General features: G+C 35.7%; 1 protein-coding gene and 1 non-coding gene across 3 annotated transcripts; one reads left to right on the top strand and one right to left on the bottom strand.

Annotated features, from left to right (window-relative positions):
• Positions 1-20,701: 20,701 nt before the first annotated feature.
• On the top strand, positions 20,702-20,808 carry LOC141698931 (small nucleolar RNA R71). Its single transcript, XR_012565427.1, has one exon. It is a non-coding gene; the product is annotated as a small nucleolar RNA R71 (small nucleolar RNA).
• Positions 20,809-46,406: 25,598 nt separating this feature from the next.
• On the bottom strand, positions 46,407-58,412 carry LOC141698433 (nudix hydrolase 9). Of its 2 annotated transcripts, XM_074503124.1 has the most exons (9): positions 58,143-58,409; positions 57,988-58,062; positions 56,601-56,657; positions 54,321-54,403; positions 53,177-53,235; positions 52,603-52,751; positions 52,270-52,404; positions 49,856-50,014; positions 46,407-46,867 (listed from the first exon to the last, which is right to left on the bottom strand). In XM_074503124.1, exons 1-9 carry the CDS (start codon positions 58,275-58,277, stop codon positions 46,772-46,774), a joined length of 948 nt encoding a protein of 315 aa, XP_074359225.1. In that variant the 5' UTR covers positions 58,278-58,409; the 3' UTR covers positions 46,407-46,771. The 2 variants fall into 2 exon arrangements, with proteins under 2 accessions (XP_074359225.1, XP_074359226.1); XM_074503125.1 differs by lacking the exon at positions 49,856-50,014 and having other exon boundaries at positions 58,143-58,412.
• Positions 58,413-72,089: the final 13,677 nt, after the last annotated feature.

Raw genomic sequence — 72,089 nt, 5'->3', positions numbered from 1 at the left:
CAAGAATGCAGGAGCCACCTATCAAAGGTTGGTAAATAAAATTTTTAAGGATCTTATTGGCAAGACCATACTAGTTTATGTTGATGACATGTTAGTCAAGAGTCTAGTGAAGACTGACTATATAACCCATTTAAGGGAAGCTTTTGAGGTCCCGAGATATCATAAGATGATGTTAAATCCTATGAAGTGTGCTTTCGGAGTAGGGTCTGGAAAGTTTTTGGGATTGATGGTCTCCAAGAGAGGAATCGAGGCCAATCCTGATAAAATAAAGGCAATCCTGGATATGGAGCCACCAAAAACTATCAAAGATATTCAAAATCTCACTGGAAGGGTTGCTGTGTTGGGACGATTCATCTCCAAGTCTGGAGACAAGTGTTTGTCGTTCTTCAAGTCCTTAAAGAAGGTTAAGGATTTTGTATGGAGTGAGGAAAGCCAGAAGGCATTCGAGGAATTAAAGAAATATATGACCCAGGCCCCGTTGTTGGCCAAGTCAGCTTTGATTGAAGTCTTGTACTTGTACTTGGCCGTTTCAGAGAGTGCCTTGAGCGCTGTATTGGTTAAGGAGGAACTGAAAATCCAGAAACCCGTATACTATGTCAGCAAAATTCTGCATGGAGCAGAGTTGAATTATTCAACTATTGAGAAGTTTGCTTTAGCCTTGGTAATGGCTTCAAGAAAGTTGCGTCCTTACTTCCAGGTTCATAAGATTGAGGTGCTAACAAACCAACCCCTGAGAAGTATCATTCACATACCTCAAGACAAGGAGGTTGATCAAGTGGGCAATAGAGCTGGGAGAATTCGACATCAAGTATAAGCCACGAAAGGCAATAAAAGCCCAGGCATTGGCGGACTTCATGGTGGAATGTACCATACCCAACCAAGAAGTCGGGGGGCAGGAAGATAATATACCTCAAGACAAGGAGATTGATAAGGAGAAGGAATATTGGGTCCTCTATTTTGATGGAGCATCAAAAACAAATTCAAGTGGAGCAGGTTTGGTTTTACAAAGCCCTGATGGGTTCTTAATTGAGTGTGCAATGAAGTTAGATTTCCTGGCCACAAACAACGAGGCAGAATATGAAGCTCTGATAGCTAGCCTCGGCCTAGCAGGGACAATGAGAGTCAAGAACTTAAAGGTCTGTGAAGACTCGAAGTTGTTCATATCCCAAGTGAAGGGAGAGTTTGAGGCAAGGGATGATACGATGGCTAAGTATGTCCGCCTAGTAAGGGCGGTGATGACTCAATTCGAAGAATGCCATGTTGAGCACATTCCAAGGGAGGAAAATGATAAGGCAGATGCATTATCAAAGTTTGCTTCATCTGAGATAGAGGAAAGTTCAGGAAGTGTATACTTCCGCAGTCTGAAGACACAGAGCATTGATGTTAAGCTTGTAGCTCCTATAGGTCTGGGGACGTCACGGATAGATCCCATTAAGACCCATATTCAAGCCGATTGGTTGCCAAATAATGCTACTGAAGCACGGAAGTTGGCTGTTCGAGCACTAAGATACTCCTTGATAGATGGGATTTTGTATAAAAGATCTTATGTAGTTCCTTACTTAAGATGTCTCAGGCCCGATGAGGCACGCTTGGCTCTTGAAGAAGTGCATGAAGGTATATGCGGGCAACACTTGGGGGGCAGAGCACTAGCTCACAAGATAACCCGTTTAGGCTTCTATTGGCCAGAAATAATGGCTGATGCCAAAGAGTATGTGAAGAAGTGTGACCGCTGTCAGAAGCATGCACCTGTCGTTAGACAACCCCCCGAGATGCTGACCTCCATCAACTCACCCATCCCCTTTGCTATGTGGGGAATGGATATACTTGGGCCTTTCCCCATGGCCATGGTACAAAGGAAGTTCCTGATTGTAGCCATTGATCATTTTACTAAGTGGATTGAAGCCAAGCCTTTAGCCAAAATCACAACCGAACAGGTTGCGCAATTCTTGTGGAAAAATATCATGTGCCGATATGGAATCCCACGCATTCTTGTCACGGATAATGGGAAATAATTTGATAATACAGAGCATCAACGAAGAGCCTCCCTCTATTTTAATAAAAGGGTTAAAGAAAGGTTCGTTTACCAAAGAGGCTTGATCTTAAGAAAGACCGAGGCTTCGGGAGTTGAAGAGAAAGAAATGCTAATCCCTAACCGGGAAAGAGCGTATAAGGTCAAGAAAACATGAGGATGAGGATCCTACAAGTCGGAAACCCTGAGCAGTGACAAAGTGCTTCATACCTGGCGTGTTTTGAAGCTGAAGGTTTAATATGTTCAGGACATGAAAGACATGTTCCTGGTACTTAGTAGTAAATGGAGGAATAAGGTCGACCAGTGTACGAGCATCCAATGAATAAAATTCCCGAAGGACTAAAGTACCGAAAATAAAAGACGAATATGAAATCAAATTACAAATGCAGGAGATCCTGAAGGATCAAAAATCAAGTCATGATGAACAATTAGGTTACATACTGAAGATGTTCAAGTCCATGAAGGACCGCAAATAGATAAAAGCCACACACGGCAAATAAAGCCATGCAAGGCCTAAACACTGAAGGACAATCTATAGTCCAAAATCAGATGATTGGCCAATAATGGTAACCTCAGAAACAACCCAAAGGCTAGGAAAGCCCCGCAAATTTACCATATCCGGGTAAGAGCTATGAATAGAGCCAATGGACATATTAACGCATCATCATGGGTGTCGAATAAGTCTTCCGACCGTCGATAAACACTAAGAGAGCTCTAGAATCCCAGTCCTGACACTTTCTCTCAAGTTTCTTCATCAATGCCTCCAAGGCCATGTGCTCACTCCTTCATTTTGCACTCCTAGTGAAAGAAGCTGCGAAGTAGGCGTTGGCCTAATAAGAAAAAGATATTAGAAATCTAACTTCACGAAATGTATATGGTCAATTGGAGTCCACATTACAAACTCCAGCCTACTAAAGAAGGCTGATCAGCCTCAAGAGAAAGCCTTTGACCAACTGGAGATCCCTTAGAAAGGGCTCCGCCAGACCGGCCTCCAAGGGATGCCCTAAGCCAGCCAGGCTCCTCCTTCAATTTGTGAAGTACTGAAAGTTCTAAAAAGAATTAATGTACCAAATACAAGGCATGAGCCCCGCACATCCCCGCCTCAGGAAGCTGTTCGCCTAATTGGAAGAAACTTAACCAATGGAAAGATAAGAGGGGTTAGGCCAACTTTAACAAGGTTCCTTTGAATTATAAGGACCCATCAAGAACACGAACGTGATAGTTTATGTTCGAGGTCCATCAAGACATGTTGTCCAAGAAAGCAAAAATGTTTCCCTTTGACCAACCAGAGGAGGCCGAGTAGCCATCCACGAAGATCTTTGACCGTCTAAAGGGTCCTTGGATGAGGTCCCCACCCGGCAAGGCACTCCCTCGAATAAAAAAGAGAGAAGTCAAATCCACGAATTGATATTGAGAATATTGAAGTTCAAGAACTTCCATGAAATAGGATCCCGAAGGGCCAAGAAGCTCTAGACATTAAGGTTACGGTCGACCAGGGCCTCAAGGGCTTGGTCTCTATGGCCGACCAAGAGTCCTTGAAGCTGACTCCTCCACATGGAGGGTTAGGCCGACTAGGATATCCTCAAAGGAACGTCTACAGACGTCCGGAACTAATAGGGATGGCCCCTAAGAGAAGGTTCCAAGAAAACCATGAACTAGAGCCAAGGGATGCTCCTAATGAAGACAAGAACTTCCACGGAAACAAGTTTCGTAAAGACTAGAACCCTTACGGAGGGAAATAAGTTTCACGAAGAGTAAGACGCTCACGGCTACCAAGAGTCAGTGACGCCTAGCCCTCCACAAGGAAGGATTAGGCCGACTAGAACCTTCACAGAGGAAAATAAGTTTCGTAAACAGTAGAACGTTCACGAGAACAAGTACATAATGCTCACTAGAAAAAGGGCCAAACGTCCAAAAAGAGCAAAATTGGCCGACCAGGCCACATGAAGGCCTCATAGCCGATGGGAACCCATGTAGGGTTGATCCAGACCCTCCTAAAGGTTTTCTGGTGGAACTCCTATGAAATTCCTTGAGAATTCTTGAAAAATTAGGCGCCCGATGAGAACAAGTTCCGCGAAGACTAAAGAGTCCATGAGAATAAGTTCCGCGAAGGCTAAAGAGTCCATGAGAACAAATTTCGTGAAGACTAGGACATCCATGAAAACAAGTTTCATGAAGAATAGAACGTTTACTAGAAAACGGTCAGAAAAGCCTGGCTGAGGCTAAACACAAATCGATAGTCTTAAGTTTAAAAGCCCAAAGAAGAAAACCCCGAAGTGGAACGTTCCAGAATACTCCAAGAAATTCTAAAGGAAATAAATGAACAGGGAAAAAAATTCAAGAATATTCCCAAGAATTCTAGAGAATTCTAAAGGAGGTATTTAAATATATTAAAGTCCAATTATAATTAGGAAGAGGCCCGATAAAAGGCCCAAATCCAATTAGGATTTGGAAAAATAGAGGCCCAAGTCCAATTAAGATTTGGAAGGATACAAGCCCAAATCAAAGCCCAAATCCAATTAGGATTTGGAAAAAGAGAAGGCCCAAATAAGGCCCATTCCAAGTTGAATAAAGAAGAAGCCCAATAAAGACCAGGATTGAGGTCGAATTTGAGGTCATGAATTCTATTCGAATTCTTTCGAACAGACACCCAAAAATTACGGGTAAAAAAGACCAGGATTGAGGTGGAAATCCAGGAAAATAAGACCAGGATTGAGGTCGAATTCCCAAATCAAGCACGATATTTTTCGAGGAAAATGACAGAATTTTTGACCTAGATCCAGGTCGAAGGTTCGACTAGGATCCTGGTCGAAATCCAGGTCGTGAATCATAGTCGAAACCTTACGACCAGAAATCAAAACAAGGACAAATTTTCAACTTAGATCCAGGTCGAAGGTTCGACTAGGATCCTGGTCGAAATCCGGGTCGTGGGTCCTAGTCAAAATCCTTCGACCAGGATTGAGTGGCTGGCCCAAAATTCGACTAGGATCCAGGTCGAATTTTCGACTAGGATCCTGGTCGAAAAAGGGCTGAAAATTTTAAAAAAAAGTTTGTGAAAAATTGCAGAAAATTAAGGAAAAATCCCAGAATTAAGGGAAAATTCCAGAAAATTAAGGGAAAATTCTTGGAAATTAAGAAAAAATCCCCGAATTAAGGGAAAAATCCAGAAAATTAAGGAAAAATCCCAGAATTAAGGGAAAATTTCTGAAAATTAAGGAAAAATCTCAGAATTCAGGGAGAATTCCAGAAAATTAAGGGAAAATTCCTGAAAATTAAGAAAAAATCCCAGAATTAAGGGAAAAATCCAGAAAATAAGGGAAAATCCAGAAAATCAAGGAAAGATCCCAGAATTAAGGGAAAAATCCAGAAAAACAAGGAAAAATCCCATAATTAAGGGAAAATTCCTGAAAATTAAGGAAAAATCTCTGAATTCAGGGAAAATTCCAGAAATTAAGGGAAAATTCCTGAAAAATACCAGAAAATTCCTAAAGAAAGGGAAAAGGTAAGAAAATGATAGGGAAGTTCTAAAAAACAACCCTAAAGTCGTGTACAAGGCAAATCGTTGTAAATGTGTAGGTCGCTCCACAGTTTACGCCAAAACGATACCTTGTAAGGGAACAAATGAACTTAACTTCTGTGAAATCTTTTACGATTTCCCAGGAGTTGGGGGGCAAATGATAGGGAATAAAATAAACCCTGATTGCGTAATTAATATTGCATTAATTGTATTGACATTGGGCTGACAATGAAGCCCAGTTAGAAAGGACCCAAAACCCTGATTATTAATTAATTTCATAATTAATTAATAAGGGAAAAATCAGCTATTAAGAAGAGTCCCAATAAGGACATAAATCCTAGTAGATTAGCCTCCAAGGGACCTAAAAGGATAAGGAATCAGTTTCCTACTATTTAGGACTCCTAAGTCCATTCTAATTCTGAGACTTGCCCACCAAGTCTCCTAACCCAAGTCCAATTCAAGGACTCCCAACACCTATATAAGGGGTCTCACCCCCACCAATCAGAACGACATTTTTTGGCTTGATTCTCTAATTCACAGAGATACGTAGGCATCTCGTAACGGCAGAGTTAAGCTACGAAACACGAGAGCAGCCATTAAAGACCTTGAGCTCCCGAACCTTAGCAATAAATACAGCAAATAATAACCTTAGTTTATTATCCATAACAAGGAGATGTTCAGATAAGGAAGGCGGTTGATTGAAAGGAAAGAAGATCAAGACAAACATAAGAAGAGATATGCATAAAGAAGAATTCTATGAAGAATAGAATACTTGGAAGAAAAGATAACCGATTGATATATATTAGAAAGCAGAATTGTATTCGATATCAATTAGAAGTTTATCTTGTAACTGTGTAGTATATAAACACAGACATAGGGTTTACACTATATGTGTTATCATAATCAATTTTATTATTTATTGTAACCTTAGCAGCTCTCCTGATAATTTTGTTCATCACTGAGATAGGACAGTTCTTTATAACAGAGTTTATTGTGTTTAATAAAATCTGTGTTTTGTTACTTGAGTTCTTATATTCGATTTGATTATAGGAAACACTGTATTCAACCCCCTTCTACAGTGTGTGTGACCTAACAAGTGGTATCAGAGCTATCTGTTAAGATACATACAGTAAAGATCCAAAAACAATCATATCTGAAGAAGTACAAACTCCAACCAAGCCCACTAAAACTGAAGAAACTCCAAAGACTCAAATCCATAATTGATATGAGACCATTAGGGTTCCCATACTGAAACCTTCTGAGTATTCCATATGGAAGGTGAGGATGTCTATGTTTATGGAAGCTACAGATCCAGAATACCTTGACAGAATTAATGAAGGACCACACAAGCCAACCAAGCTCTCTGTTGTAGTTGCAGATCAGCCAGCACAGACTGTACCAAAGGAGAAAAGTGAGTATACAGCTGAAGATATCTCATCTATTGCAAAAGATGCAAAGGTAAGACACTTGCTGCACAGTGCCATTGATAATGTCATGTCAAACAGGGTAATTAACTGCAAGACTGCAAAGGAGATATGGGATGCCTTGGAGACAAGATGTCAGGGAACTGATTCAATTAAAAAGAACATGAGGACTATACTCACTCAAGAGTATGAGCACTTTGACTCAAAACCTGATGAGTCATTGACTGGTTTATATGATAGATTTGTCAAACACTTGAATGATTTGTCACTGGTGGATAAGGAATATGATCTTGAAGATACTAATCTGAAATTCCTTTTAGCTCTTCCTGAAAGTTGGGATTTGAAGGCCACAACTATAAGAGACAACTATGCTCTTGATGAAACTACTCTTGATAAAATTTATGGTATGCTCAAGACTTATGAACTTGAGATGGATCAAAGAAGCAAGAGGCATGGGAGAAAGTCAAGGACAGTTGCTCTTAAGGCTGAGGAGGAATCCCCTAAAGTGGTTGTCTCAAAGAAAGGCAAAGGAAAGACTCTCATCACAAAGTCTGATACTGAGTCACCAAGTTCTGATAGTGATGAGGATTCAGAAACTGAAAGTCTATCTGAGATGGAGCCTGATGAAGAGATGATGAAGCTCTGTGCTCTTATGGTGAAATGAATCACAAAGATTGCATACAGGAAATTCAGAAGGGGAAAAAAATTCCAGGAAAGGTGCAAGTTCTGATAAGAAAGGTTTCAGAAAATCTGAAGGCAAAGGAGGAAAGTCCGACAAAGGAGATTACTCAAATGTCAAATGCTATAACTGTGGTGAGAAAGGCCACATATCTCCTGATTGCAACAAAGTGAAGAGTGACAAAGGCAAGGCTCTTGTCACAAAGAAGAAAAGCTGGACAGACACTTCAGATTCTGAAAGTGTGGTGAACTATGCCTTGATGGAAAATGCTGATGGCAGTTCTGAAGCTGCTGAGTTAAAGGTACCTCAAACAACTTATGCCTTTCATACTGATGATATTACTAAGTTGAGAAGATATCTTAAAACCATGTTCATTAGTTATAGAGATCAAACTTTAACATGTGAAAGATTAACTTTTAAAAATCTTGCTTAAAAAAAGAGGAATGATTATTTAGAAAAAGTGTTAGTTATGTTCCATCAAACTCAGAAAGATAGAGATGATGCTTTCTATGTCAGAGATGAAGTGTTTAAAATGAATGAATCTCTAAAAACTGAGTTAGAAAAGGAAAGAGAGATTATCAGGACTTGGACTAACTCTGGCAGAACAACTCAGAATTTGTTATGTAGTGGAAACTGGAAAGAGGGCTTAGGTTATGGAGATGATAAGAATAATAAAGGAACTGTAGAAATTTAGCCTATAGTTGTTAAACAAAAGCCAAAGGTAAATCCTGTTAAGTTTGTAGCTGTAAAGTCTGATATTGATAAATCAGAAGTTAAAGAGAAATTAACTTCTGAAAAACCAAAACAGGATAAGCCAACTGAAGTTAACATAGGCCTAATGACAAAGAAGCAGCTTAAGCATAAGCTGAAAGATGTTAAGAATGTAAACAAGGTAAAGCCACCTAGGAAAAATAGGAATGGAAAGATAGGTGTGAATAAAAGCAATGATTATAAACCTGTTCCAAATGCTCCTAGAAAGAAAATGTTATAACTGTGGAAATTCTAACCATCTGGCTTCTTTTTGCAGGAAGAATAAGAACATAAACTCCTTACCTTCAAAATCAGGAGTTAAGAGTCAGTCTGTTAGATATAGGCCACAAAATCCTTGTTTTCATTATGGTAGTTTATGGCATTCAATTTATACTTGTAAGGAATATCATAGTTTGTACTATGATTATTATCAAATAAAACATTCTTTAAAGAAAGTTAGCATTATTCCTTCTAGTGTAAGTTCTGAAGGAAAGTCTAATATTGCAAATTCTGATAAGAAAATTGTTAACATAAATTCTGATGCTAAATCCACTGCAAATGTTAACAAACTTAATAAGGCCAAAGGATCCAAGCAAGTCTGGGTCCTTAAAACTAATCATTAGTGGTCTTTGTGATTGCAGGGCAACAGGAAAAACATCCTAGTTCTGGACAGTGGATGTTCAGGACATATGACTGGAAATAAAGCCCTGCTATCAGACTTTGTGGAGAAAGCTGGCCCAAGTGTTTTTTATGGAGATGGCAACATGGGAAAAACTCTGGGATATGGCAATATCAATCTTGGGAATGTCATCATTGAAAAAGTAGCTCTAGTCTCAGGACTTAAACATAATTTGCTGAGTGTTAGTCAAATCTGTGACAGAGGTTATCATGTGGATTTCTTTGAAGAACACTGTGAAGTTGTAAGCAAATCAACAGGCAAAGTTTTTCTGAAAGGATACAAGCATGGTAACATTTATGAAGCCAAGCTTTCAACAAGTACTGATGGTTCTGCAATCTGTCTGTTAAGTAGAGCATCAATTGAAGAAAGCTGGAATTGGCACAAGAAACTCTCTCATTTAAATTTCAACAATATAAATGAACTAGTCAAGAAAGATCTTGTGAGAGGATTTCCAAAATCAGTATTTTCTCCTGATGGCCTTCGTGATTCATGTCAAAAGGCAAAATAAAGAAAATCTTCATTCAAGAGCAAGACTGAATCTTCAATTCTTGAGCCTTATCACCTACTACATGTTGATCAATTTGGTCCAGTGAATGTCATGTCTATTGCAAAGAAGAAATATACTATGGTCATAGTGGATGAGTTCACCGGATACACATGGGTGTATTTTTTGCACACAAAAAGTGAAACTGCATCTATCTTGATTGATCATGTCAAACAACTGGATAAATTGGTTAAAGACTCTGTGAAAATCATAAGAAGTGTTAATGGCACTGAGTTCAAGAATTTGATTATAGAAGAGTTCTGCAAAGACCATGGAATCAAGCAGGAATTTTCTGCTCCTGGAACTCCACAGCAAAATGGAGTTGTTGAAAGAAAGAATAGAACTCTTATTGAAGCTGCACGAACTATGCTTGATGAAGCAAAGTTACCAACCTATTTTTGGGCCGAAGCTGTGCAGACTGCTTGTTTTACTCAGGATGCAACACTTATCAACAAGCATGGAAAAACACCATATGAGATGGTGAAGAAAAAGAAGCCAAATCTGAAGTATTTTCATGTATTTATATGCAAGTGTTTTGTTCTTAAGACTCATCTTGAACAACTATCCAAGTTTGATCTAAAAGATGATGAAGGAATTTTTGTTGGATATCCATTTTCCACAAAAGCCTTCAGAGTCTACAATTTAAGAACAAGGGTTGTCATGGAATCTATCAATGTCTCTTTTGATGATAAGAAGATTACTGGACTTGAAGATTTCAATGATCATGATCAGCTGAGATTTGAGAATGAAGTTTTAAATTCTAATTCTGTAAATTTTGATAGTCTAAATCCTGATACTGCAAACTCTGATGGGTTAAACTCTGATGTTATTGAAACTGTGGTGACTATGCCAAAGGAAAATGCACCTGGGCAGGGAGAGCATATTGAAGATACAACCACATCTCAAGAAGCATCAGAATCTAGAACAGGCTCTTCAAGTTCTGATTCATCAAGTTTTGATGAGCCAAGTTCTGATGATTCTGGAAACTCAAGTTCTGATAATTCTGGAAACTCAAATTTTGAAGGATCCAACTCAGTGAGCATAATTTCAGGGGGAGCATCAGAAAATATTGATGGAGACACCATGGATCATGGGGGAGCATCCAGTTCTAGAGATAACCTTCCATCTGCAAGGAAGTGGACTAAAGCACATACACCTGACTTGATTATTGGAGATCCTGAAGCAGGTATAAGAACTAGAACAGCAACAACAAATGAATGTCTCTATCACTCTTTTCTTTCTCAGACTGAACCAAAAAAAGTGGAAGAAACTCTTCAAGATGCTGATTGGGTGCAAGCAATGCAGGAAGAGTTAAATGAATTTGAAAGAAATAAAGTCTGGACCCTAGTGCCAAGACCAAAGAACAGATCTGTTGTTGGTACAAAGTGGGTGTTCAGAAACAAAACTAATAGTGATGGCATAATTACAAGGAATAAAGCAAGGCTGGTTGCAAAAGGATATTCTCAACAGGAGGGAATTGATTATGATGAAACATTTGCACCAGTTGCTAGATTGGAAGCCATAAGGATACTTTTGGCTCATGCTACTCACAAAAAGTTTACAGTCTTTCAAATGGATGTAAAAAGTGCTTTTCTTAATGGAGAATTAGAAGAAGAATTATATGTTAAACAATCTCCAGGTTTTGTAGATTTAAAATTTCCTCATCATGTCTACAGACTTGATAAAGCACTTTATGGCCTTAAGCAAGCTCCAAGAGTATGGTATGAAACATTAGCTCAGTTTCTTCTGGAAAGTGGATTTAACAGAGGGACTATTGACAAAACATTGTTCTATCTCAACCATGGAAAGGACTTACTTTTAGTGCAGATATATGTTGATGATATCATTTTTGGTTCTACAAATGACAGACTTTGTAAAAGGTTTGCCAAGCTAATGCAGTCAAGCTATCAAATGAGTATGATGGGAGAACTTAGCTATTTTCTGGGCTTTCAAGTCAAGCAGAATGAAGAAGGAACTTTTATTTATCAATCTAAGTACACCAGAAATTTGTTGAAGAATTTTGGAATGCAAGATTGTTCAAGTGCATCCACTCCTATGGCCACTACAACAAAATTGGATAAGGATACTTGTACATCAGTAGATATTACTGATTACAGAGGTATGTGTTAGGGCGAAAACACGCGCTAATATTCACGCAAGTATAAGCGTTCGCAAGTAATATAGAATACTTTCTAGTTCGTTCCCTCAGAGACTCAGACTAAATTATTGTCTAATTAAACTCACTCACCAATGTATGATTACTCCTCAATGTTAAGATAATAACACTTAAAATTGTTGATTAAATATTAACTATAATTAACTACTTAATTACCACTTAACTAACACTTCAATTTATCAATAATAAAACACTCATGAGATCACAACTTCATTATTACTTCCTTTTATAGCTATTGTTATTACCTTTAGCATGTGACAGTGATGATTTTAATCGAATAACACGAAACTGATAAAAGCCAACTTTCATTGTACTAATACCATTCTACCAAGCATCCACAATTAAGATAGAAGTTGAATAGTCATCAATTATGTTGAGTTCCTATATGTCTACAGAAATTGACAACACAATGATTTAAGCTCAAGTTATTCCTCTTGATTACATAGGGCAAATAAAACTGTTAGAGTTACCCACTAATCATGCTCAACGTACATGAACCTATGCTAGCATGGCAAGTTCTAAATCTCAAGATCCACCGTCGCTTCACAAGAGATTAACACCCTATCTTATATGTTCGCGATGCACATAAGACGAATACGCACAACCAATACTAGATATCATGCAATCATCACACACTAAAGTATTAAATAATTAACTAAAGAACTCCATAATAAATCCGTTGCAACCCCATGATCACGATTAGCCCATAATAGAACTTATCGCCATCATGGGTTCATATGAAATCATGACAAACAAACACAAGAAAATAATAACTAAACTAATTATATTAAAACAGAGTACGTCACAAGAGTAAATAAGTCAAAGCAAGAAAACTAGCATCCAACGTTACAACGAAACAAGAATCACAAGAAAATATGCTTCCTCTTCGTTGCGGTATGCTAAATCGGTCTTCTTCCTTATCTCCTTCGCTTCTTGCGTAAAACACAATCTAAAACATAATCACCTTCATACTCTCTGTGAAAACGTCTCAAATCTACCTATATAATAGTCCCATAAAACTCAGATTACATAGAAGTTGGAAGCCAAACAGAAGTAGAACTCTAAAATAATTTATCTTTTTCCCCGACCCTGCGCGGCCGCTCAGCATAGCTGTGCGGGCGCGCAGGTTGCTGCACGGCCGCTCAGCATTGCTGCGTGGGCGCGCAGGCCTCTACTGGAAAAAATCCAGGTTTGCTCCGTTTCTTCGCCGTAATCTGCCCATTCCTTTCCTCTTGCAATGGTGAACACATGCCAAGGCTTATTCTTGATGATTCCTCCCCCCAAATGCAACTAATACCCTGAAATGCATAAACACTAGAAAAACGCATCAAATACACAAAATACTTGATTTCAAGACACCAATTTAAGCCATTTTAAGGCGTTCTAAGTGGTATAAAATGCCACTTATCACACCCCCAAACTTAAATCGATGCTTGTCCTCAAGCGTCACAGACTCAAAACAAATAAAAATATGCATGAATGCAATCTATATGAAAATGCAACGATCCCCCTTACTACAATTAACCAACCAAATTGTCACATCTCAACGAATGCAGTTAGACAACTAAAGATCAATAAACTCATGCAAACGGACATACAGCCAGAAACGTGGTGTGTGCAAATGCTTAACAGATATGCTTCAGAACTAGACCAATTACTATGACTAGACTATCCTCAAGGCAATCCTACGATTATACAAAGAATAAAAATTCTAGGCACAAAGTGATATACAACACTACAAGAACTCTGGAGCTTACTACGGAATCGTGCTTTTTATTTACAACTCAAATGCTTATTTGACCGTGCAATAAGTGAGGTCCACAAAAGACTTATACAATGGTATCCATGTAACGAGCGTTAGGTTAGCGGATCCCAGACTCTAAAAGCCTTAGGTCACTAGGCACAAAGTCCCCTAAGAACTTAATAACTCGAATACCAAAGAGCCCACTCTTGATCAATTATGTAATTTTTTTTTAATAACTTCTGAGCAAGTGCGTTTCACTCCATCTTGCTCAACCCTAGACTACTCGCAACATATGCGAGCCGGCTACTAGCCATTTAACGCCTAGCCACAACTAGCAACAACTTCCATATTTTTTTCTCCAAATTTTTTTCTTTTTTTCATGTTTTTATCACTAAGAACCTATAATCGAATTCTAAGCATAATAAGTAGATTGACCTTGAAAACAACCAAATCATAACAACAATCTAGCCCTTACGCATTCTTTAAGACTTAGTGGACTTACAATTGTTTCTAGCATGCATATCAACCTACACAACTTAATATCACTTTAATGATATCACTACACTCGCATCAATATCACAATTCAGTCGATAACTTATTGCAAAAGGGATCATGGTAAATGCATGAGCTACATGACATTCATAAAAAAAAACTAAATGGCATAAATTATGCAACTATATGAACTAAACTATCATGAATATGCAACTATATGACACACACACAATATTCCTTAACTACCACCCCCAAACTAAAAATCTTCACTGTCCTCAGTGAAAGTAGTAGAAAGGAACACAGGGTATACCTACTCGGAGTCATCATCATCATCACCCTCAGTGGGTGGAGTATCAGGCGGTGGGTATGCAGAGTCCTCACCAAAAACTGGCCACTGGATATCAGCTCCAAGGCCTCGAAAAGCAGTCCCTAACGCAAGGGTGAGCTCTTGAGCAAACCTGCTCTGCGTCTCATACATGGCATCCATCCGCCGTGAAAGCCTCCTATACTGGGCATCACCCATCCCAGCACCCTCCTGAGCTCTCGAAGAACCAGCCTCACCATGCCCTGGCCTAGCCATAGTAGCACCTCATGCTGGACGCCCTCCTGGAAGACGATAACCCAGCCCATGCTCCTCAGGCTCACCACCGGTCCACTCCTGCATCCCATTCAGAGTGCCAGAATCAATCGGAGCTGCTGGCAACTGCAACTGCTCATGAGTCGGCCAGTTCACTCCCACTGCTCGGCATAGCTTCGTAACCGTAGATGCATAAGGGATGTTCATATGCTTTGCTCCCCTCAAAAACTTCAGAATTCCTTGGTAGATAAACTCACCAAGGTCCACATAGTACTCATCATGCAGAATTCCCCACAACAACTGTGCTCTCTCAACTGTGACCTCGTGTGCATGTGAAGAAGGCAAAATATTAGCACATATAAATGCATTCCATGCACGGGCATACCTGTTCATGGCGATCGCCGGAAAGTGACGATACTCATTATTGCCTAGACTGCGGGTCCAAACTGTGCCCGGTCGACAGAGAGTCGCACAAATTAAATCCAAGTCAAAATCCTCAGCAGTCTTTTCATTCCAGTTCTCCTCCTCGGGCTTCCTCTCTCGCTGTCCAATCACACGGCGAATCGCCGCAGGATGATAATCAACCGTCAGCCCACGGACCACAGAAAACCCATTCCTTTCAGCCTTCGCGTTCGCGTAGAACTCGCGAACAACGCTCATCGGTACTGCTTCGGGTGACTCACAAAAAGCTATCCACCCTTTCTCTGCAATCATGGGCCACAACTCACCGTCCCTCCCTGATGGTAAAACCCCCCTCTCCTTCAGAATCGGCTTCCCCAACAGCCTAGTGTACTCCTCCTCCGCAACTCTGTCAGTTAACCGAGGCCTTGCAACAGTACCCCTCGATGAATCAGCAGTAGGAACTGTGCTGCTGCTGTCAATAGTGCGTGCTCTCTTGGGTGCCATTGATTCGTGAATAAAAGCGTGTAAGAACTGATATTTGATGTTTGTGAGAGGGTTTAAGTGTAGGAAGTTTTGTGGGAGATATGTAGGATAGGTGTATGTATATATAGGGTGTGGATTAGATTAGGGTTTGGGAATTAAGGGATAAAATGATGGGGTAGTGGGAACAATTCGTGGGTTTATGGGCTAAAACTGTTTTTGTGTTTTTGTTTGTTTTTTTTTTTCTGAACTGTAAAAAATTTTCTGGAACTCGACCCCTGCGCGGCCGCTCAGCATAGTTGCGCGGGCGCGCAGAGGGTCTCTGGAAAAAAAAAATTTCAGCCCCTGTTTTCTGATTTTTTTGTGTTTTTGGATAGGTTATTAACTTCTAAGGGTTCCTGTAACAACAATTCATGGGTTGCCTCCCACGCAGCGCTTCTTTTTCGTCATTAGCTTGACGTTCCGTACCTTTCTCAAGTAGTCAACAAAATGGCACTAACCACATCTCGGTTTGCCATGTCCCCATAGTAGTACTTCAACCGCTGACCGTTAACCTTGAATGCTTGGTCCGAATCATTCTCAAAAATTTCCACCGCTCCATGTGGAAACACAGTTTTGACAATAAAAGGTCCAGACCACCTTGATTTCAACTTCCCAGGAAAAAGTCGGAGCCGAGAGTTGAATAAAAGAACTTGTTGCCCTGGCACAAATAACTTAGGATGTAGCTTCCTATCGTGCCACCTCTTCACCTTTTCCTTATACATTTTGTTATTCTCGTATGCTTGAAGTCGAAATTCATCAAGTTCATTAAGCTGAAGCATTCTTTTCTTACCAGCTGCATCTAAATCCAGGTTCAATTTCTTCAATGCCCAGTAGGCCTTATGCTCAAGCTCCGCCGGTAGATGATATCCCTTACCGTACACCAACTGAAATGGTGACATCCCAAGTGGAGTTTTGTATGCTGTTCTGTAAGCCCAAACAGCTTCATCGAGCTTTAAAGACCAATCCTTCCTTGACGGACAAACAACCTTCTCTAGAATACGCTTTATCTCTCTGTTAGACACTTCCGCTTGACCATTTGTTTGCGGATGATAGGCAGTAGCTACTCGATGATTCACATTATAACGCTGCATCATAGAAGTGAACTTACGGTTGCAAAAATGCGATCATTCATCACTTATGATTACCCGAGGTGTTCCAAACCTTGTGAAAATTTGCTTATGAAGAAAATTTAGTACTGCCTTTGCATCATTTGTCGGTAAAGCTTTAACTTCGACCCATTTTGAGACATAATCGACTGCCAGCAAGATGTACTGATTATTGCAAGACGAGATAAAAGGCCCCATAAAATCGATTCCCCATACATCAAAGACCTCGACTTCAAGCATCATATTTAATGGCATTTTATCCTTCCTTGACAAATTTCCCACTCTTTGGCAACGATCACACCTTAAAACAAACTGATAAGCATCCTTGAACAAAGTAGGCCAGAAAAAACCTGCTTGCAGAACACGAGCTGCCGTCTTCTCACCTCCATAGTGTCCACCATAAACCGTGGAATGGCAGTCTCGTAATATCCCCTCCGTCTCACAGAACGGGATACATCTCCTGATGATCTGGTCAGCTCCCTGTCTAAACAAATATGGTTCATCCCACATATACCACTTCACCTCATGCAGAAACTTCTTCTTTTGGGCGGATGTTAAATTATGAGGCATTATGTTGCTGACGAGATAGTTTACAATATCTGCAAACCATGGTTCTTCCTCCTGAATTGCAAACAACTGCTCATCCGGAAAAGATTCATTGATTGACGTCCTATCTTGTGAAGTAGAATCGGGATTCTCCAACCTAGAGAGATGGTCAGCTACTTGATTCTCAGTACCTTTTCTATCTTTGATCTCTAACTCAAATTCCTGAAGTAAAAGCACCCAACGAATGAGTCTCGGCTTCGAATCCTTCTTAGAAACCAGATAGCGAATAGCTGCATGATCAGTGAATACTGTTACTTTCGTACCAAGCAGATAAGATCGAAATTTCTCAAAGCCAAAGACTATAGCCAAAAGCTCCTTCTCAGTAGTGGTGTAGTTCAATTGGGCACCATTTAAAGTCTTACTCGCATAGTAGACCACATGGAAGAGATTTTTCTTGCGCTGTCCCAGAACTGCACCTACCGCATAATCACTCGCATCACACATCATCTCAAACGGTTTTGTCCAATCTGGTGCTGTAATAACTGGTGCAGTGATCAAACTCTTCTTGAGAGTCTCGAATGCTGCCAAACATGCATCATCAAATTTGAACGGCACATCTTTCTCAAGCAAATTGCACAACGGCTTAGATATCTTTGAAAAGTCCTTGATGAATCGCCGATAAAAACCCGCATGACCAAGAAAACTACGGATTCCTTTCACAGAATTAGGTGGGGGAAGATTTTCAATGACTCCCACCTTGGCCTTGTCCACCTCCAGACCCTTGCTAGAGACCTTATGCCCAAGGATAATGCCTTCACGCACCATAAAATGACATTTCTCCCAATTAAGCACCAAATTAGTTTCCACGCATCTTTTGAGTACGGCGCGCAGATTATTCAAACATTCATCATATGAGTGTCCAAAGACGGAGAAGTCATCCATGAACACTTCGACGTTATTTCCAATCATGTCAGAGAATATAGCCATCATACATCTCTGAAAAGTGGCCGGGGTGCCACATAACCCAAACGAAACTCTGCGAAAAGCAAATGTGCCAAATGGACAAGTGAAGGTAGTCTTTTCCAGATCCTCTGGTGCAATACAAATCTGATTATACCCGGAATAACCATCCAGAAGACAAAAATACTCATGACCCGCCAATCTGTCAAGCATCTGATCAATAAATTGAAGAGGGAAGTGATCCTTCCTTGTGGCTTTGTTCAATTTTCTATAATCCATGCATACTCTCCATCCTGTAACTGTTCGAGTAGGGATGAGCTCATTCTTTTCATTTGCGACCACAGTGATACCTCCCTTCTTAGGTACACATTGTACGGGGCTCACCCACGAGCTGTCAGAAATAGGATAAATGATGCCTGCATCTAGCCATTTCAGAATTTCTTTCTTCACCACCTCCTTCATGATGGGATTCAGTCTTCGCTGTTGTTCCACAGTTGGCTTACTACCTTCCTCTAGCAAAATTTTATGCATACAATATGAAGGACTTATCCCCTTGATGTCTGCTATAGTCCATCCAATAGCCGATTTGAATTCTCTCAAAATCCTTAAGAGCTTGTCTTCCTCACTACCTGAAAGGTCAGATGAAATAATAACAGGTAACGTAGATGAATCACCTAAAAAAGTATACCTCAAGTGTTCAGGTAATGGTTTGAGCTCCAAGGTAGGTGCTTCCTCTATTGATGGTTTGAGCTTCCCTTCAGCATTCTTAAGGTCAGAAGTACCAAGAGATTCAAATGGTATGTCCAGCTTTCGCTTCCATGGAGAAGCGTTCAGATATTGTAATTGCTCGTTGCTATCTTCATCATCGCTGTCAAAATCCCCCACTAAGGCCTTTTCCAATGCATCAGACATTAGCATGTGATCGAGTTCCGAAGTAACCGCAGTATCAATCACATCCACTTTTAAGCACTCCTCATCTTCTGTAGGGAATTTCATTGCCTTGAATACATTGAAGGTCACATCCTGATCTTGGACCCGCATAGTAAGTTCACCTTTTTGCACATCTATCAAGGTACGGCCAGTAGCCAAGAAAGGCCTCCCCAAGATTATGGGAATCTTCTTATCTTCCTCAAAGTCCAGAATAACAAAATCTGCTGGAAAGAAGAGCTTATCCACTTTGACGAGCACATCCTCAACTATGCCCCTTGGGTAAGTAATGGAACGGTCAACCAATTGTAGCGACATGTATGTGGGTTTTGGATCAGGCAGATCCAGCTTTTTAAAGATCGACAACGGCATCAGATTAATGCTTGCTCCCAAATCACAAAGGCACTTGTCAAAAGTTAGATTGCCAATGGTGCAAGGAATGGTGAAGCTTCCTGGATCTTTCAGTTTTGGTGGTAACTTTTGCTGTAGAACAGCGCTGCATTCTTCCGTGAGAGCAACGGTTTCAAGGTCATCCAGTTTCACCTTCCTTGAAAGAATAGTCTTCATAAACTTCGCATAACTAGGCATTTGTTCTAGAGCCTCAGCGAAAGGTATATTGATGTGAAGTTTCTTGAACACCTCCAGAAACTTCCCGAACTGTCTATCCAGCTTTTATTGCTGCAATCTCTTAGGAAAAGGTGGTGGAGGATAGAGCTGTTTCTCCCCTGTATTAGCCTCAGGCAGAGTGTGTTCAACAGTAGTCTTCCTTGGTTCCGCCGCTTTCTCCTTTTGCTTAGATTCTTCATCTGTAACTTCAGCTTCGACTTCCTTTGCCTTTTCAGCATCAGCCACTTTTCCAGACCTTAAGGTAATAGCCTTGACTTGCTCTTTAGCTTCCTTCCTTCCTGATACTTCCGTGTCACTGGGAAGAGTGCCAGGTTGACGATTGAGCACTGCATTGGCTAATTGACCAATTTGATTTTCCAAGGTCTTGATAGAAACCGCCTGAATCTTGCACAACAGCTTAAGTTCCTCAAAATCAGCACTAGTGGGTGCAGCTGTACTTCCCTGTTGAGGATATGATTGCCTTGTAGCATACTGCTGTGGTTGCTGGAATCCAGGTGGGTTAAACTATTTACTCACTCCTTGCTGATATGGTGGCTGAATAGCATTCTGATTATTCCCCCAGCTGAAATTTGGATGATTTCTGTTATTAGGATGATAGGTCGCTGGCACAGGCTGCTGTTGTCGCTGATAATTATTCACATACTGAACAGATTCGTTGACAAGAGAACACTGATCCGTAGCATGAGAACCTGCACAAAGCTCACAAACCATAGCTATTTGATTAACTCCATACGTAGCCAGAGAATCAACCTTCATTGATAGCGCTTGGAGCTAGGCTGCAATAGCGATGGCTGCATCAACTTCCAGAATACCTGCTATCTTGCCTGACGTCATCCTCTGAGTTGGGTTTTGATGCTCATTTGCAGCCATCGTCTCTATAAGATTATACGCCTCAGTATAGCTTTTAGCCCATAAGGCTCCTCCAGCTGCTGCATCGAGCATGGGCCGATATTGGGCCCCCAAACCATTATAGAAACCAGTGATCACCATCCAATCCGGCATTCCATGATGTGGATATTTTCTCAACATTTCCTTGTAACGTTCCCAAGCCTCGCACATAGATTCTGTAGGTTGCTGCGCAAACTGAGTAAGAGCACTCCTCATAGCAGCAGTCTTTGCCATTGGATAAAACTTCACCAGAAACTTTTGCGCAAGATCTTGCCACGTAGTGATGGACCCAGCTGGTTCAGAATGTAACCAGTCTTTAGCCTTATCCCTCAGTGAGAATGGGAAAAGCCTCAACTTGATAGCCTCATCAGTCACGCCATTATACTTAAAAGTGCTGCAGATCTCGACAAAATTCCTTATGTGCATGTTGGGGTCTTCGGTTGCCGCTCCTCCAAAAGAAACAGAATTCTGCACCATCTGAATAGTGCCCGGCTTGATTTCAAAGGTGTTAGCTTGAATAGCCGGATGAAGGATGCTTGACTAAATGTCATCAATTTTAAGCCGAGAAAAATCCATAAGAGCTGGATCAGCTTGAACAATACGATCTCCCATGTTTACTGGTTCTTTCTGCTCAGTTCCTGAATCCGAATCCTCAAAATCTAACTTCTCCGGAATATCAAGAACTTCGTCTGTCTCCTCAGCTGTATCTAAAGTCCTCTTGCGAGCACGAGAACGAGTTTGCATAAACGCTTGCTAAAGTACCTGAAACACAACCGAAAAGAGTAAGTAACTACTACGTCCTAATCACTGAGTCCTAATGATCAATGATGGTAAGTACATAAACTAAACAAATACGCCGAGTCCCCGGCAGCGGCGCCAAAAACTTGTTAGGGCGAAAACACGCGCTAATATTCACGCAAGTATACGCGTTCGCAAGTAATATAGAATACTTTCTAGTTCGTTCCCTCAGAGACTCAGACTAAATTATTGTCTAATTAAACTCACTCACCAATGTATGATTACTCCTCAATGTTAAGATAATAACACTTAAAATTGTTGATTAAATATTAACTATAATTAACTACTTAATTACCACTTAACTAACACTTCAATTTATCAATAATAAAACACTCATGAGATCACAATTTCATTATTACTTCCTTCTATAGCTATTGTTATTACCTTTAGCATGTGACAGTGATGATTTTAATCGAATAACACGAAACTGATAAAAGCCAACTTTCATTGTACTAATAACATTCTACCAAGCATCCACAATTAAGATAGAAGTTGAATAGTCATCAATTATGTTGAGTTCCTATATGTCTACAGAAATTGACAACACAACGATTTAAGCTCAAGTTATTCCTCTTGATTACATAGGGCAAATAAAACTGTTAGAGTTACCCACTAATCATGCTCAACGTACATGAACCTATGCTAGCATGGCAAGTTCTAAATCTCAAGATCCATCGTCGCTTCACAAGAGATTAACACCCTATCTTATATGTTCGCGACGCACATAAGACGAATACGCACAACCAATACTAGATATCATGCAATCATCACACACTAAAGTATTAAACAATTAACTAAAGAACTCCATAATAAATCCGTTGCAACCCCATGATCACGATTAGCCCATAATAGAACTTATCGCCATCATGGGTTCATATGAAATCATGACAAACAAACATAAGAAAATAATAACTAAACTAATTATATTAAAATAGAGTACGTCACAAGAGTAAATAAGTCAAAGCAAGAAAACTAGCATCCAACGTTACAACGAAACAAGAATCACAAGAAAATATGCTTCCTCTTCGTTACGGTGTGCTAAATCGGTCTTCTTCCTTATCTCCTTCGCTTCTTGCGTAAAACACAATCTAAAACATAATCACCTTCATACTCTCTGTGAAAACGTCTCAAATCTACCTATATAATAGTCCCATAAAACTCAGATTACATAGAAGTTGGAAGCCAAACAGAAGTAGAAGTCTAAAATAATTTATCTTTTTCCCCGACCCTGCGCGGCCGTTCAGCATAGCTGCGCGGGCGCGCAGGTTGCTGCGCGGCCGCTCAGCATTGCTGCGCGGGCGCGCAGGCCTCTACTGGAAAAAATCCAGGTTTGCTCCGTTTCTTCGCCGTAATCTGCCCATTCCTTTCCTCTCGCAATGGTGAACACATGCCAAGGCTTATTCTTGATGATTCCTCCCCCGAAATGCAACTAATACCCTGAAATGCATAAACACTAGAAAAACGCATCAAATACATAAAATACTTGATTTGAAGACACCAATTTAAGCCATTTTAAGACGTTCTAAGTGGTATAAAATGCCACTTATCAGTATGATTGGCTCACTACTCTATCTAACTGCAAGTAGACCTGATATCATGTATGCTACCTGTCTTTGTGCAAGATTTCAAGCAGATCCAAGAGAACCTCACTTAACAGCTGTGAAAAGAATTTTCAAGTACCTTAAGGGTACAGCTGATCTGGGATTGTGGTATCCTAGAGAATCAGACTTTAAGCTAATAGATTACTCAGATGCAGATTTTGCAGGATGCAAAATTGACAGGAAAAGCACAAGTGGAAGCTGCCAATTTCTTGGAGGCAGATTGGTTTCTTCATTTAGCAAGAAACAGAAGTCAATTTCCACATCAGCTGTAGAAGCAGAGTACATTGTTGTAGGAAGCTGTTGTGCACAGATTCTTTGGATGAAGAATCAGTTACTGGATTATGGGTTAACATATTCTAAAATCCCTATTTACTGTGATAATCAAAGTATTAGTGCTATGACAGGTAATCCAGTTCAACACTCAATGACAAAGCACATCAGCATTAGGTACCACTTCATAAGGGAACATGTGGATGAAGATACAGTGGAATTGCATTTTGTTCCAACAGATCAACAACTAGCAGATATCTTCACAAAACCACTATGTGAAGCTACTTTTACAAGATTGTTAAATGAACTTGGAATGGTTTCAGGTTCCTTCTCTAAATCTGCTTAGTTTATGTTCTGATACATCATACTTTATAATCAGTATTGACAGATACTACTATCTTTGTGTATTCTGTGTTTAAATTGAAATTTTCTAAGTGCTGATTGTTGTCTGATGTGAATTTCTAAACTCTGATAGTGATATGAATATTTCTGTGACTATTCAATCCGATGAGGATAACTGTGCTAGATGCTGACCTAGTAATCTTTAATATACTAAAAATCTCATGTTTAAAGTAATTATTTATGTGGAAACCTTTTAACACAAGCAAATTCTGTTATTGAGCTTGGTCAAAGTTTACTTTGTGTATCTTATTACTAAGTCAAAAACTAGAATAGTGCTTCTTATCTATTAAGTTCTGATGTTAGTAAATCTGATGGATGTACTAAGTGCTGATAAGCCTCACTTATCAAAAGCAAAAGAAAACAAATATCAGGTACTCCTTTGAGATCTAGAGAAAAATATATGTGAAAGGGAAGACCCAAGTGCATTGTTGGTATTAAGTAATATGCATTAGCAAAGCAAAATAAAATTTTCTTGGTGACTTTTCACATTCTCTGATTACTGGAGAAATACTCTGATAATAGCATAAATTCTGATAAGCATTTGTGACTCACTTACACTGAGAAGCCAGTGTAAAAAGAAATTTCAAAAGATGCATAAAATAAGCACAAAACAGTTGAGGTGGACTCATGCATGAACTCATTCTATAGTAGACTTCAGAGTAATGACAGATTTTAAGCAAAGTTCTTAGTTATGCCTTATTTCTAAGATGTACTGAAGTGAATCAGACTTTACTCTTTGTCTTATATTTCGCTTAATGTACACACATACACTCCATATGAATGATAAAAATTACTATGGTGATATATGTTATTTTGGATGAACAGTTTAAGTGTCAGTTACATAAATTCTGAGGACAAGTACTGATGGAAGTTCTGATGATTAAGTTTTGATGTACCCATATCAGTATTTGTGTAAAGAATTACAGGAATAAACATTCACTTTTCGAGTTAAGGAGCCAAATTCTGATGACTTTTAAATCCTGATAATAATAAGTTATGATGCTGATGTGGCAGTATTTATCTACTTGGTTTATTTTTAGTCATTACTTGAATGGTCATATTTTTACAGAATATTGGTTTATGTGAGATAAAGCAGTCATAATCATTTGTTTAGTGGGAACAGTTTTTTTAAAAAAACTAAACGTGCAATGTAATTATTACTTATTTACCGTGCCCATTAACTTTTGCCTTAACTGCTGCATGCCTGACAGGTGTAAAGGTCTGTTCCACTTCTTATTAACTGCTGTCACGTGGGGTGTCTAAGTAAAAGAGATAAAAGATTTTCGAATCTTTATTTTTTCATTTTTATTCTACTCTCTCTCTTTTCTTATTCTCTCTCACATTTTCTAAAGGTTTTCTTTACAGACATTTTCTCAAACACCTTACAGGCACTCTAACTTCTCACTTATTTCTGATGGCGCCCAAGGATTTAATTGTTGATGGAGCCAAGTCTGTCCCAAATAATTATGCTGCAATCATAACCAAGGCTGAAGCTCCATCAGATTTACACTTTGTGCAAGATTTATTAGCTCATAGTGAGATTGGGTATGCTTTGACCCAACCTCAAACTATTTCAAGCCAACAAGTGCTGACATTTTGGAGAACTGTGCTTTTTGATGATGGTGGTGCTACTGGTACTCCAAGCATCGTTTTCACATCAGGAGATGTCGAGAATGTGGTTACTCCTGGAGCAGTCCGTAAAGCTCTCCACTTATCTGAAGGTTGCACATTCTCAATAGTGGAGGATCCTGTCTTACAGCAGCTTATGGCCAGTCTAGGCTATGAGAAAAGTTTGGGAAAGCTGGGTCAACTGAAAAGAGCAAATATCAGAAAGGAATGGAGCTTTTTCTTTGATTGTATCACTAAGGCATTCTCCAATAAATGCTCCAACTTTGATGCTATTCCCATCATGAGTCAGCAAATCGAGTATGCCCTTATTCATCAAACTCAATTTGATTTTGTAAGTGATGTGCTAGGTTTCATAGGGGATAGGATGACAGAGGATAGGAATGTCGTATACTTTGCTAGATTCTGTCGGCTTATATATACTTTTTGTTGTGTTGATGAACCCCAATTAGCAAGTACTTTAATTTCACCCTTTAAGCTAGCAAAAAGGGCTTTTAATGATTTGTTAAATGCTGACATTAAGAAACAAGTACAGAGACCCTTACAGATTCCTCAATTAGTAAAACAAATCCTGGTAAATGCTGATCCACAAACCTACACATCTGTTTACCCTGATGTTCAACCCACCAATACATCACATCCAACTCAACAGCCATCAGAACCTACCTCAAACTTCTCAACCTCAACCTACTCAACCCTCCATCAGGACATATTTCAAACCATCACAGTCATCTCAACCTCAACTTTCAGCACATCCTGTGAAGCCTTCATCTTCCAAACCAAAGAGGACTAAGATAGTACCTCAATCTCAACAGAAGAGAAGGAGAATTGTTCTGAGAGATGAGTCAGACAATGAGGAACAGGTTCCAATATCAGAACCTGTTGTTGCAGAAGCTGAGAAGATTTCTTCTCAGAAAGATACTCAAACTGGGAGTTCTAGGTCCTTCAAAAGGCTTAGAAAGCTAAATTCTGATGATGAAGCTCCCAAAGTCTCTAATTCTGCAAAGAGACTTAAAAAGCAAAGAGCCAGGAGGACTATAAGTGTATCATCACACTCTGAAGAAACTCTGGAAGCAGCAGCTAAGGAAGGGGGTCAGGAATCTCTGATCCCAACAGAACCTATAGTAATTGAATTACTTCCTACTGCTGAATCAGTTCACAAGTCTCCTATTCAAGAACAAGAGGATATTCCAGAGACAGTGTCTACACCTCCTGTGTCTCCTGTAATTGATCCAGTACATACTGAAGACCCAGGTACAAGTGCTGAAATTGATATTCATAACTTGATTGTGCCTGAGGTTCTGTACTTGGAAGCTCCACCAACTCAACTCACTCCACCAACAACACCAATTGTAGATGCTGATTTCAATGAAAATATTCCAACCACACCAATTCTGACTCTAGATGATGAAAATCAGACTTTAGGTGAGCATCAAGATTTGGCTGTTGATCAGAACTTAGCTGCAGATCAGAACTTAGAGGATGATGTTGAAGCCTCTATAGCCTCACATACTGTTATTCTATCAGAGGATGCTGATACTGCAGGCTCTGTAAGTTCTGATGCTGATAATGCTGACCTTACTGGTAAAGCTGCTGCAAATGTAGATGCTGATGCAGCTGGTCCATCAGGACATGCACCTCAACAAGCTCCATGTAAAGCTGATTTGATAAAGAAGTTTGTTAGGGAGTATGCACCAGTACCTTGGAGTGAAACTCCTAGAGGAAATGAGTGGACTAAGGAATGGAACTCAGTTAGTTTTATTCCTACTAAAAAAATTCTTGCTAAGCACCTTGCCAAAGCTGATAAAATGCTGATAAATGATGATTTCAAGGCACAGCTGAGAGTTACTGCAATGAGTACTAGGCACCTTCAAGGTCAACACTCCATAACTCATGACAAGGTGAATAAAATTCAAGAATCTTTGATCCAGCATGATATGAATATAAAATTGGAAAAGAACAGATTTTTCAAGCCAGCCTTTGACCGAATTGGGTCTATTGAAAAGAGTCAGGAGAAGCAACAGGCTCAGATTGATGAAATTCTAAAGAATCAAGCTTTTCATCAAACTCAACTCAATGAGATCCAATCATCAGTGGAATTGCTTGTCTCTCTTCTTTTACCTGCTGATGCCAAAAAGGGGGAGAAAGTAATTAAGTCCAAATGCAAATATATTCAACCACTGAAGGGTAAGGATGATGGAAAAGATGACCAGGGAAACTCTGGAATGGGTAGAGGTCATGGTCAAGGTAAAGGTTCTTCATCAAAGACAACTGAAATTTCTACACAAAGAACAAGTTCTGATACTGGGAGAAGAATAAATTTTGACACTGGTAAAAGGATAAGTTCTACTGAACATCTGGAACTTGATGAAGATATTTCAAAGAGATTATTTCTCAAAGAAAATCCAGGAATGGACTTTGAAAGTCTAAAGGAAGAAGAAGCTAGACTCAAAGCAGAAAATGTTAACTTCAAGTCTAAAGCTTCTGTTATTGAAAAGAAACCACCAAAGCCTAAGGGCATTGTGATAAAAGAAAGGTCAATTTCTGAGGCAACCAAAGCCAAATCACAAGTGGAGGTAGATCCAAGATCCAAGGGCAAAGATAAAGTTGATGAACCTGTAAAGGTATATGTGCCAGTCATGGATGAAGAAATATCTGATGAAGATGTTAGTCTTACTCTGATAAAAAAGAAGATTTCTCAACCAACCTTTGACATGGCTCAAGTTGTTCAGAGTCAAGATGTAGTAAGTTCTGATATGACAGTGAAGCAAGCAACCTCTGACATAGCTCAAGTTGGCTTGATATCAGAAGATAAGGAAAAGGAAACCTCTGACATTGCTCATGTTAAACCTACAAAGATGCTACTACCAGAATTCACAAAAGCTCAACAGACTCAACCTTTGAAGACTGCATCAAGTGGTTTTGAAGCAAGAGTTGTTACAGGAAAGGAAATAAGAGATAAATCAGGATTGGGTAGTTCTAAAGAGAAGAGAGTACACAATACTACCAATGATCCAACTTCTTTAAGTGAACCAGGTGTAGGAGCAACTCCTGAGAGATTGAATCAACTTGAATCTGTACAAATGGTTAACCATTCTGTTTTGAAAGAAGACATCATGTTATACTTTATGACAGATGGGAGGGTATTCCAGATCAGGGAGAATGCAATTTCATTGAAGTATTTTGAAGAACTGGAACATGTTCTATTTCTGCTTCAAGTTAAAAACAGATCAACAGATGGTGCTGCAGGATGTTTAAAGTCAAATATTCAGAGACAGAAGAAGCTTTATTCTGTAAAATCTGACAGCCCATACTGTCCCAAGTACAGATCTCACAGTGGAGAAATTATTGAAATGAAGCCTAATACTGCTAAAATCATCACTACATTTTCTGGTATTAAGGGACTTGAATTCAATATTGAGTCTGATAAAGCCTACATCATCAGACTAGATCAGGATATAAGGAAAGCTAAAATAAATGATCTCAGGGCTGCTATCTTTCAAACTGGTGAAGATACAGTTGAATTAAAGAATGCTAAAAGTAGGATGATCAATGAACTTTGAATATGCTGAGAGATGTTTGTTGAAGAACTATCTCAGAACAACTCCTGACATCAAAGAGATCAGAAATTGAAGCCAAGTCAAAGATCTACAACTGCTTAAATTATGAAGTGTATACAGACTGAAGCTGTTATCAGACCTTGAAGATGGTAAAGCTACAAGGACTGTAAGTTATAGTTATCTAGTCAAATTCTCATGCATTTGTACTTAATGTTTTTGACATCATCAAATATCTATTAAACTTGTATATTATACTAATTTACAAGTGGGGGGAGATTGTTAGATATATTTGTGATGTCATGTCTAATATGATTTGTGTTTAGTTTTCATATCTTACTTAACAGGACAAATCAGGACTTAACTGGAAATCAGTACTTATACTGAAGTCAAGACTTAAGATATCAGAACTTAAGTTGTCAGAACTTAAGTTATCAGGAGATATTTATCAGGAGATAATATCAGGACTTAAGGAGATATTCAGATAAGGAAGGCGGCTGATTGAAAGGAAAGAAGATCAAGACAAACATAAGAAGAGATATGCATGAAGAAGAATTCTATGAAGAATAGAATACTTGGAAGAAAAGATAACTGATTGATATATATTATGAAGCAGAATTGTATTCGATATCAATTAGAAGTTTATCTTGTAACTGTGTAGTATATAAACACAGAAAAAGGGTTTACACTATATGTGTTATCATAATCGAGTTTATTATTTATTGTAACCCTAGCAGCTCTCGTGATAATTTTGTTCATCACTGAGAGAGGACAGTTCTTTGTAACAGAGTTTATTGTGTTTAATAAAATCTGTGTTTTGTTACTTGAGTTCTTATATTCAATTTGATTGCATTAAACACTGTATTCAACCCCATTCTACAGTGTGTGTGACCTAACATATGCCAATTATGACAAGCTGCAACTGCAATCATCAATCTCACTGTAGTCATTTTTGCTATAGGAGCAAACGTTTTAAAGTAGTCAAGTCCATAGGTCTGAGTAAATCCCTTTGCTACAAGTCTGGCTTTGTATCTTTCAACAGATCCATTGAGGTGATACTTTACCTTTAATAACCACTTGCAATCCATTATATATTGATTAGTAGGCTTAGGCACAAGTTCCAGGTATTATTACTTTCAAGTGCATTGAGTTCAGTCTTCATGGCAAATAGCCAGTGTGAGTCTTTTGCAGCATGAGAGTATGTGTAAGGAGTAAAAATGGCTGTGGTGGAACACAAATACTTGGTATATTGAGGTGTACAGGTAGTATAAGCCATATACTGACTAAGTGGATATGTGCACTTAGATTGCACTGTATGAACAGTGGGGTTTGGAACACAGGTATAATTTTGGTATTTAACAGGAACTGGCCTATTTCTGACAGGTTTAGATTTAGCTATTGGAATGGGGGGTTGGACTTGTATGGACATCTGATCAACCTATTCAATTATAGGGACCAAAGGAGTAATAATCTCAGCAGAAGGTTCAGTACTTGTGAACAAATAAGTAACATCATCTGAAAGAGGAGTATCAGGAAAGATATAGGTGTTGTTAGGGGAAGACTTAACAATAGGTGTAGTAACAGTTTGAAATGGAAAACAATCTTCCAAAAATTTAATATCTCTGGTTATATAACATTTCTTGGTGTTAATATCCATAATCTATATCCTTTTTAGTGAAAGGATATCCAATGAATATACACTTTATAGTTTTGGCTACAAACTTGTCATGGGGAGAGTACGGATTAGATATATAGCACAGACAGCAAAAATTCCTTAATATAGAATAGTCAGATGGAGTTTTAAGTAGAATTTCATATGGAGATTTGAATTTAAGAACTGATGATAGAAGCATATTGATCAAATAAGTGGCAGTGAGAATACAATCTCCCCAGAATGACACAGGGAGATTTGCTTGAAATCTAAGAGATCTTGCTATATCAATAAAGTATTGATGTTTTCTCTCTACAATCTCATTTTGTTGGGGTGTATGAGAGGAAGAAGTTTGATGAACAATTCCCAATGACTGAAAATAAGATGCAAGTTCTTTATTTAAGAATTATGTATGATTGTCTGATCTGACAATCTTGGAAGACTTATTAAACTAATTTTGAACATACATGAGAAAGTGTTTAATGAGAGTAGAGACTTGAGTTTTGTGTGAAAATAGAAAGGTCTAAGTGTATCTAAAACAGTCATCCACAATGGTCAGAAAATAAAAATGTTTTCCATGAGTACAGTATTTATATGGTCCCCGATATCACAATGTACTAAATCAAATATTTTTTCAGCAATTGATGTACTAGAAGAGAAGTTTAGTCTAACTTGTTTGGAAAAATGACATATGTCACAATTGTGATCATACTCATTTTTACAATCAGGAATGTGATGAAGAACAGTACTAGAAGGATGCCCTAACCTCCAATGCCAAATACTAGAGTTTGACAGAGTAATAGTAGCAGCATTGACATCACTAGTAGTTAGGCTGGTAGTAAGACATGCTTGAGACTAAAGTTTGAGAGTAGTTAGCTTGTACAATCCCTCATGTAATTCACCAATCTCTTTCTCCATCATTAAGGAAGGGGTCTACAGCATGCATTTAGTGGAAAGAAAAGAAATGGCACAAGGAAGAGAATTGGTTAGTTGTGGTACATATTACACTGAAATGTTGGAACCACCAACGCATCTTTAAGTGTGATATCAGGAGTCAAATTGACATTTCCAATATAATTGACAGCAGATACAGCTCCATTTGGCAGGTGAAGGTCAGACTTAACTACTTTAGCATTAGAGACTAAATCAAGGTAAAGTGTTATATGGTGAGTAGCTTCAGAGTCAATGATCCATATATTCTTGGATGAGTTAAACTAAGTATGACTGGCAAAAATGACAGAGTTGAGAGAATAAGATGAGGAAGTACTTGCACACTGATTGTTGACATTAGTTAACCAGGGTGCAAAGTTGGAGCTAGCTACTAGCATTGGACATTTTGGATTGCATCATTTGCAGGAACTGTTGAAACTGTGCATCTGACAAGGTATCTATAGAATTATCAGGCTGAGAAGAACCGATATCAGACTTTTTCTCCTGAGCTGTGGTTGTGACTATATTAGCAGATGATTTCTTGATAGCAGAGGACCTGATTTTAGGTTTAGGTTGTCCATACAGTCGGTACCACTCAGGGTAGCCATGAAGAGCACAGAACTTGTCTGGTGAGTGACCAGTAAGAGCACAATAGTCACAGATCACAGATGTATCAACATGCTTCTTCTCACTCCTTTTGAATCCTTGAGACTTGTTCTTATTACCATAATATTGTCCAATTTGCACATTCATAGTCATAGTGTCATGCTTCAAGGTGTTATGTAAGGCAGAGTCACAATGATTTTCCTCTTGAAGTAACATTACATATGCTTGACTCAAAATCAAGAAGGGGATTCATTAATAGGATTTGATATCGAATACTAGTAAAATGCTCTGTTGGATATATTTGAGATGTCATGTCTAATATGTTTCATGTTTAGTTTTCAGATCTTAACTAACAGGAAATATCAGTTCTTACTGGAATCAGCACTTACTGGAAGTCAGGACTTAAGGATATCAGGACTTAGATTATCAGAAGATAATATCAGAAGATGGATATCAGAACTTAAGTACGGGAGGACTAACAGTTAAGGAAGGAAGTTGATTCACAGGAAAGAAGATCTAGACTAATACAAGAAGAAGATATGCCTAGAAAGAGTTAGAGGACTAGAAGAATTATATAAGATATCTGGTTAATATATTTTAGGAGACGGAATTATATTCCATATCAACTAGAAGTTATCTTGTAACTGTGTGTCTATATAAACACAGACATAGGTTTACTCTATAAGAGTTACGATCATCGAGAAGATCATATATTATAACCTAGCAGCTCTCGTGATATTTGTTCATCACTGAGAGAGAATAGTTTCATTGTAACAGAGTTTATTATATCGAATACATATGTTTTCTATTACTTGTGCTTTAAATTGATTTGATTATATTCTACACTGTATTCAACCCCCTTCTACAGTGTTGTGTGACCTAACAAGTGGTATCAGAGCCTATCTGTTAACATACATACAGTAAAGATCCAAAATAATCATGTCTGAAGAAGCAGAAAATCCAACCAAGCCCGCCAAAACTGAAGAAACTCCAAAGACTCAAACCCATAGTCGATATGAGACTATCAGGGTTCCCATGTTGAGACCTTCTGAGTATCCCATATGGAAAGTGAAGATGGCTATGTTTCCGGAAGCTACAGATCCAGAATACCTTGACAAAATTCATGAAGGACCGCATAAGCCAACCAAGCTCTCTGTTGTAGTTGCAGATCGGCCAGCAAAGACCATACCAAAGGAGAAAAGTGAATACACAGCTGAAGATATCTCATCTATTTCCAAGGATGCAAAGGTAAGGCATTTGCTGCATAGTGTCATTGATAATGTCATGTCAAATAGGGTAATTCAATGCAAGACTGCAAAGGAGATATGGGATGCTTTGGAGACAAGGTGTCAGGGGACTGATGCAATCAAGAAAAATAGGAGGACTATACTTACTCAAGAGTATGAGCACTTTGACTCAAAAAGTGATGAGTCGTTAACCGACTTATATGACAAGTTTGTCAAACTCTTGAATGATCTGTCACTTATGGACAAGGAATATGACATTGAAGATTCAAATCTAAAATTCCTTTTAGCTCTTCCTGAAAGTTGGGATTTGAAAGCTACTATTATAAGAGACGGCTATGCTCTTGATGAAACTACTTTTGATGAAATTTATGGAATGCTCAAGACTTATGAACTTGAGATGGATCAAAGAAGCAAGAGATATGGGAGAAAGTCAAGAACATTTGTTCTTAATGCTGAGGAGGAATCCCCCAAAGTGGTTATCTCAAAGAAAGGAAAAGGAAAGGCTCTCATCATAAAGTCTGATTCAGAATCATCAAGTTCTGATGATGAATATTCAGAAACAGAAAGTCTACCTGAAATAGATGCTGATGAAGATATGATAAAGTTGTGCGCTCTTATGGTGAAGGGTATCACAAAGATAGCCTACAGGAAATTCAGAAGGGGAAAGAAGTTTTCCAGGAAAGGAAGAAGTTCTGATAAGAAGAGCTTCAGAAAATCTGAAGGCAAAGGAGGAAAGTCTGACAGAAGAGATTACTCAAATGTCAAATGCTACAATTGTGGTGAGAAAGGCCACATATCTCCTGACTGCAAGAAAGGAAAGAGTGACAAAGGCAAGGCACTTTTCACAAAGAAGAAAGGCTGGACAGACACCTCAGATTCTAAAGATGAGGAGAACTATGCCTTGATGGCAAATGCTGATAGCAGTTCTGATGCTGCTGAGTTAAAGGTACCTCAAACAACTTATACCTTTCATACTGATGATATTACTGAGTTGAGATTATATCTTAAAACCATGTTTATTAGCTATAGAGATCAAACTTTAACATGTGAAAGATTAACTTCTGAAAATCTTGCTTTTAAAAAGAGGAATGATTATTTAGAAAAAGAGTTAGTTATGTTCCATCAAACTCAGAAGGATAGAGATGATGTTTTCTATGTTAGAGATGAAGTGCTAAAAATGAATAAATCTCTAAAACCTGAGTTAGAAAAGGAGAGAGAGATTATCAGGACTTGGACTAACTCTGGCAGAGCAACTCAGGATATACTAAGTAGTGGAAATTGGAAAGAGGGCTTAGGTTATGGAGATGAGAAAAGTGAAAAAGGAACTGAACAAGCTAAGCCAATTATTGTTAAATAGACTACTAAGCCAAAGGTAAATCCTGTTAAATTTGTAGCTCAAACTGTAAAGTCTGATTCTGAAAAGATAAAAGATATTGAGACGAAAGTGATAGCAGAGTCAACTTCTGACAAATTAGAACATGATAAACCAACTGAAGTTAACATAGGCTTAATGACAAAGAAGCAGCTTAAACATAAGCTAAAAGAGATTACCAGTGTAAACAAGGTAAAGGAAGCTATGAAAAATAGGAATAGAAAGGAAGGTGTGAATAAAAACAACAATTATATGCCTGTTCCTAATGCTCCTAGAAAGAAATGCTATAACTGTGTAAATTCTAATCATCTGGCTTCTTTTTGCAGGAAGAATAAGAATATAAACTCCTTACCTTCTAAGTCAGGAGTTAAGAGTCATTCTGTTAGGTTTAAGCCACAAAATCCTTGTTTTTATTGTGGTATTGTGTGGCATTCCATTTATACTTGTAAGGAATATCATAGTTTGTACTATGATTATTATCAGATAAAACCTTCTTTGAAGAAAGTTACTCTAATTCCTTCTAGTGTAAAGTATGATGAAAAGTCTGATAATGTTAATACTGATAAGAAAATTGTTAGCATAAACTCCGATGTTAAATCTGCTGCAAATGTTAACAAACTTAAAAAGGCCAAAGGATCCAAGCAAGTCTGGGTCCTTAAAACTAACCATTAGTGGTCTTTGTGATTGCAGGGAAACAGGAAGAATATCCTAGTTCTGGACAGTGGATGTTCAGGACATATGACTAGAAATAAAGACCTGCTATCAGATTTTGTGGAGAAAGCTGGCCTAGAAGTTTCTTATGGAGATGGCAACATTGGAAAAACTCTGGGATATGGCAATATCAATCTTGGGAATGTCATCATTGAAAAAGTAGCTCTTGTCTTAGGACTTAAACACAATCTGTTGAGTATAAGTCAAACCTGTGACAGAGGTTATCATGTGGATTTCTTGGAGAACACTGTGAATTAATAAGTAATTCCACAGGAAAAGTGGTTCTGAAAGGATTCAGGCATGGTAACATTTATGAAGCCAGAATTTCAACAAGTACTGATGGTTCTGTAATCTGTTTGTTGAGTAGAGCATCAATTGAAGAAAGCTGGAATTGGTACAAGAAACTCTCTCATTTAAATTTCACAATATAAATGAGCTTGTAAAGAAAGATCTTGTGAGAGGACTGCCAAAAACAGTATTTACTCCTGATGGCCTTTGTGATTCATGTCAGAAGGCAAAACAAAGAAAATCTTCTTTCAAGAGCAAAACTGAGTCATCAATTCTTGACCCTTATCACCTACTGCATGTTGATCTATTTGGTCCAGTCAATGTCATGTCTATTGTAAAGAAGAAATATGCTATGGTTATAGTGCATGAGTTCACAAGTTACACTTGGGTGTACTTCTTGCACAAGAAGACTGAAACTGCATCTACCCTAACTGATCATGTCAGGCAGTTGGATAAATTGATCAAAGATTCTGTTAAAATCATAAGGAGTGATAATGGCACTGAGTTCAAGAATTCAATCATGGAAGAGTTCTACAAAGATCATGAAATCAAACAGGAATTTTTTGCACCTGGAACTCCACAGCAAAATGGAGTTGTAGAAAGAAAGAACAGGACTCTCATTGAAGCTGCACGAACAATGCTTGATGAAGCAAAGCTACCAACCTATTTTTGGGTTGAAGCTGTGCAGACTGCTTGTTTTACACAAAATGCTACACTTATAAACAAGCATGGAAAAACACCATATGAGATGGTGAAGAAGAAGAAGCCAAATCTGAAATACTTTCATGTATTTGGTTGCAAGTGTTTTGTTCTTAAGACTCATCCTGAACAGCTGTCAAAATTTGATCTAAAAGCTGATGAAGGAATTTTTGTTGGATATTCACTTTCCACAAAAGCCTTCAGAGTCTACAATTTGAGAACAAGAGTTGTCATGGAATCTGTCAATGTCTCTTTTGATGATAAGAAGATTACTGGACTTGAAGATTTCGATGATCATGATCAGCTGAGATTTGAGAATGAAGATTTAAATTCTGATTCTGGAAATTCTGATGACTTAAATACTGATCATGTAAGTTCTGATGGATTAAGTTCTGACATCGTTGAAACTGTGGTAACAACTCCAAAGGAAAATGCACCTGTCCAGGGGGAGCAAGCTGAAGATCCTACCATATCTCAAGACTCTCGAGAAGCATCAGAACCTGTCACTGGCTCTTCAAGTTTTGATTCATCTAGTTTTGATGATCCAAATTCTGATAATTCTGGAAGCTCTGATTCTTCAACTCCTGAAAAATCAAATTCAAATTCTGAAGTCTCAGAGAGCATAACTACATGGGGAGCATCATAAAATGCTGATGGAGACATCATGGATCATGGGGGAGGATCTAGTTCTAGAGATCAACTTCCATCTGCAAGGAAGTGGACTAAAGCACATACACTAGATTTAATCATTGGAGATCCTGAAGCAGGTGCAGAACTAGAACTGCAACTTCAAATGAATGTCTCTATCATTCTTTTCTATCTCAGACTGAACCAAAGAAAGTAGAAGAAGCTCTTCAAGATGCTGATTGGGTGCAAGCAATGCAGGAAGAGTTAAATGATTTTAAAAGAAATAAAGTATGGATCCTAGTGCCAAGACCAAAGAACAGATCAGTTGTTGGTACAAAATGGGTGTTCAGAAAAAAAACTGACAGTGATGGCATAATTACAAGGAATAAAGCAAGACGGGTTGCTAAAGGCTACTTTCAACAGGAGGGTATTGATTATGATGAAACATTTGCACTAGTTGCTAGATTATAGGCCATAAGGATCTTTTTGGCTTATGCTGCTCACAAGAAGTTTAAAGTCTTTCAAATGGATGTAAAAAGTACTTTTCTCAATGGAGAATTGGAAGAAAAGGTATATGTTGAACAACCTCCAGGCTTTGTAGATCCTAAATTTCCCAATCATGTCTACAGGCTTGACAAAGCACTTTATGGCCTTAAGCAAGCTCCAAGAGCATGGTATGAGACTCTAGCTCAATTCCTTCTGGAAAGTGGATTTCACAGAGGCACAATTAACAAGACTTTATTCTACCTCAATCATGGAAAGGACTTACTTTTGGTACAGATATATGTTGATGATATCATATTTGGTTCTACTAAGTCCAAACTGTGTGAGAAGTTTGCAAAGCTAATGCAGTCAAGATATTAAATGAGTATGATGGGAGAACTCAGTTATTTTCTGGGCCTTCAAGTCAAGCAAACTGAAGAAGGCACTTTTATCTGTCAATCCAAGTATACCAGAAACTTACTGAAGAAATTTGGAATGCAAGATTGTCCAACTGCATCCACTCCCATGGCCACTGCAACCAAGTTAGATAAGGATACTGGTAAATCAGTAGTTATTACTAACTACAGAGGTATGATTAACTCATTACTCTATCTAACTGTAAGTAGACCTGATATCATGTATGCTACCTGTCTTTGTGCAAGATTTTAGGTTGATCCAAGAGAACCTCACTTATTAGTTGTGAAAAGAATTTTCAAGTACCTTAAGGGTACAGCTGATCTAGGATTGTGGTATCCTAGGGAATCAGATTTTAAGCTAATTGGTTACTCATATGCAGATTTTACAGGATGCAAAATAGACAAAAAAAAAGCACTACTGGAAGCTGCCAATTTCTTGGAGGCATATTGGTTTCTTGGTTTAGCAAGAAACAAAAGTCAATTTCCACATCAACTGCAGAAGCAGAATATATTGCTGCAGGAAGCTGTTGTGCACATATTCTTTGGATGAAGAATCATTTACTGGATTATGGTTTAGAATTTTCTAAAATCCCTATTTACAGTGATAATCAAAGTGTTATTGCTATGGCAGGTAATCCAGTTCAACACTCAATGACAAAGCACATCAGCATTAGGTACCATTTCATAAGGGAACATGTGGATGAAGGTACAGTGGAATTACATTTTGTTCCAACAGATCAACAGCTAGCAGATATATTCACAAAACCACTATGTGAAGCTACTTTTATAAGATTGGTAAATGAACTTGGAATGGTTTCAGGTTCTTTCTCTAAATTTGCTTAGTTTTTGTTCTCATGCATCAGACTTTATGATCACTGTTTACAGATTGTATTATCTATATGTAATATGTGCTTAATTTGAAAATTCATTAAATGCTGATTGTTATCTGCTGTGGATTTATATACTCTGATAAGTGTTTTGAATGTTCTGTGACTATTCAATCCAATGAGGATAACTGTGCTAGATGCTGACCTAGTAGTTTTAACATACTAGAAATCTCATGTTTGAATTAGTTGTTTATGTGAAAACTCATTAACACAAGCAGATTCTAATATTGAGCTTAGTCAAGTTTACTTTGTGTATCTTATTACTAAGTCACAAACTAGATTCCTGTTTCTTATCTGTCAAATTCTGGTGTCAGTAAATCTTAAGAATAAACTAAGTGCTGATAAGCCTCAATTATCAAAAGAAAAGAAAAGAAAAGAAAAGAATATAAGTCAAGTACTCCTTTGAGATCTAGAGTAAAAATGTGAAAGGGAAGACCCAAGTGCATTGCTGGTATTAAGTAATATGCATTAGAAAAGCACATATTTTTCTTGGTGACTTTTCACACTCTATGATTACTGGAGAAATACTCTGATAACAGCATAAATTCTGATAAGCAGTCATGACTCACTTACACTGAGAAGCCACTGTAAAAAGGAATTTCAAAAGATGCATAAAATGAGCACAAACAGTTGAGGTGGACTCATGCATAAATTTGTTCTATAGTAGACATCATGACTGATGACAGATTTTAAACATTTTTCTGAGTTATGCTTTATTTCTAAGATGTACTGAAGTTGATCAGACTTTAATCTATATCTGAAATTTTGCTGAATGCACACACTTTCACTCCATATGAATGATGAAAATTACTGTGGTGATTAAGTTGTTTTTTATAACAGTTAAGTGTCATTTGCATAAATTCTGAGGACAAATTCTGATAGAAGTTCTGACGATTAAACTCTGAAGAAAACAAGTCAGTATTTGTATGAAGAATCACAGAAAAAGAGATTCACTTTTTGAGTACATGTTATGATGACTGTTAAAATCTGATATAAGTTAAGTTCTGATATTAAATCCTGATGGAATCCTTGATGCTTACGTGGCATTTTTCTTTACCTGACTTATCTGTGGTAAAATCTGAAACAGTCGTATTTAAATCAGAATAATTTGGGTGAGTTAAAAATAGTCATAATCATTATGGGTTAGTGGTTAACGTGTATGTCTTGAAAAATTGCATGTGCACGGTAATTTTTAATTATTTCCCGTGCCCATTAACTATTGCTTTAGATCTTTTATTGACTGTTATTATTACACATCAGTCTAGGGAGTCGAGGGAGTCGAGGGATCATTATTTTTACTTGTAATTGTTAAACAGTCCTCGTGTCCCTTGGTATTCTATTGGCTATTTAAGCCAACAATTCATCCCAGCCAATACATCTTCCATTTTCTCCCAAACTCACTCTCTTTTCATTCTCATCAAACAAAAATGGTTCATTTTAACCTGTTCCTGAACTATGAAACCTTCAATATCGAGTTGAGTTGTGATGATTGGCAACAGGAGTGGTATGTCACTGCTATTCCTGAAGAGATCTGGAACTCAGTTCCATAAGAGGTTCACACAGACCTCTTGTTCTTTTCTATGGACTACCACCTCCATCTTGATCGTCTGGAAGAGGAAAAGAGAGAAGCTCTCCGTCAGCAAGAACGGATCATCCGTCTTGCAGTGCTCTTCGTCAGCAGCAGAAGGAGCTAGTCGATAGGTCTTCTTAGACTAGGACTAGGGCTGTTGGAGTTCTTACCCCTCATGTCTCTCCTATTAAAGCTACAGATGATGCTAAAGAACAAACTGATATTTCTGCAATAGATATTCATAATTTGAATATACCTGAAGTTCTTTATCTGGAAGCTCCATCTACATTAAAGACACCAACTCTGGAGATAAATTCTGCTGATCATAATTTAGATGATGTTATTCCTGAATCTCCAGTTGCTTCACACACTGTTACGATATCGGAACAAAATGAGTCTTCCTCAAGTTCTGATGACAGTGTTTCTGCTGAGACTCCAATACCTATTCTGGGCAAGGAAGAATTGGTGAAGAAATTTGTTGAAAAGGAAACACCTATTCCTTGGGAGGATACTCACAGAGGTGTTGAGTGGACCAAGAAGTGGAATGAATCAGATTTTATTCCATGTTCTAAAATTCTGACAGAGCATATTACAAAAGCTGATGAGTTGCTCACAAATGCTGATTTGAAGACACAACTCAAGATCATAGCTCTGTCTATAAAACATCTTCAAGGTCTACATACTGCTACTCATGAAAAGCTTGATACACTCAGAGAACAAGCTGATAAGCTCGATCAGGTGCTCAAGCTTGACAAAAACAGGTATATCAGACCTATTTCTGAAAAAGTTGCAGCCATTGAGAAAACTCAAGAGAAGCAACATGCCCAGATTGCTAAGGTTCTGGTTAATCAAGCTTCTCAGAAAGCTCAATTGGATGATATTCAATCTTCAGTTGAACTTCTTATTTCTCTCTTACTTCCTGATGATGCCAAAAAGGGGGAGAAGGTAGTTAAGTCCAAATGTTCACCTACTCAAGAACTGAAGAAATAGGATGATAAAGGTGATGACCAGGGAAATTCTGAAAAGAGCAGAGGTCAAAGAAAAGTTCAAGGAAAATCTTCTATTCAGAACAAGTCAAGTTCTGATGTTGTGAATGCTCAAAGATTGAAGTCAAGTGGTGATAAGCAAAGTCTGATGTCAAGTTCTGATATTCTGATTTAGTCAGGATCTAAAGACTCTCAGAAGTTAAAGGGGAAGCAGACTACTGTTTATTACAAAGATCCTAAAATACAGACACTTGATAAGGAGATAGCATGAAGGTTATTTCTGAAACACAATCCAGGAATGGATTTAGAAACTCTCAAGGAGGAAGAAGCTAGATTTGCTGCTGAGAAGACAAATCCTAAGTCTAAAGCTTCTGATGCAAAGAAACCTCCAAGACCAAAGGAAAAGGGCATTGTGATTAAGGAAAAGTCAAATTCTGAAACTTCAAAGTTCAAAACTAGATCACAGACTGAGAGTAATCCCAAAGATAAAGGGAAAGGAAAAATTGATGAACCAACCAAGTCACTGGACTTGAAAACTTCTCAAGATCTGATGAAACCAGTATGTAAAATGGTTCAAGTATCTGATGATAATCTTGTTGAAGATGAAAGTGTTCAAATTCTGAAAAGAAGAAAGATAAGTGAAGATTCTAAAACAACCTCTGACACTGCTCAAGTTGTTCAGAATAAAGGATAGGAAGGTACAGAAGAAACAACAATTTCTGATCAAGCTATCAAGACATCAACTACTGACAATGCTCAAGTTGATTTGAATAAAATGACAATTGCTGATAAGAAGAAGCTGTTATGGAAGAAAGCTACTCCAGTTGAACCAAAATCCAATCTCATGATTAATCAACTTGCTACATTTGGGTTGAAAGCCAAGCAACCTAGAGATAGAGCTGGATTAGGTTCTGACGAAGAGAAGATTCAAACAGGAGTAGAGATTACTCTAAGAGATCCTTTCATATTGACAGACAAACCATATGAATAAATCAAACAAAGGCACCTTGACAAGGTGTTGCTGCTCAAGTTGTGATAGATGCTCATGATAAGGAGAATCTAAAAGAGAAATTGATCTTATTTCTCAATGATGGAAGGACTTATAGATTAGCTGATACTGATGTATTAAAGAAGTCTATCAGAGAACTTCAACATATTCATTATCTTCTGGAAGTAAAATCTGATGTTATAAGAAGATGGTCAGAATATATTTTGAAGGCTATAAGAGATCTATTCAGAATCTCTGGTACAAAGACTTCTCATTACAGTCCAATGATTACTGAAGGTGATGGAAGAGAAATTCATATGCTGAAGAATTCTGCTAAGGTGGAAGTTATTCTGAAAGGAAGATGCTTATGTTATAATGAAAACTCTTCATATTCTAAGGTTATCAGACTTGGTGATGGACTTGAAAGAACATCCATTCAAGCTCTCAGAACAGCCATTTATCAAATTGGTGATAGTAATGAAGAAGAACTGATGTAGGTCAAAGCACAGTTAGCTGAAGTTCTGAAGAAAGCTGAAGATAATCTGATAAATGATTTTGTTAAGAATCATTATGGATTCAGGTTGATTCAGTGATGTTGGTAAAGCTGGATGTTTTGTAAGTTATAATTAATAGTATTATTAAACTCTTATTGCATTTGAACTTAAATGTTTTTGACATCATCAATTCTATTAACTTGTACATTCTTGCATAATTACAAGTTGGGGGAGATTGTTGGATATATTTGAGATGTCATGTCTAATATATTTCATGTTTAGTTTCCAGATCTTAACTAACAGGAAATATCAGTTCTTACTGGAATCAGGACTTACTGGAAGTCAGGACTTAAGGATATCAGGACTTAGATTATCAGTAGATAATATCAGAAGATGGATATCAGAACTTAAGTACTGGAGGACTAACAGTTAAGGAAGGAAGCTGATTCATAGGAACGAAGATCTAGACTAATACAAGAAGAATATATGCATGGAAAGAGTTAGAGGACTAGAAGAATTATATAAGATATCTGGTTGATATATTTTAGGAGACAGAATTATATTCCATATCAACTAGAAGTTATCTTGTAATTGTGTGTCTATATAAACACAGACATAGGTTTACTCTATAAGAGTTACGATCATCGAGAAGATCATATATTATAACCTAGCAGCTCTCGTGATATTTATTCATCACTGAGAGAGAACAGTTCCATTGTAACAGAGTTTATTATATCGAATACATCTGTTTTCTGTTACTTGTGCTTTAAATCGATTTGATTGTATTCTACACTGTATTCAACCTCTTCTATAGTGTTGTGTGACCTAACAAGCTCACTGAGTCCCATAAGAAATCGACTCAGTTTCATCGTCGTTTCATACTCATCCAATTTTTGATTATTACGACAAGTGCAAGTGGCTACAGCACATATACATCGAGGAATAGGTACGAGATTATCAAGTTCATTATAATCAAACCTCTAAATTGTGTAAAATCAGCAGTAATTGACTTCATTCCTTGAGTTAGAGAAGCAAGCTCTTTACGAAGGTTAAATAGATGAGACACATTATTTTGAGCATAGCGTAAATGTAGGTCATTTCAAATTTGAGATGCAGTAGGCATATACACTATACTCTTACGAATTTCAGGAGAAACAGAGTTTAAGATCCAGGAAATTACTAGATCATTACTACGCATCCATAGACCTAATTGAGGCGAAGTTGCAGCTGGTTGAGGTTGACTACCATCAATAAACCTTAGCTTTAGTTTCGCTGATAAAGCAATTGACACATATTTGACACAGATCTGCTTTAATGATGATAATTTTGAACTGTAAGTACATCACGTACTAATGATAAGCGAGGATGATCGGAACTGCTAAGATAATACGGATGATTGATATCAATAACTGTTGTAGTTGCCATAGATGATGAAGGTTCTGTAGAGTCTTATGCAATTACAGCGGCATTTGATCCCATAATCGAGAGTATTGAACAATTAACAGAGATTTGCAAATTAGATCAAGAAAGATGACATAATAAAATAGAAATAGAGATTGTAAGTATTCTGAAGATGTATCTATATGTAGATATACAGAGTTTGTGATTCTGATACCATCTCAGTTTATGCTATGTAACAATGAAGCTCAACAAACTGAAATGAAATGAAGATGAAATAATTGTATTAACCTTGAGAAAATTACAGAGAGGTTCAGAGTATTTATATACCACATATTAATCTCTATTTTCCTAACAAACTGACAGAGTATTTATATACCACATATTAATCTCTATTTTCCTAACAAACTGACAAACTAGACACCAGTCTGTTACAAGAATGACAGCTAGATTTGCTTTACTGTCATTCGCTGGCATCATCACACTGGAATAGACTGACTTATATATCAGCAATAACAAGTATTAAAACTCCAAATTCCAGTCACCTCTTTTACAAAGTTCGGTTCCTTCATCCACATATTCTCAAAACGAAAACGGTAATCTTTCCTTTGAAATCTCGGCATGGAAAAGTTCCAACAAGATTGGTGCATGATCAGACACCGAGGCATGAATGATTTTCAGATTATAAAGTACCCCTTGCTACTTTTTTTTTATTTTCTGACATGTTGCTACTTTTATTTATTTGCTTATTGTTATGGAATGGAATACCTGATTTGTTGGCCAACGACAGGGTCTATCAGATATATTGAATTTTTACAATATGATTTTAAATCTTACATAATTATATAATAATTAAATAGCTATTGATCTAAAAATATAATAATTATACTAATTGTTACAACTGCAGATTATTTAATATATATATATAGGCCTTTACTCCATGTAAAACCATAAGAACCGTGGAGAACATTGATTTTATTATAGAATCTTATCACAAATTATAAAATTTTATTTCAAAAAATATAAAATTCGATATTAATCTAGAATAATAATTATATTTGAATATAATAAAAATTTTAACAATTAAAATCAGATAAAATTACCTGATTTTAAATTTGATTACAGTGGAATAATTTTTCATAAGTGTGATTCTACTATGATTCTACTATAGAACCAATATAAACTTTTTTATTAATTTCAATGATTTTTAAAATAAAAAATTGTATAATTTCAATTTTTAACTTGATAATTAAAATATATAACTATATATGATGAAAAATAAAATAAAATATATATTTATATTTATTAAATAATATTTTTTCACGATTCTGGGTACTTCATGGAGTGCTACCCATATATATATATATAGGTCTTTCTTCAAGAGAACCCTCTTATATAAAGAACTGTAGAGAATCCTTGTTTCTATTATAGAATTTCAACAAATTCGTTGCTAATGTAGAATAATAGTTATATTTAAATATAATAAAATGTTTAACAATTGAAATTTGAAAAAATAATTGATTTTAAATTTAATTATATTGTGGAATAATTTTGGATAAATGTGATTAGATAATGATTTTACTACAGAACCACTTTAAACTATTTCCTCAAATTTCAATAATATCTTAAATAAAAAAATTGTGCAACTTCGTTTTTTATCATTTTTATCCATTTTATCAATTTTTTGGTAATTCTTACTTCCAAGCTTAGTATTTATATTACTGTTATAATCCATTTTGGTCCAGGCCTCAATATCTATTTTTTGTCTTATAAAAAAATTGAGAATTGTCCAATCAAAATATTTTCTATCTGGAGTTGGTAATTAAAATTTGTAACTGTATATGATGAAAAGTGAAATAAATTATGGATTTTATATTTTTTAAATAATGGTTCTCTACGGACCTCTATCTAAGCGAGTCCTTCATGGATTGCCACCCATATATATATATATAGGTAAATAAATTCTTTTTGAAATCAATAAAAAATATAAAAAAACACGGTGAATCTACATATAATTGAGAGGTCTAATCTCACGTGTTTGCGTGAATATTTAAATATTCATTATCAATTTATATAAAAACAAATGTAAATATACTTTTTCCACAGAAGCCAAAATAATTGCAACAAGTATAAGACAGCTGACCAGGGACTCAGCAGCTAGCTATTTACTCTTGCTTGGATGGACGTAATAAAGACCAAATAGACTGAGCTCTAGTGTTGTAAAATTTGAACTTAACTTAAAAGGGTTGTTTTCATAGTATACATGGATTAGCGAACATTAAACATTGTTAAAACAGAGCATTTCTTACTATTTTGCCCAAAAATAGTGCTTGTTAACACTACAGAAGTACAGATTGCCCCCAACGAAATTCGGCCTCTATGTTCTGTATATGTTGCACATCCTATTCTAGATCTGAATAAGACGTGCCCTGATGTTTGTGTTTTATCACCGTCTTTCTCCTGTTCCAGTTTGGACACTATGCGGCAACCACCTCCCTATTTTCCAAGCATAGGAAAGATATGCTGATAATACTATAAGTGGAAAATCTTGTTAGGTATGGATCATCGAAATTCATCATTTTTCCTTCATGGCATCTACCATCAGCTTGTAAAGTGCATATCCTCCTTGGTGGCAACCAGGCATATTAGATGCCATGCTCTCCAAATCTCTCTGACACAAAAAACGAGCCAAATGATCATCTACATAACTCATATATAGATCTTAGATCTAACTCTATCTTAACATTTATCAGTTAGGATAACAGCAAAATGATATTTTTTTCTGAACTGCCATAAATTCCAAAGTTTACAGATTTGAAAGAAATCGAATAGCTGTAAATAAAACCACATCAACCAAATCAGGAACCAAGACTAAATTCATCCAAATATGAAATTATGACATGAGAATGCTAATTTATATTTTTAAATACTAAGGTTAGTATGGTTTCGCGCAGCTAGTGACTTCCATAAGCACCCACAACATCTACACAAAAAATTGTATACATATATTTATTATATTCATAATAATAGTAAACAGCACCAAAAAAATTATATTCATAATAATAATAGATCATTTCCTTGTGATACTTTCACTACCCAACTAACAATCATCTAATATTTTAAAAAAGTAAAAATAATAATAATTATTTCCTTTATAATGTTAGGCCAGCATTCTTAATCTTTTTCATGTACAAACCGGTCACTATGAATAATTAAATGTAAGTAGTAGATACAATATCACATTGGCACAAGTATAAAATTTTTAAGTATCACATTCTAGAAAAAATCATTGTTATTGGTTCTAGATGAATAGGCATACGCTAAAAATTTGAACATGATAGAAAATAAGACTCTTTATGTATATGTGTCGGCATATATTTAGATGGTTTTATAGCTATTTTTCTGCAGATGAATCAGTCATTTTCTCAAACAAGATAAGTTTCTTTTTAACAAAATGCATATTTGCATCCCACACCAAAATACACCTGAAATAGGCTTTTGAATTACTTCTTTTGGGCAAGAAATGAGTGTATTTAACTTCATGACAAAAGTGTGACGAGAACCACTATTATAGCATTATTAAATGTATGTACAGACCCTATGCAGTCATTGTTATCTATTTGTCCATTTGTGAAGCTGGGCCAGAAAAGTAAGAGGGTTGAATCGGTAAGCAGCACAGCTCCAAGGGCACCAATCTCGTCTACATGGAATTGACTTGATTTTCTATTCAGATCAAAACTCTCATTTATGTGGAAAAATAACCTATTGTGCCCTGATTATCTCTGCCTTAAATTCTCAAGAAACTAATATGATTGCAGAGAAAATCTTAATAGCTAATCTTTATGATTCCACCTTTCTATTCTTATTTATCTGATCTGACTTAGTTCTAAATTTTTCTGCATTATCTTTCTTTAGACTTCAGTTGGGGAAGGGATGCATGTGCTCTTCAAAAGATGTTTGGATTTAATGTTTTCATGTGATTCGTTTCTACATCCAGTATACCTCTAATATTTGCAAAGCCACAAATTTAAGCCTAATAGTGCTATTTCCATTGTTGTCACGGCGCTAGATCAGTCGCGACTGGTTGACTGGTCGGTTTGAGAAAGTTGACTGGAGAGGTCGACTTGCGAATTGTCGACAAGTCGGTCGACTTGGTCGACTAATCGTTCGACTTACTGACTAGTCGTTCAACTTGGTTGACTAGTGCAAAATTTAATCAAAATTTAAAATGAAAGAAGATTGAAAATTTTGATTAAATTCTAAAAAACTACTCAACACCAGTTAATTAACATGACTCTTCATGTTGATTGAAATATCTTTGTGTGGGCGTGTTTGTATGTATAGATTGATTAAAACCTAGGAAGCACAGACTCTTCATTCTGGCTGCCGTATGCGAGTCCAACTTTTCGGACTCTCCGACTTGGCTCCGACTCGCCTGAGTGCGTATCGGACTCGCAACGTGGCAAGTCGGCACGAAAACTGCTTTGGCCTCGCCACGCGACAAGCCTCGGACTCGACCCAACTAGAAAAAAGCCAACCCCTCCACTATATAAACTATATAACAGGTGGAGGAAAGTGTTCTAGAAGTTGCAAACCTGTCTCTCGACGAACCAGCTATGGAGTCTCTTCTTTTTAAACAAGCTGAACATAATGTTAACTAAGTTTCTATTAGTTTTCCACTTATTTTGAAGAAATAAAATTCATTACTTGTTATTAACTTATGTTTTATGAATGAAAATGTGAAGTATTTCACGTATACAAATCTTATCATGAATATATATATATATATATAATTATTATTTTTTCCGAGTCCCGTATCCGAGTCCGTGTTTCCTAGATTAAAACTGAATATACATTTAGCATATCTGTTTATAGTCAGCTTATTTATGTGTGTACACGGAAGCGAAAAACGATATGTTTGTAATTAACATATCTATTTTGTGATTGATACACATATAAGCATGAGAATGTTAGACTTCGTTGTGGGAAACCTCGTAGATAAGATACATATTATATATTATTTAATTATTTTAAATTAATTCTTCGACTAGTTGCTATCATCGACTAGTGAGCGACTAGTCTACGACTATTCGACTTGTCGACAAGCTGGACCTCCATCTACTCGACTTCTCGACATGACAACCATGGCTATTTCTATATCATACTTTCCAGTTTCCACTTCCTTAATAATATCACTTCCTTGATAATATGCAATTTATTTCTTGCTTCTTTCCAAATTTTGATTTGTCTTTTAGCTCCTCTCTTCTGCATATGTTGCAAGTACCATACGCTTCTGTAAATGAGTCATTCTATCCACGTTTATTTCGCTTTCCTGGACCACAAACGGGATGTTTCTATAGCTCTTATATTCTACATGTAGCAAGTATTATAAACTTCTGTAGAAGATTTAATCATCCATGATTATTTTTCTTAGGAACACAAACGTCTCTTTAAGTGCCCATTTGGTTTAGATTATCTTCATTTTATAAGATAGATGTCAGTACCAATTTACATACTATAAAGATTAGTACCTATTTAAATACTTTTGTCCTCAGCTTTTCAATATTTTCAACCAGGTATTCTGTCAAGTACTGGAATACGCGAGTACAAGCTAAAAAAACTGACTGTAAAAGATCAACACAAAATTTGAGCTACTAACCATTGGTACAGTGTAAAGTTGTGTGGACTCATAGCCATCTTTTGCACTGGAATATAATCGTTGAATTTCCTCTGACTGAAGATTGCATTTTATGAAGAAAAAAGCAGCTGGTCTAACATTGAACACCCTAAGAGATAAACCAATAAATAAGGGGCTGCACTGCATAGCAATTATACAACCAACAGTTAGATGTCCATGAAGTCGGTCCATTCCAATTTACTGAAAATCTAAAGAATAATAGCAACAAAAGAAGAGACCCTTTGGACTAGGGGTGAGCGCGGTGCGGGCGGTGCGGTTTTTTCCTCAAACCGCAAATCAAACCGCACATGCGGTTTGCTCAAATTTCCAAACCACAACCGCACCGCATACCCTCAAAAACCGCATAAACCACACCACGAAAATGCGGTGCCTTGTGGTGCGGTTCATTGCGGTTTATACAAGTTCAAAAAAATTAAATAAATACAAAACTTAAATTTAATCAAATTTCCGAAAATAGTTTTAATCAATGAGAATGCAACATCTTAGTTCACTAGTATAATACTTGGATTTTGGTTTTCCTAGTGAAGAAATACAAACAATTGTGTAGTCTCTTTTTTATTTGTCAGAAGATCGTGTGATCCATTTGAATTCCTTAATGAATTTAACATATAATTCTAACTCAATAAGGATTCTATGGCCATCTGGTGAAATTCAGTTTAACTAAGAACATAAAATGGTTCTTTATGTTACCGGATAGGAATATAAGAGAGTGTATATATATAATATATTAAATATTGCGGTGCGGTGCGGTTTGAACCGCATTTCAGAAATTTAAAACCACAACCTGCACCGCACCGCGCGGTTTTTCTAAAAATTCAGACCGCAACCGCACCACGAAAATTAAAAACCGCATTTTGCGGTGTGGTTTGTTGCGGTGCGGGCGGTTTTTGCGGTTTGTGCGGTTTTTTGCTCACCCCTACTTTGGACCATTAAAGTCCGACTAACATCAATTTTCATTTACTTGGCAGATGTCATTACAGCTGTTCTAGACGTCTACTAATCGTCTAATTGGCAGGTCAAAATATAGATTATTTCATCTCTCCATTCTCTTAATTGTTTGAAATTTTTTTGTATATTGTTCTCTTTATTTGTAATTGTAAATAGAATTGAGGTTTGTAATTTACGGGATGAGATGAATGATTTTATGAGTGATTTCGAGAAGGGAATCGTCCAATGGGTCTATGGTGTGTGTGATTGTGTTATGTCTGTGTTTGGGGGGTTTTGTACGAAATATGAATGTAGTTGTATACAGCAGTTGGATGAAGTGACGCAGGAGAAAAGACGATGAAGTGAGGCAGGGAAGGAGGACGGCGATCGTGCCGCCAGTTAATCCATCTGTCAGCCGCCATGTATATTTTTACATGTATATGAAGCATGTGTGTGTTTTATATATATACACACGCACACACACGTATGTGGATGGTGGTTTCGGGAGATGTTGTCGTGGCCTCCAGCCAGTGGCTGAAACACGAAGGCCATGCAATTGTTCCATTGTTTCTGTGAAAACCCTCTTATATAGAAAGATGTGTTGATTCTCCTATAGAATCTAATAAATAATTCTAAATTTGTGTCATAAAAGTTTATTCTTGATAACTCATTGAAAATAATTCATAAATAACTCATGAACTATTGAAATGGATAAATGTATCGTGTGTATACATACAACGGTACTCTCTTAGACTCTACTTTAATTGGGGGATTTCTTAAACTCTGCACAAGAGGTTCTCTCCCTAGAATACTAGTCTAGGTATATGTGTAGCATATGCATGTGGGGATGTGGGGATGTGGGTGTGACTTGTGAGTAAAAGTAGATAAAAAATAATTTAAATTGACTGCGGGTGAAATTTTATAAATATGGGAAAATTAAACTAAATATCAAATGTAGTGTTAGCAATATTAGCCTTGTCATTTATCACATCATCTGTGTTGTCAGAAAAATTAACGTTTGTTTGTCGGAAATTAATGACAGGACCTAACTTAAAAAAAATAAAATTTAAGTTTAATTAACCTAAAATGCCAAAATTTGTTTAGGGATGGGCAAAAAAAGCCCAAATAGTTTGAGGGCCAATGAATTTATCATCCCAGTTAAAATAATATATGTGTTTATATAATTATATATACCTTAGGTTTACAACAAATTGTTACAGCCAGAGTTGCTATATGTTTTGACAGGCCAAGTTTAGAAAAGCAAATAGCAAGAAACAAACTGAAGAGAAAGAATAGGTTAGCAGACTACTATAAAGTTCTAACAATAAATATTTTAGCAAGCAATATTTATTGTGTGTTAAGAATATACAAGAACCATAAGTTCTGTTGTTTTCTTATATAAGCAGCAGGAGACTAATGATATAAATTTATACTGTGCAATCACTTACAAGAGACTCTTCAGGAACTCCAATTTCTTCCACCACTTCACGAATAATGCTGTCAAACATTTCTTGGGATATTATTTTATTGAGTAGCTCAGAATCTTTATTACATTGATGAGTTGTTATTCCGACTTCTCCAGGCTGTTAACCATCAGGAAAGAGGTATTTAATCATTAGGTTGTAAAGAAATTAGAAAGAAAAACAACACATGTGAAGATCTATAAGAGTAAGACCACATGAGATGAGAGCTAATGAAATTGTTTGTACACTGTGATGATTCATAATTTCATATAGTCTAATGCTACTCTATGGAGCAAATTAGGGTATTAGACTTGACACCTCTGGATGCCCTCCAGGAAACACAAAATGTCCAGGAAATTCCCCAACATTGTTGCTTCTCTGCAGTACCAGTATCCTATTGTCAGAAGTCTCTACAACTGCACCATTACCCAGTGGACTTGAGGTGTGTTGACACCTTGAACATCCATCTGTAGACAAGCACAATATTACAAGAGACATATTTATGGTTAATTATAATTTGAAGCAAATTCACTGAAGGATATCATTACAGAATGTAATTGACAGACAAGGAAGCTTAGGAAACGTAGGCTATGCACTTCAGGGTAATTAAATAATAAAGTTTGCAATAGATTGCAGTCTGGTATACCTATAGCGGCATTAGGAGTTCCGAGTAATTTTGATTTATTTGGGAAGTTTATGTTCTTAATAAGATAACTAATATTTTCAGGTCTCTGGAAAATGAAAATCGTCATCTAGATGTAACAATATAATATAGGTCGACTCGAGACTATCAGCACTTTATTTTTTTATATCTAATATAGTATCACAAAAGAACAAATAAAAAAGAACAGCCAATTTCAACTTAACACTTTTATAGGGAGTGCATATTTACCTTGTGATTCAACTATAAACTTTTGCCACGATGGGTTTAAGTTTGTACCAACAAAAGTTCTGCACATAACAATTTGACAAATCAATACTTGGGAATCACAACATATATAAAAGGGAGCATCTAATATATGTTTCTAATATATAAAGAACAACCTATAAGTTAGGTCAGTCATGTACATGATAAGTCTTTTTGGTGAATTGATGTCAAAAAAGTGTTTAGCTAGAATGGAGTATGAAGTGTTAGGAGTTCATCATCTTAACATAATATATACTATTTCATTACAGAGCTGTCTAATGTACCTACCTTCAAAGGTACAATTTAAGAAATTGTATGTGAACCTAAAGCACTCTGCTCATTGAATTTATGGCATGTCTGTTTGGGTTTGTGAAGCCAAATTTTGACAGAAGAGCAAATTAATGCATTATCTTTCACAGTTCTGTTTATTTAGCTTCCATAGCTCCACTTATTAATTCTAAAGATCTTATATCTACTTTTACGTCATCGTGATTTCTGCTTTTTTGTATAATAGCAAGTCCAACTATAAGTGTTTACTCTAGTACAGATCTTGTACTCTGACTTACATAACACGCATATATATAAGTTTAATTAAAAAAAATAAGAGATAGTAGCTAAAAGGGGACAATTTTTAACTCAACAAATTACTATGACACTAATTTTACCCTGTAATCTCAAAGAGTGTGTTTGGATTGGGGAGAAATGGATTGAGGAGGGAATAGAAGGGACGAAAAGGGCTGAAACCTTCTCTTGTTTGGATGCAAGGTTGAGTAAGGAAATTCAATAAATATAAGAACTGAACCCTTCCCTTTTTTGGATGCATGGGTTGAGTGAGAGGTTGGGTAAGGAAGGGTCCTTCCATTTATCCCCATTTATAGAGTTATTCTTCATGTTGTAGAAAAGTGCTTGACTTCTACAGTTTTATGCATAAAGTAATCACAGTTTAAACTTTCATGCATAAAGCAGAGAGATATCAAAACACATCCACGTGTTTTAATTTTTGTTAGCACAACAAGATGATGCTGATATAATAAATGCTCGGGTTTTTGTTATAGGTTACATTATATGAGTTTTGGTCTGTGTGTGTGTGTGTGTGGGGTGTGTGTGTGTGTGTGAGAGAGAGAGAGACCTATAATCTGTCAGACCAAGATGAAAACATGCACTGGCCACTTGAATAGAATCCACTACAGTGGCGAAGCTGTGCCCTGCATACTGATTTACAAACCGCTCATAGAAGTTTCCCAAGATATGCAATGTATATATCCATCCCCCAAATATGTTGTATTATGAATCATTCTATGAATAATATTTTAATACTCACAGAAAAACAGTGTCTACTTAAAAACCGATCTAAAATTGGACACATAAAAAATAGTTCAGACCAAATGAAGTTACTCAATATATCAAAGATATAAGAATACTCCTACGAAAACTTTCATGCACTGGCTCATTTTCAACTTTAAAATTATAATTTTGTTTAACTTTCCAGCATGATGAGGAACTATATGCAGAATATGCATATTTTGGTTCCATGAATGTATGTTGTGTACTTTAGGCAATCACTTTTATTGAGTTCCAACAATATTCAATACTCTCTACCAACTTAAAAAACATAATTTCTGCTATAAATCATAAAAGCTTAAGATTTTCCTTATATGAAAACCATGGACCGGCAATTTGCATAGCTTATCCTTACCAAACAGGGCTCCCCTCTCAAAAACATGTTTCATTCTCAATCTCAATAGTCTATTACAATATAAGTGGTAATTTTGAAGGAGATCTAACAGGTACTATGTCATTCTACCTAGGGGTGAGCACTTGTTTCGGGAGAAAGAACTGAATACCAGAGAGCATAAATTTCAAAAACCAAACCATTTTCATCGATCCCATGAAATAAATTTAGTTGACTAAACTTTATTACTTGACAAAAAAATCATTGAATCATGGAAATCAAGAACCAAAGTAGAATACTTTTTACTTTAGCTAAAATGTAGCAATATTTTTATATTGTAATTCACATTAATTGGTTATTTGTATCTAATTTAAAAAATGGATACATATGCATATAAATATTTTATAATTGTTGTATAATGTCTTTTGGTTAGTTTTGTTTTCATCTTAATTTGGATTAAATAGAAGTAGTGGATGTATATTACTCCCTCTAGGGGTGTAAACTGGTTGGTCAACCCGATCAACTCAATCTGGCCGATCCAAACCGATTCTTTCCAACCACATACATATTTGGGTTGAAAAAACGTCATCCCGATTTAAATGGGTTGGATATGTGTTTCGATTTTTTAAAATCAATCCAATCCTACCTGATCCTATTAAAAATAGGGTAATTAAATAATTAATAGATTAATAGATATGCATAAGATACTATTACTATATGCATAACATACTATTACTACAATTATGTGCCATTAGTCAAATACATGAACCCATTAATATTAGTCTATTAGTACTAGTATTGCACAATTTATTTGAAGGCGCTGCTCGCTCCAAAATATTAAAAATTCTAGATCCTCTTTTTTATTGGCCCATAGCATTAAAGTTTGATATATCATTCATATGTGTTATGATTTAGTTCGGATTTAGGGGATGTGTTTATTGTTTAATCATGCTTCTTTTGATGTGTAAAAATTTACATATTTAAGACCTATTCATGATGACGAATGATTGTAATATATTTTGAAGAATCTTTAGTTTGTTTTGAGCTTTCATTTTTAGTTTTATTATTTTTGTGACAAAATTTTTTCTACATATTTAACCCGATCCAAACCAAAATGTATTAAATGGATTGGGTTACAAAATATTTTTATGGGTTGGGTTGAAAATTTACAAACCCGATTTAATTGATTTGGTTTGATTAATTCCCTAAACTCGCCCAATCCGATCCGTGTATACCCCTAGTATTTCTTTGTTTTTTAACTTTAATATTTCCTTCAACTTTATGGGTCCCGTTGTGACCATGATCATACCATACACACATTTATACGCACATTAAGGCCCTTATAAAATAATTAAGAACTAGCAAGTACTCCCTCCGTCCCAAAATAAGTGTCGCTTTGACTTTTGACACGTATTTTTGAGGTGTAAAAAAAAGGTACTTGTATACATTTTTTTATAAATTTTCTTTTCTAAATAAAAATATAAATGTAAAATTTTAATTCAGGAAAAAAAAAATTTGAAAAAAAATATATGCAAATATCTTTTTTTAGTACCTTAAAAAACGTGTCAAAAGTCAAAGCGACACTTATTTTGGGACAGAGGGAGTACTAAGTAGTAACTAGCTGTAAGTGATCAACTCTTATTAAGAACTAGACTTTCACACTGTATGCACATTGATTGTACACTAAACTGATGAAAACATATCTTTTATAATGAAGATAAACAGTAATTTACATACCCTGAATTTACTTCCATTGAACAACAATGATGAGTGCTGACTCTTTCGATTCCATATCTAGAATATCAGCATAACAGCACAGACAGTCAGGTGTAAAATACTATTAAACCCACTGGCAATACTTGTTTTCAAAAAATCATAATATCATAGCAAAAATGCAAGTCCGGAAAAAGTCGTTCTACAATTAAAAACTAATAAAGGAAAAAGGCAGGTGCAGAAATCACAATTCAGACATAGTAGGTTACCATGCAATATAAACTTAAACCGTTTTCTGGTCAATTTTCGATCATTTATAAAATTTGATGTCTCATTATTTCAAGTCCTTTGCTTAAAAATTTCAGATGACTGAAAATAAAGAACCAGGAGCTCTCATACTTGCAATCATATACTTGCAAGTACAATAACCAGTAAAACGGCACCCATTTCTCCCAACAATCTTGCAATTTCCATATTAAAACAGACCTTTCTACTAGTTCTAAGTGTCAACATTACTAAAAATATTCTCTCACATTAAGGAAGTTGTGCGTTTTTAATACCAAATTCCATTTTTATGAAGCAACTAAAAGTGAATTTCAGACAATAGCTTCCATACTGCAATCTCACCCTGATTGCAATGTTCACTACTGTAACTTAAAGTACAATGAAAACTAAAAGTAAAGTTAAGAAGCAGAGATAACACCTATCCCATATAAACCAGGGAGTTGTACTCTCAAAAGCAACATGGACTCTACTACAGGCTAGCCACAATTTAAGAGCCATCATCATGCGCTGGCTCCAAAGCTGACGACTCATTTTAGGTGCTATGAAGACAAATTAGGACTCAACCATATAGTAGCTCATGCAGGTATTGACCCTACAACCATGAACATGAACTATCCGATCTATACCTTCCCCACCCCAAATTCCCTGAACCAAAGGCTACCATAAATAGAAATCATCTATTCGACATCAATTACCTCGACTAGGGTCCTACATCGGCTATGTATTATTCCACATCAAGTGTGTGCTTATAAGCAGAAGTCCTCTCCCTCCATCTCACCATCTCAAACACACAGACCTACGTCTGCCAATGCTTGCAGTCCAAACTCTAGCCCCAAAGGTAAACAATGCTTGCTCTTTACATATAGGACATAATGCAAAACCGCACATTGATAAATAATTTCGCGTGCATATTGAAGCTCTACCAGGAAACATCTAAACTACAAACATAACAACATTAACTCGCAATATTCACTATACAACTACAAAAAAATCTTCTAAATACACATACAATAATTCAGCATAGAATCAAAAGTTAAAACTCAATTACCAACACCTAATTATAAGAATGACTAAAAACACAAATAACAGTAACATAATCGATTCGAAATGAGCTAAATTAATTTACCTCGGAAATTGAATTCTCCAATTTGACATCGGGATGAGGAATACGATCAAAGGAAGCATCAAACTTCACTGACACCTTTAATTAATAAATTAAAAACACAAATTAAAACAATTAAAAGCATTTTATTTAAGTAGAGAAATGAGCTTCAAATAAACCTGTGAGGAAGAGAGACCGGAAGGACACGAAAGTAAAAGCTTGAACGGAGAAACACTTTCGTCGCCGGAGATATTGCTGCTCCGGCGCCGATCTGCCATTTCAGGTTCGATTACAGTAGCTGCATTTCCTTGCATATCTGTGCTTTTGCTACTGCGTTGTATCAAAATTTTAGAATTTGTGAGAAAAATAAGAATTTGTATCCAGCGACTTTGTAAACGAGGGTTTTTTTAAAAGACTTTCCAACTTTTTTGAAAAAAACTTCATAAAAAATGGCTTTGAACTTTGAAGTACTAGTCTACCAGGGGCGTATTTTGAATGGTATACTCCTCTTTCCCATTGAATTTTATACGTTACTTTTTGTTACGCTTTTCAATACTCATTTAAAACATAATTTCACAATATATTTTTTTAAAAAAAAAATTCTGAAAAAAAGTTTCATGTTTAAACTTTTATTTAAAAAAAAATTGAAAAAAACATTACGGAAATATATTTTATAGAGGCCTCGACATACGTGTAAACAGTGCATGTATAGAACTCCACGGGACGGAGGGAGTAGGTAATATTTTAACGGCTGGTCACGCAATAAACACAAATATTTATAATTTTGACTTGTTTTGATTCTTTTTCATTTCTTAATAATTATAATAGGAGTAGACTCGTGCATTCACAACAATTATACCAATCAAAATATTTTAAATTTATAGTCATGGCCACAATAGATTAACTTGTATTAAATAGCTTTTGCAATTATAATAACATGTTAAACAAACTCATTGTAGTGTCTACGTACATGGTTTATGTAGGTGCGAGTATTAATCTTAAAAATCATTGTCATCTGTACGTATATGATTTATGTAAGTGCGAGTACTAATCTTAAAAACTACTCATCTGGTTATGTTATAACCGCGAGTATTAATCTTAAAAATTATACATATATAAAGTTTTTACCAGATTATAAATCTTAATTTATTTGATGAGTATTTCATATTTTTTCACTTTCGCTGTATATATAAGAGGTTTATTTCATATTTTTGTATGGGTATATAAAACTAAAACATCTTCTGAGAGGGTCACTTTTAAAAATTAATTATATCAGTTTTAAAATATTAATATTTATAAAATTTTAGTAATGTATATTAATATACGGGGAAGTAGCTCAAATGGTAGAGCAATGTTTACGCTTAGCAGTGGTTCGAGGTTCGATTCCTCGCTTCTCCATCTTTTTTTTATAAAGATTGGAATGAAGATATAGCCAAATCTGGTGTTTTTTTCTAATCTTCATTTATATATTTTGCTTTTTGAAGAAATATGGCCAGTAATATCTCTCTATGTGCTATAAAAGATGAGGAATCACTTGTCTAACAATAGTGCAACAACACATATAATTTTGAAAAAATAAAGAATATTTTTCGCATCTAATACTATAGAATACTAGCTAAAGCTAATGTAAATATAATATCGGGTGCATCAGATTTAATTGAAGGCTCCGGAAGAGTAAATATGGTGTTACCTAATGGTACACGTTTATTTATTGAGAATGCAATGTTTCCACCCGCTCAAAAAAATCTATTGAGTTTCAAAGATATACGCCACAATGACTATCATATCGAGACTGCAAATGAAAATGGCGATGAGTATCTACGTATCACGACCATAGTCTCTGGAAAGAAATAAATAATAGAAGAACTACCATCATATAAATCTGGATTATACTATACATTTATTAATCCAGTAGAGGCACACATGGTAATGGGCCAAAAATTATCACAGCTGGGAAATTTTCTTACATGGCATGATCGTTTAGGTCATTCGGGTTCTACAATGATGCGAAAAAATATAGAAAACTCAGATGAACATCCCTTGAAGAACAAGATTTTTCCATTGTCCAAGGATATGCCCTATCTTGCTTGCTTTCAAGGAAAACTTATCACAAGGCCATCGCATGTGAAAATTGCGACTGAATGCCCGTCATTTTTGGAGCAAATTCAAGGATATATATGTGGACCTATTACTTCATCGAGTGGCCCATTTCACTACTTTATGGTACTAAATAGATGCATCGACACGTTGGTCGTATGTGGGTCTATTATCCACTCTTAATGTTGCATTTGCAAGACTCCTTCCTCAAATCATTCGCTTGAGGACATAATTTCTCGATCATACAATTAAAAATATCTGAATGGATAATACAGGAGAATTTACATCCCAATCTTTTAATAATTATTGTACGTCGATTGGGATTACAGTGGGGCATTTTATTACTCACACCCACACTCAAAATGGTCTAGCAAATCATTATTTAAAAGGCGGCAACTAATTGCTAGACAGTTACTTATGAAAAATAAATTTGTCAAATTTTGCTTGGGGACATGCAATCCTGCATGTTGCGGCGTTAATTCGATTAAGGCCGACAGCTTATCATAAATATTCCCCATTACAGCTTGTTAATGGTAATGAACTGAACATATCTCATTTAAAAACATTTTGGTGTGTAGTATATGTTCCAATATCTCCTTCTTAACGAACAAAAATGGGACCCCAAAGAAGATTAGGGGTATACATTGGGTTCGACTCTCCCTCAATTATAAAATATTTGGAACCCGTAACTGATAATTTATTCAAGGCAAGATTTGCCGACTGTTAGTTTGTTGAGACAGTTTTTCCTCCATTAGGGGGAGATAAGTCAAAATTTGAAAAAGAAAGAAAAAAAATTGTGGAATTACGCATCCCTATCTCATTTTGATCTTTGTACAAATCAGTGTGAACTTGAAGTTCAAAAGATTATCCACCTAGAAGAAGTGACGAATAAATTGTCAAATATATTTATAGATGTCAAGACAGTGATTAAGTCACATATTCCAGCTATCAATGTTCCTTGTAAAATTAGGCTTCCTGATGAAGTAAATAAGATAATGCTAGAAAACGAGTCTAAATCACGCCAGAAGCGTGGTAGACCATTGGATCCAAGGATAAAAATCCTAGAAAAATAAGGAAACTTGATAAGCAAGTTGGTACATCAAATGACATCATTCTATAAGAAATGGAATTAATCACTGAGGAGACGTCTTCAAAGGATGATCAAACACCTGAAAGTGAGGATAATGAAGAGATCTCGATAAATTATATCATTTCAGGAAAAAGGTGGAACAGAAAAGAAATGGTCATGGATGGAATATTTGCATATGCAATTGCCCTTGACATGTTTGAAGAAATCGAGGATCATGAACCTAGATCGATCTACGAATGTAAAAGAATAAATGATTGGCCAAAATGGAAAGAAACTATTGAGGCAGAATTACAATCACTTGTTTTGGACCAATTGTCCAAACACCTACAGGTGTGAAACCTGTTGGATATAGATGGGTATTTGTGCGCAAAAGAAATGAGAAAAATGAAATTGTGATTTATAAGGCACGACTTGTTGCACAAGGTTTCTCACAAAGACCGGGAATTGATTATAAAGAAACTTATTCACCGGTCATGGATGCAACAATATTTGGATTTTTACTAAGTTTATCAATTCACGAAGGGCTTTAAATGAATTTAATGGATGTTGTGACAACCTACCTATATGGGTCACTAGACAATGACATATACATGAAAATCCCTGATGGATTAAAAATGCCTGAAGCATATAGTTCAAGACCTTGAGATATTTACTCAATTAAGTTGTGAAGATCATTATATAGGTTGAAACAACCGGGTCGGATGTGGTATAATCATTTAAGTGAATACCTTATGAAAAATGGTTATATTAATAATGTGATTTATCCATGTGTTTTTATTAAAAGGACAAAAATAGGATTTACTATCATTGCAGTTTATGTTGATGACTTAAATATCATTGGGGCTATAGATGAACTTTATCATACCATTGAATATTTGAAAAGTGAATTTTAAATGAAAGACGTGGGCAAAACAAAGTTATGCCTTGGTTTTCAGGTTGAACATTAATCTAAAGAAATCTTTGTCCACCAGTCCTCGTATATTGAAAAGTTCCTTAGAAGATTTATTATGAATAAAGCATATCATGTGAGTAGACCCATGGTTGTTCGCTCACTTGAAAAGAAAAAATATCCATTTCGCCCAAGAGAAAAGGGAAAAGAACTTCTTGGTCCCAAAGTACCATATTTGAGTGCCATTGGCGCACTAATGTATCTTGTCAATCGTACACATGTTGATATTTCATTTTCTATTAATTTATTGGCAAGACATAGTTCTGCTCCAACTCGAAGACACTGGACTGCTGTGAAATAAATATTTAGATATCTTTGAGGAACAATGGATATGAGTTTGTTTTATTCTAAAGACTCTAGAGTAGAATTAGTTGGTTATGCAAATGCAGGATATCGATCTGATCCCCACAAAGGAAGATTACAAACAGTTTACATATTCACATATGGTGATATAGCAATATCTTGGTGGTTTACAAAGCAATCACTTGTAACAACTTCTTCGAATCATGCTAAATTGATAGCACATCATGAAGCAAGTCGAGAGTGTGTGTGGCTAAGGTCTTTAGTCCACCATATTCGAGAATCTTATGGCCTTTCAGTCAATAAAGAGAGTTCTAAAGTTTTATTCGAAGATGACGAAGCATGTATCACTCAAACTAGAGAAGGCTATATTAAAGGAGATCGAACAAAGCACATTAATCGAAAGTTCTTCTTCACCCATGAACTTCAGCAAAGAGGTGAAATTGATGTTTGTCAGATTCGATCATGTGAAAATCCGGCAGATTTGTTCACAAAAGCGCCATCTTCCTTCGAGAAAATGGTACACAAGATTGGAATGCGTAAACTTTGAGATATATTGAAATGAGGGGGAGATATGATATTTCTTTTATATTACATTATGTACAACACATGTACTCTTTCTCCTTCACTAGGGTTTTTCACACTGGATTTTTCTTAGTAAGGTTCTAATTAGTCATGATGTCAGTACATGTCATCCAAGGGGGAGTGTTATGTAATTAATTTGATGACTCTTGAATTACTCATATATATGTCAACCTTTGGTTCCACAAGCATTAAACATCTAGACCTTTGGTTTTACAATTTCTTTGTAATCTACACTTGTATAGCCTATATAAACACTTTATGTAATTTGTTGACTTGTTGATTGATGTGTGAATGAAATGAAGTTCTCTCCCATTCTCTCTAAATAACTATCTGTTCGTCTCATTTACATAAACACATATGTTTTATCAAGTATTGTATTATTTTACCATAACATGTGAAACATTAAAATAGCGTAATAACCCGGCACTGGTCATTTTCTAGATTTTTTTACACCATACAATTATATTAGTAAATTTTTTGATGATTTTCTTATTGGTAAATATTGTATAACGTCTAAAATATATCAAATACAAGTTGAGTGTTTATCAATGTGTATGATTTTCTTGTAAGAGTGTAAGACATTAATAACGTACACAATATTTCTAATATATCTCATTAATCAAATTACAAATTTTCTTGTTTGTGCCATGTAATTTGTATTTTTCGAATAAATATAAGCATGGTAATCATTGTACGGTTATAAGAAAAAAATTGAAGTTAATCTATAGAATGTTGTCATATGTTCATAAAAAAGTAAACGTAAAATTAACATATATATTTAATGGAGAGTCGACTAAATTTTTTGAGTTTTTGCTTAAATAAACCTTGAGTAACGATCTATTTTATTATTTAACTCATAACTGATTTACAACTACATTGCTTAATTTAAAAGAATTAGTAATGCATAACTAAAGTCGTCAATACCTGCAATTGTAATTTTCAACAAAGTAGGGCTTTTTTATAAAAAAATGTTATTTTTTAAATTAATCGTTTATGTTGATTTTATGTCATTGCTAATGTCTTAATTCATTAACTAAAGTTGACCCGGCCGTGTCCTTAGTCTTTAATCTAATCTATTATACAAAATTAATTAATAAGATGTCAGATTATTTTCAATGCCATAATTCATAAATTAAAATTGACATAATCCACCCAGTTTTTAACATATTGAAAAAAACTTAGATTCAATTGATCATTCTCGTTTTCATAACATAAATTTTTTTGTTATTCTGGAAAATATCAATAAATCTGAATACTCCATTAGCATTTAATCTTTTAGAATTATTAAAGATAAAATCACACGTACTTGTGCATGTATGTAAATTAATATTTGTTATATTTTCGAGTAAATTATGCTGGTCGCGTTCATTTATATGCTAGATATCTTATTTATGTATATGACTAATCGTTGGCTAATAAATTACTCAAATAACATGCATTTATAATTATTCAAAATTATAATTTTCTAAAAATAAATTACAGTTGTTTATTTATTATAGCTGTAGTAGCACTAACAATCAATCAATATCTATTTTTACTCAACACAGTATCAATCACGGATGCGGCATAAAAATAATTCATATATCGTAAAGACTAACTACTGATATTCACAAGTTTTTTTTCAAGAATCCGAAGATAAATTTGTACTAATAGCGTTATTCAAATCATTTTCAAGTTTTTTCTTTTATGATTCTGATCTTTCTTTTTATAATAACTTGATAACATTGCATACAATTTTTTAAAATTAAATATTTTTCAACTCGATAATTTTTTTAAAAAATATTAGTTAAACTTGTTAATCCTTTCAAATTATCGACTAACATTAACTTTTTTTCTTTAGATAGCATAACATGGATTAAATCAAATGGTACAATACATTATAGTTTAACCTTTTTTCAAATATTTTAAAATACTTGTATGATAATTTCCATCATTAAATATTATTTTCATAAAATTATATTGTTCATCTTATAAAAAATCCAAAGATTGAATTCTATAATTTTCCAAGTTTCTTATATGTGTGTGTGTGTGTTTGGTTGTGTGAGAGAGAGTTAAGTCCTTATTTTTTATTGAGTACAGGAGTACACATGTATTCTGCAAGTAAAGTAGTACAAAAAAAATTTTATAAAACATATTATAATGTGAATCATATTCTACAAACATCACTATTTTAATAAAAATCTTGCAAATCTCATATATTTGACAAGTTGAAATTGCAAAACATATGATTTTGTAGAACATGATTAGTTTGTAGAACATACATGTTCACGTTGTAGAACATACATATTGAGCATTAATGATATAATATCATACCACGCGTTTATATCATGTAGTTTATTATTTTAGTATTTAAATTATTAAAAATATAAAAACTCAACCATTAATTTGGATTGTAATATAAAGTTAGGATTTTGGACTCCGACTTAAAAAAATAGGGACTCCATATATATGATTACTTATAATAACCATATCAAACTGAACAATTTAAGATTTGTTTCACAAATATTTGAATACAAATTTTTAATTAAATAATATAATAAATAAACTATATTTTTTATGAAGAAGCATCAAATGTCTCACCATTTTTCAAATAACGTATTAATGAAAATTCTAAATTTTAATTTATAGTTATAGTTTATTTTTTTTAAAAGTAATGCAAAAAGTAGGACTTTGGATTTATATCTTTACAAATTCATCATTATTGAATAATATTATAAATCTAATTTTTTTTTAAAGTGAAACATTAATATATAAATCGATATAGTATATCTTCCTAGTTTTGACGGATCTTGTGACATCTCATTTCAAATTTTGAATATATTTATATATCGGGTCAAGTCTAAAAAACAATAATATAAAATCAGTCAGTCAGTAATTTTGATACATAATATCAAATGACTTGATAGTATAAAAATCTCAAAATAATAGTTTTTTTATTAATATAAAATAATACAAAATTTGATAACAATGATGCCTCTTCATCTAGAGCTAATCTACCTCAACAAAGAAAATGGACTAAAGATCACCCTTTTGACTCATCATTGGTGATGCATCTTCTAGAGTTCAAACCAGGAGAATAACTCAAGAAGAATGTCTATATAACAGCTTCCTATCTAAGGAAGTACCAAAGAAGATATAAGAAGCTTTGTTGGATCCTGATTGGATTTTAGCTATGCAGGAGGAGCTAAACCAATTTGAAAGGAACAAGGTATGGAAGCTGGTATTCAAACCTAAAGGAAAGAATCCAATTGACACCAAGTGGGTATTCATAAACAAGATAGATAAAAATGGCATAGTGGTCAGGAACAAAGCTAGATTGGTTGCTAAGGGCTACTGTCAACAAGAAGGAATAGATTTTGATGAAACTTTTGCTCCTATTGCAAGACTTGAAGCCATTAGAATTTTCTTAGCCTATGCAGCCCATGTCAATTTCGATGTAATATCCGGGATATATCGTGTAATTATTTTTGCTAATAAATAATTATTATGCATGCTCAGTAGTATCTATTTTGTGAATTATTTGTTAAGTGTTAAATGTGTTTGGATGTTTAAAAATGATATCAATTGAGTATTTTAATTTTTATATGTCCAAAATAAAATATAGATAATTGTCATATCTTCCTAATTATTTTTATGTTGATTTATGAATTTATAAGAATCATATGGATTTTATAAAATCTTTTTTCGGGTATTTAAAATCTATTTTATAAAAACGGGAACCAACCACCGTTATCCGTTTTTACGTTTTTAGAACCCGTAACTCTTCCGAGAACTCCTTCCTAACCTAATTGCAATATTTCGAGCATTTTCCATGTTTCGACTTTTTCGATCCGGCGTACGGTTTGTCCTGCACGGGTCCCGGCGCAACATTTTTGATACATTATTCGTTTCGGTAAATCAATAAAACTCGTATTTTCGATAAACGGGAGCTTTTTATTAAACTATCACAATTATTACTTCGTAATACGTGTAACCAGGCGCTGAGACCAAGATCGCAGTACAAATTGTACTGATTTGGATAATTATCTCGAAAACCGGTACCGTTTGGATCGGCTTGTATAAATAAACGTACCGTTTTATATCCGGAATGATCCAGCGGGATACTAATTTCTCGTAATTATAAATAGCCTCTACCGTATTTTATTTTATACCGGAAATCATTTGCAAACAGTATTCACAGAGTTTTTACAGAGAAAATACTATAATTACATTATGTTCTTCATAATCAAACACAAATTTGAAGGCGTTATCGATATCCGATTTTGGCGCACATATACTCAAAACGAAGCTACTGAAATCTAGAATCCAAATCTTCCATCAATTTCAACCCAGAAACATCAGGTGATTTTCTATTTAATTATTTATATTCGAATTTCTTGGTATTTAAATTATGAATTTTTGTACGGATGGTTGTTTGAATGATTTGATGATTGTATGTTGTAGAGCTTGTTTTCCTGATCATTTTGGTATATTATACTTCAAATTTGGAGTTCAATAACAAGTTTAATTTTGGGTTTGATTCTCGGAATTTAGAAATTAGGGTTTATATTACTTTGAATGTTTTCAATTCGATTTGGGGAAATCTTTGTTAGGGGTTCTCAGTTGCTCTGGATGGGTTCTTTGTGTTCCTTGTCAAATTTGCAATCGAACCATGTATTTATATCTTACAAACGATTCCTGAAAAGTACGGAGTTGTCTTTTAAAGTTTTCGCCGGAGTTTATATCGATTTTGGTCGGAGGTGGTGTTCCAGACATGGTTTGTGGTAATTGTTACTTGATTAGTGTTTCTGGGAAGGCTGTAAATGAATTCCAAGCAAAAACCAGACCAAAACGTATCGATTTGAGCATTAATCGGGGTCGCCGGAGCTTCCCGACCTCGCCGGATTCTGCAAAATTTCCGGCGGGTCTGGGTTGTTCTTGGCAACCCGATTGATGACCCATTTTGTTTATATTTTGACCCGGTTTTGATCTAAAAAGTTCCTAAATCAAAAATGTTTTTGGTAGATTTGCAGATTAGTACCTGGAAGTTTCTGAAACTTTCAGAAACCAGATTTCTGTTTTAAAATCTTTTAAAAACTGGATTTCTTTTATAAAATCATTTCCAGAATTGATTTTTATTTTCAAAAAATTCCGAAAATCATTTATTTTAATTCTAAAAATTTAATTTTAATTTAAAAATAAATCTAAATTACTTAATTAATTAATTTTAATTAATATTTAATTGATTAATTGATCAATTAATTTAGATATTAATTTATTAATTAGTTTAATTATTTATTAATTAATTTTAATTGATTATTTAATTGGATTTAATTATTTATAAATGATTTAAAAATTCCGAAAAATAGTTTCGAGCTTTAAAATATTATTTTAAATTATTTTCAAGGCTCAATAATTATTATAAAATTGTTTTGAAGCCAGAGTTGGCCAACCGAACCCTGTTTATTACTCTGAAATTGACCCAACGACCCGTTTTAATTCCGAAAAATGTTTTAAAAATCATTTTAAATACCCAAAAGCCTGTTTATGACCCGAGACTTCTTTATAAATGATATGTCATTGATTATTTGATGTGTTATATGTTATATGTGACTTGCTGGATTAACTGTCGGTCTATATATTCGGTGATTACTTGTTTATAGCATAACTTTCAATCCGTTAATCGGATTTGGGTGAAACGAAGGGTAGATAGAAGTGTATGTCAAATAGAATCGTATGAGCTAAATATTGATAGATATTTATAATGCCTAGCAGAGTAAGCAAGGCGTAAGAAAGGGAAGCAGGTGATCAGAAAATAGAATTGACATGTAGAAAATACAGCAAGTAATCAGAGGATAGAAGCGAGGCATAAGAAAAGCAGACGAGTGATGATTGAATGGAGTCATTAGACAAGTACAAGTGAACTTCAAGTCATTAGACATAAATACGATACTACTCCACAAATATATATCCATCATATACCAAACACCGGAACAGAATTGTTTACATATACAGAAACTTTTATACTCAACCATACCTTGTGATATCAAAGCACTAAAACCTTGTAAAAACACTATTCTTCTAATACTCGATTATCCTACCGGCTGGAGGCCACTTCTTTTATGTATTTTGACATACCCTTTTGGTAACCATGAATTTTTACCATGCTCTTTTACAAATGTTTTATGGTTATTGACTATGATCTGGTTCTATTGAACTCTATTGTTTATCATATTGAAATGCATTAGAATTGGATAGTTTTCTTTATGTGGACTAGATTCGTGGTCAGACCATATCGATGGTCAAGTTAGGCCAATGTGTGCCTTGGATCCAGTAGTCAGAGCAGTGTTGTGTGCTTTGCTCGGGGTTAGTGCGTGACTGATCAGCAGCCTAACCTTGGTTTTAAAAATTTAAAATGAATATCCAATTCTATTGGTTGTTTAACAAGAAGCTTGATTCCTTTGAATCACCTCGTTTATTATTGTTTAACCTCAGTTATTGATAATATGACTTGCTGAGCTAGTTAGCTCACTCTTGCGAATCTTTTTATGTATTCTACAGTTAAGAAGGATACGGTTGATAGCGAGGTTTCCCAGTTTAATGTTCGAGCTAGGATTCCAGATTATGGTTGATCGAGCTAGCAGGAGCTTATTGCAGAAATAAGATAGTAAGGTTGTAAGAATAATTTCATATCAGTTGTAAATTAAACTAGTTGGGATGTGGTACGATGTAATAAAAGTTAAGGTTGTGGCTTGTTTTCATACTTTAACCTGTTGCGATCCGTGGTTAAGTAAAGCAGGGTCATTACAAATAATATTTTATATACAGGTTTATATATTGAGTATGTGTTGTGGACCCCAAACTTCTGACCCGGGTTTGGAGGGCGCCACAGGTTGGTATCAGAGCTACAGGTTATAAGTCACTGAAACAAGCTTAGATTATCGGGATTGGGTAGAGGATTAGGATTAGGAATAGGAAATAGAAAAAAAAATAATAGGTCCTCGTGAGGTTGAGTGCGACTGTATAGTAGGTCTCCGGCACGGTTCGTGTTGCGATTCGGGATTCTTGACTAGCGACGTGATATCCAGGCAATGGCAATGGCAGATCCTGATTTCCCTGCATCAACTGATCATTTGGAACCTTCCGTTTAAGGATCGTCATCTTCTTCCAGATTCGATTTGCGCCTTGTTCTTCCATCAGTATTAATGGTATTACATTCTATTATGGCAGTTGCGCCTCTTAAAGTTATTTAACGCTATTCTATCATCTCTTGATATGAGACTACCTATTCAAACACCTTCATTTGCTTATTCTTGTTCCTTTGAACATTCAACTATGAATGTATCTTTTCTGTTTACTGTACACCATATTCTACATCCTTAGTTTAAAAACCTTTCCAATGAAACAACAGCATTTGCGAGGAGGGACACGATAGAAGCAGTAAACGGTGAGTATTGCGATACAAATTAAGGTGAGAAGGAGTTTAGAAAGAAGATTCAAGTATTCTGAAGGATGGCTGTTATCAGGTTACAAGAAGTTATTAGTAATTAAGCCACTCATGACTAGCTTGTGGAATGGAGTAGATAAGTGTTGAAGAGAGAGAGAGTTAGAGGGGATTAGGGATCTGAAGATTTCTTGAAATTAATGGTGTTGTAATGATGTGAGATATATTTTAACAAGATGATGTAAAATTAACTGACTTGTTGACTATTGGATAGTTTGTTCCACTTAATGATTACCAAGTGGTTAACGGGAGTACTACCAGTGTGGGAACCTTAATGTGAAGCTATGAATAAGATAACGTGCAACGATAGCGGAAGTTTTTATTGAGTAAGGAAAGTAATAGACCCAATGAAGGAGAGGAGATAAATGGAAGTGAATGGACCTTTGAGTGATTGTTTCTTGAACTTGGTATCTGGTCATAAGAAGGACAACAACCAACTCATACAGTAAGGACAACCGGAGGTGTGATTTTCAAAATTTTCAAAATTTTAAACAAGTTTTCGAAAAAGATTTTTTTTCCTTACAAAATTTCTAAAAGCCTTTTTGAATAAGATAAGTTTTAAACCTTGGTTGTCAAGTTACTACTTGAGTTTCTTGTATGTCAAAAGACTCAGATTAGCTAAAAGGATATTATTTTAGATTTAATATTGTTAATTCAGGGGACGAAGTAATCCGCGATTATGAGGAAGTTGGTTATTCCTAACAGAAATGTACAAATATTGTTTGATAAGATTAACAACAAAACCAGCGTACGGAGTAACTATTCATCCAATTACTGTGATTATCAGAGATTTAAGGAATTCATGGATTTAATGGAAACCTGAGCATGACTGAAGAAGATTGGGAAAATTTCCAGACTTTTCTAAAGGAAGAATATTATTAATAAAATGATCGTTATGTTGAATAATTTATGGTTAATCCAAATTAAAAAGAGGAAACTCAAGGTTATCTGACAAGAACACTATTATGATCGAATTGTTAAAGTATTATACGTGTAAGTGCGACGTTACAGACGCGAGCCTTAACAAGTAAGAATCTACCATAATGCTTAGTTGCGAAGAAATTTTACTATACTACTAAGGTTGTTATGTGATACAATTGGGAAATGATCGAGCAATCTCGAAAGATGAATACAAGTGAAATGTGGATGGTGACCAATGGTATCATTCTTGTCCTCAACATTATAGTGTATATTCCTTTTTAATTCCTAAAAATGTATGAACTTCTTTTCTTAATAAATTCTTTCTGGTGACATCAAAATGGAGGATTTTGCATTCCTTTCAAATTTAATTGTTCCCCTCAAGTTTTGCTTTTTGATTGAGACAAATAGTATTATGATGAGACACTTTGTCGGAATGACAAAGAGTCGGGTGGGACGCCACCTAATCATATGCTGTATGCCATACGGTATGAAAGACTGGCCATCTTAAGTACCAATGTGGTTGTCTCATTCATATTCAAATCATTACTTCTTCTTTCTTTTCAACTCTAAGTTTATTAAAATTGTGAATCCTTCTAGTTGTTTCGTTGTACCGTTGCTCTTTGCGAGAGCATTTCAAACAAAAGTCAACGTATTATACACCCAGCGAGCAAAGTCTCATTTATCTCTCATACATGGAAAGG

The sequence above is a fragment of the Apium graveolens genome, chromosome 11 (assembly GCF_009905375.1).
Source record: "Apium graveolens cultivar Ventura chromosome 11, ASM990537v1, whole genome shotgun sequence".
Taxonomy (NCBI): Eukaryota; Viridiplantae; Streptophyta; class Magnoliopsida; order Apiales; family Apiaceae; genus Apium; species Apium graveolens.
The sequence above is the reverse complement of the archived record's forward strand: the minus strand, read 5'-3'. Positions and strand labels throughout refer to the sequence as shown.

Bases quoted from the DNA above. Each gene is read 5' to 3' on its own strand.
- LOC141698433 (XM_074503124.1), bottom strand. From the start codon at position 58,277: ATGCAAGGAAATGCAGCTACTGTAATCGAACCTGAAATGGCAGATCGG. The intron at 58,063-58,142 runs GTTTATTTGAAG...TATTAATTAAAG, and splicing joins CCGGTCTCTCTTCCTCACAG to GTGTCAGTGAAGTTTGATGC. The intron at 53,236-54,320 runs GTCTCTCTCTCT...TGTTATGTGCAG, and splicing joins CTTGGTCTGACAGATTATAG to AACTTTTGTTGGTACAAACT.